The sequence below is a fragment of the Lotus japonicus genome, chromosome 4 (genome assembly GCF_012489685.1).
Source record: "Lotus japonicus ecotype B-129 chromosome 4, LjGifu_v1.2".
Lineage (NCBI taxonomy): Eukaryota > Viridiplantae > Streptophyta > Magnoliopsida > Fabales > Fabaceae > Lotus > Lotus japonicus.
The window spans coordinates 29434055-29506143 of record NC_080044.1 but is presented as its reverse complement, the minus strand read 5'-3'; the positions used below and the strand labels follow the sequence as shown (position 1 = coordinate 29506143).

General features: G+C 41.2%; 4 protein-coding genes across 4 annotated transcripts in view; 1 reads left to right on the top strand and 3 right to left on the bottom strand.

Annotated features, from left to right (window-relative positions):
* LOC130716043 (cyclin-D1-1-like) overlaps nucleotides 1-1684 on the bottom strand; it is a 2739-nt gene extending 1055 nt beyond the window's left edge. Inside the window, exons 1-4 of the mRNA XM_057566218.1 lie at nucleotides 1424-1684; nucleotides 1083-1169; nucleotides 207-305; nucleotides 1-91 (exon numbers count right to left, since the gene is read on the bottom strand). The exon at nucleotides 1-91 is cut by the window's left edge and continues 111 nt beyond it. Of these exons, the coding sequence (XP_057422201.1) occupies nucleotides 1-91; nucleotides 207-305; nucleotides 1083-1169; nucleotides 1424-1684 (538 nt within the window). The remainder of the gene's footprint in view (nucleotides 92-206; nucleotides 306-1082; nucleotides 1170-1423) is intronic.
* Nucleotides 1685-31665: 29981 nt separating this feature from the next.
* On the bottom strand, nucleotides 31666-35408 carry LOC130712587 (uncharacterized). The gene is made up of 3 exons (XM_057562414.1): nucleotides 34316-35408; nucleotides 32922-33985; nucleotides 31666-31854 (listed from the first exon to the last, which is right to left on the bottom strand). The coding sequence occupies exons 1-3, from the start codon at nucleotides 35406-35408 to the stop codon at nucleotides 31666-31668; spliced, it is 2346 nt and encodes a 781-aa protein (XP_057418397.1).
* A 434-nt stretch (nucleotides 35409-35842) lies between these two features.
* LOC130715704 (uncharacterized) lies at nucleotides 35843-37448 on the bottom strand. Its single transcript, XM_057565824.1, has 2 exons — nucleotides 37345-37448; nucleotides 35843-36582 (listed from the first exon to the last, which is right to left on the bottom strand). Exon 2 carries the CDS (start codon nucleotides 36580-36582, stop codon nucleotides 36022-36024), a length of 561 nt encoding a protein of 186 aa, XP_057421807.1. The 5' UTR covers nucleotides 37345-37448; the 3' UTR covers nucleotides 35843-36021.
* An 8022-nt stretch (nucleotides 37449-45470) lies between these two features.
* Nucleotides 45471-46145, top strand: LOC130712586 (uncharacterized). The gene has a single exon (XM_057562413.1). The coding sequence runs from the start codon at nucleotides 45471-45473 to the stop codon at nucleotides 46143-46145; it is 675 nt and encodes a 224-aa protein (XP_057418396.1).
* The last annotated feature ends 25944 nt before the right edge of the window (nucleotides 46146-72089 follow it).

The window sequence follows — 72089 nt, the reverse complement described above, 5'->3', positions numbered from 1 at the left end:
CTGATCTAAGCCTCCAATCCAAGGCATCCAATACAAGTAGCTCCATCCTACGAATTGTTCTCGGCTCAAATATGTATTTGGCACCTTCTACCTGCAATTTTATTCATAATTATGAATGACGTTGTGACATGTAGATATGCAACAAAAGGAGTTTTAAATTTTGAATCATAAATATCTGTTAATTTTCATACAACTATAATTTATACCTGAAGGTCCAAGAGAGAGGGAACCAGGGGTTCCTCCATCTTTGCTGCTAAGGACAAACATGCAACAGATATAAGTTGCATAGGCCACCCATTTGTTTGCTGTTTATCAAATATTAAATGGAAAAAGTCATTTTCATCATCACCATCATAAATAATGATTCTAATATCTCAATTAATACTAGTAATTTTTTTTTATAGGCAATTAATACTAGTAATACTTTCTTCACACTTTCTAGTTTCTAGAATAAATACGAGTATTGAATTATACTATAAATCTCTCACGTATATAAAGAGAACAAATAGAGCTTAAGAAATTGTGAGTATTTATTGGTGAAAGTATTTAAAAGTTTTTCACGTTCGAATAGATAAACATAATTACCGCCGCACATGAAATGAGAGCATTGGAAATAATAATTCAATCTAGTTTCATTCACGCCTACCCCCACGGTAAGGGTAAATGGAATGTAAAAAAATAATATCAAAAACGTAATATGAGATATAATTGAAAGAAAATAGAGCACATTAGAACTTATCTACTAAAAAATATTTAAAAAGCTCCCACAAATACTTGTTTGTTTACATCCAAACATGCTTATAGTTAAAAAGTGAAAAATAATAGTGTGTGGACATTTTATTTTCACCTTCACCTTAGGTAAATAGGAATAGAAATTGGTGAAATAAGTAATATAATTTGTTATTAGACAACAAATGCAGACAGAAATATTAATATAAATATGTTGAAATGAGATAAAGGAAAAGTGAAAGGTGAACGTATCATTATTCCAAAAGTGAAAGTGCTGATTAAATGAGGGTGAATCATAGCTGATAATAATCACCAACCGATTTTCCCCTGCGTATTTAGAAACAAGTGCTCACCGGCAAATGGCGAGAATCCAAAAACCGATCCATATAATTGACGGAAAGGTACGCCGTCAATGGCCCAAACCCATAGTAAGCGTGTACCTGCAAATCCCACAATCACTTTGTTTGTAAATATTTACACAATTTCTTAATTGATTTTAAAGTCTAAATTGATTCAAACATGTAATGAATCACCAATCTGGTTGAAGTCTCTTAAGTCGTTAACCTCAGCGTCCGTTAATGCCGTAACGGAAAAACAGTTACTTACACAACAGCAAAGGCGCATTTTAGCAGGGAGCAGTTAGTTCATCGAGCGAGTGAGTTTGTTTTTGTTTTACTTGCTTATATATAATTACCTTGAGAATCCATGTAACAGATTCTTCTCTTGCGTCAGGATCGAGGGAGCGAGATTGGAATCTTGAGAGATAGTCGAATCCAGGAACGAAGTTGCGCTCGTGCTCAATGAAAACGGCGATCGACTCCTCCTCCGTGGACGACGGCGACGGTGACGGCGGAGAGAAATCGAAGAAGTCGGAGGAGCATTCCGGTGACTCTACGGTGAGGATCCCGGAGGCTTCCTCGCCGCAGAGGAGGTCGTAGTCAGAAAGTAGCGGCATGAGGATTGCCAGTGGCGGTTACTCATTCATTATGTGTGTTGCCACATGAGAGAGAAAGAGAGAGAATGGGTGGTGACGGTTTTGAGCGTGGAGGATTGTGGTTGGTTGGTGGGGGAGATATTGTATTGGTTTGAAGCTTCTCTGCATCCGTTTCGTTCACTATAAATATGCGATGCTTCATTTTTTTTTTCTTTTCTTTTTCAATTTACTCCAAGAATTTATTATCGATTTAATATGTATGTTATTTTCGCATACAATAAGGCTCAATTTTTTTTTTTGAGTAATGCTATATGGCACGAGCTGACAAGCACGAGAGGCGCACGAACATGAAAAATTGGGAAGAGCCACACGGTGTTCTTCAAAATCATCACTATCGGCTATATAAAAAGATCTGGATCCTTCTTCCTCTAGCTGAGCGGGGACCAAACCCAAGGAACCCAAGCTTTCTCTCCTTTTCTTCTCTTGGCCCTGCTTCTACCTTCATTAGTCGCGGCCCCTGCTTCTACCTTCATTAGTCGCGGCCCCTGCTTCTACCTTCATTAGTCGCGGCCCCGCCACTCCACCCACCACAAGAACCACCATCAGAATCACTTCCACCAACTGCCCATCAAACCACCCCATCTGTAACACCCCGATTTCCGGTGGCGTCACTTTAGTAACCAAAAGAAAACTTAAGCGGAAAAACGTGAATTTTTTTTTTTTTCGACAATATAACTAAAGACAGAAAACAATAAACTCCTCAACAAAAGATGAAAGAAACTAATATACAACTATATATACATGCCCCGCTCATACAGCCCACGTCACGAGTAACCTCCAGTGACAGGTAACAGAAAGAAAGTAACGCCCGAAGGCAATATGTACAGTCCAAGGTAAGATACTGTGTCCGCAACACTATACCTCGAAAACTGAGAACAAGTTGGCCCAGCGGCCTAAGAAAAGACCTCCTAAATCCAACCAGCTCTCTGTGATCTCCATAGGAAAACCACACAAAAAGCTACCGGCAGGAAACTACCCTGTCCCAAATCTGAAAGCATGACGGTCAGAGCTACGACACTACTCCTACACTAATCCCAACTTGAGGAGCCCACACTAGCGCTCGATCCTACACGCTAGCGCGGTCGTCGTCCGAATCTGCATCCAGGACAACTAAGTCGACATACACAATCCTACCCTCTCTATCCACCCTGACGCGCTCCTGCACTGATCTCTCGGGCTCGGGGCCCGGACCATGATCCTCGATGACAGCAGCAGTAAACGAACTGGACTCCGTCGAAGTCCCACCCACTGGCACCTCCTCAGAGGGGTCCTCATCATCCGAAGATGATGGTGGTGGTGGTGGTCCTCCCAAACCGGGTCCACAATGCACGCCGGGCGGCAAGTTGAAGCTCAATATATGTCTCCTCAATACCCCCTCCGTCAAACGTCCGAAACGGTCAACACGGTCCTCCATGATCCGACCGGTGTAGGTCGCACGGTGGCCTACGGGGTCGACCACCCATGCACCTGGGTCGTCCTGGTCAAGCATCTCGAATCTGGTCCCCCCCGAAGGGCTGACCATCGTAAACCAATCCGCTATACTCATCTGACAATGGCGTAGTCCGCCCAAACACACACAGAAGACGCGAGGGTCAACTCCAAAGAATTATATAAATAATAAAACCAGATATACAGGATAATAATTATTAGCCTCTCGGGCTTATAAGATTAGGGATAACATCCTAGGGTTGCATGTATCACAATGAATATAAAAGATCATAATAACAATTAGCATGCCTCAAATAGGATAAACAAGTACCAATCACACTCAGCAACTAAGTCAGAATGTATGTTGCATGAAATGCAATGCTGGTTAACAAGATGCATTCCGGAAGAAGGATGGACATCAACGAGACGGCCCTAACACCAGCCACGGTGGGTACCTCCCTGCTCGCGTGTCTCTTACACCACACAAAAGTAGTCAGATCAGCAGTGAACCCGTAGGTCTGCCATTCCGTCTGCTACTAAGGACCACCGTAGTGTCCTAAATATGGAAATCCGGGTCTTATAACCATTTTAGAATCCACCGAGGTCCGGTATCACGCCGTGTATTAACCTCAAAATGAGTGCATGAATGCAAGTGATTAGCCAAACAACGTCTCCGACCTCACTCGACACGTCGCCACGTGTTCTAAATAACTTAATGTCTCTAAAAGAATACCCTAAGGTAAATGTCGATTCTGCGACAAAATGAATTAATCAAGAGATGAAAGAATGTACTTTGGAACTCATGGTTCCCGGCTAAACTTTAGATAGCCAATCAATAAACTGCTCATCGAGAGAAAAGGTACCGAAGTACTTGGAAACTCATAGTTTCCGGCTAAACTTTAGATAGCCAAACATTAAACTGCTCATCGAGCGAAAGAGTACGAATGTACTTGGAAACTTATAGTTTCCTCAAAACTTGGACTCGACGACACTTCTCATATTTTCAAAACTAATATTCAAGCTCTAAGCTCTTATCTAAGGTTGTTATTATTGTTCAAGGGTTTTAGAGATTAATTAGTGTCTTATGAATTTTCCTTGAGAAAATAGGTTTCATTTAGTCTTATAATACTTCCTATGAGTTTCAGGGATCCCATAATCCCAAATAATTTCTGAGAAGGTCTCGATCCATTAAAATATAACAAGGCCCGAACTCCGTTCGTCCTTTCAAATTCTCTCAAAAATCTCATAAAAATTCGGCATGACTTGCCCGCAATCCTCACTCCTCAGAATCACAGTTATAAGTGGAATAACATAAATCAGCTCAATCCATAACCAAAAACAGCATATTCCAACACATTCTAGATTAACCATTTAACACATAACATGTGAATCATTTAGCACACAATATCATGGCATCAAGTATTCAACAAGATCGGCCGAAGCCTCAGAAATCATTCAGACATTTAGCAATTAAGTGCATAACACATAAATCAAGTCGAATTTGTCGACCCCTAAAGCATTATCTAGTAATTCAGAGAGTAGCCCTCACCGGTGGGTCTTCCAGCTTCCTCCTCACGAGTTCCTTCACGCTCCTCTCCTTGATTTCCAGGAAACTCCTCAAAAGAACCTTAAGCAAAAATCACAAAAATCAACACAATGAGTCAAAACTCAGCAAACAATAAGTGTAAGGCCCAAGTTTTTCAGTTTATACCAAGTGAATAAATTCTTATTCACCAGTAGGTTTGAAGCATGGCGAAGGGAAACCTGAACAAGAGTTTAGTAAATGAAATAAATGTATGAAGGAGAAAGTTCAGGAAAAGTCTGAGGTTTGTATCGAAGTCAATAAAGGTTATAGCACGATCGTTATACACTTAAACCTAGGTCAGAAACCCTATTATATAGCTAGTTTTCACTTTTAGGCACGCTGGCAGTTAATTCCAAAAATCTTCAGAGAAATGTTAGAACTTCTCTTTTTCCATATATCATCATCATTTCGAGGCGAAACTCTAGGATCTACGAACGTCCGATTCCAATCATCGGAAGTTTGCCGAAACCGAATCCCTGGTATTTCAAAACCCTAGAATCACCCGACTATGGGGACTTTATCTATTCAGAGCTTCAAATGAACATTCTACACGCGTACACCCATTTCTCTTGATGATTTCAATCTTTCTTCCGAAGGAAGTTTTCTATTCCGACATTCGATGCAAAAAGCAACTTATCGGGTAAAATAGTTTTATACCGACTATGCATTAGTTGCCAAAAATACAAGGAGACCTCTTTATAGTTTTGGAATTCTTTTGCCAAAACATATCTATTAATTCACGGAGAATGACGCCGGAAAAATCAGATTCGCGAAACTTTCATTTTCCCGCGAATTTCCAACCTTTATATATAGCAAAGAAAGGAAGAAAAACTCAAATTTTCCTCCATTTTCTTCATCAAGGCCGCGAGTTCTACAAGGGAGGGAGAAGAGAAGATTTTCTTCATCGTTTGCTTGATCGTCGATCAATCAGTTGCTACTTCAAGGTTTCGAGGTATAGTCGCTAATCCTTACCTCCGATCGCTTTTTCCATAGCTTTTCTGTAGACTTTTCTGAGCTGATAGTTTATGGGTTTTTGCAAAACTATCCTGAATCTTTCATTTCTGATTCTAAACCTCTTCTATATGCGCCCAAGATCACTTCTGCCGGATTAGATTTTCCGTTATGTCGCCGGAATTCCGCCGGAATCAATTTGAGCCTAAAATACCCATTTTTGGAGTTTTTGGAGTAAAGCTTCAACCTTTAGGCTGAAAACTATCGCCTTAGCTTAGTGCTAGTAGGATTAGTTGTCATAAACGTCGTTGGTGACGTCCCTGCAAAATTTTATTTTTGGGATTTCAGTTTTGAAAATCCTAAGTTAAAAATCATGACCAAAATACCCCTGCGACAGTTTTTGATCCGATAATTTTTCCGAGTTCAGAATACCCTTAGTTACAGCTTATGAAAGCATAGGAACCAAGTTTGATCGAAGAAAAATCGAGCCCCATAATTGCACAAAGTGGCCGAGCCCTATTAAGGGGGAGGAGGAAAATTTCCTTTTCCGAAAACTTGTCTTTCACGCTAGATTATCGTACCTTAGAGTATAGATTACTTCGAGTAACCTTAGTAAGTATTGATAGCTTAGTTCCGATAGATTCTGATAGTATTTCTGTGGTTTTGCTCTAAAGGTGATTTTGAGGAATTTCCAGCTGAGCAAGGCCTTGATTGTGAAGGAGCTTTAGGAGATAACCCTGGAGAATCTGCAGGTGAGGGCTTCTCACTGAATCTCTAGTTAATGCTTAGGGTCAATGCGTTCGACATTGTTTACTGTTTATGCACTTGTTTGTGTTTGATTGGAAAAATGTTTTCTGAGGCTTCGGCTGACAATGTAGATGGTTCATCTACTGAATGTTTTTGATGATTGACTTACATGCTATGTGCTATGTGGGTAATTTAGGATGTGTGGTGCATGCCTTATATGCTAAGTGCTATGTGGTTATTGCTTAAGATATTGACCTATGACATGTTGATTGATTATGATAAGTTAATTCTGCTTTTGCACTATAATCTGTGTTTCTGAATAGTGAGAATAGCGGGCAGGTCATGCCGATTTAATTTTGAGAGTTTTGAGAAAGTTTGATAGGACGAATGAGATTCGGGCCTTGTTATGATGTTTATGGATCGAGACATTCTCTGGAGTCATTTGGGGATTAGGAGATCCCGAGAACTTATAGGAATTTCGATAAGACTAAAAAGGATATTATTTTGAAAAGAAAACTCATAAGACATTAAACAACCTCTAAATCTTTAAATAAAGATAATAAACTCGAAAGGAAGCTTCGGATGCAAACCTTAGTTTTTGGAAAACGAGAAGTGTCGTCGGATCTAAGTGTTGAGGAGTTTGGTAAGTTCTGAGTATGTTGGTACTCCTTCGCTCGTTGAGCAGTTTGTTAGCCATCCAAGGGATGAGCCGAGAAGCTTCACTGAGGCGTGAGACCTTGTGAATGCGTGATACTCCACTGAGGCGTGAGACCTTGTGGAAAGCATGGATCTTCACTGAGGCGTGAGACCTCGTGAACAGCATGAAGCTTCACTGAGGCGTGAGACCTTGTGAATGCGGGATACTCCACTGAGGCGTGAGACCTTGTGGAAAGCATGGAACTCCACTGAGGCGTGAGACCTTGTGAGAGCATGAAACTTCACTGAAGCGTGAGACTTCGTGAGAGCATTGATGACCCGAAGAGTCATCGTGAGTGGTTGCACTCATTTTATGATTATTGTATTTTGTCGCAGAATCGACTTTACCTTAGGGTAAGCTTTTAGAGACATTAATTTAGCTAGAACACGTGGCGACGTGTCGAGTGAGGTCGGAGACGTTGTTTGGCTAATCACTGCATTGCATGCACTCATTAAGTGGTTTAAACACGGCGAGATACCGGACTACGGCGGATTCCAAAATTGGTTATAAGACCAGGATTTCCGCGTAAGAGCGCTGCTAGGTGACTCTTAGTAGCAGACCGAAATGGCAGATCTACGGGTTTACTGCTGATCTGACTACCTTTGTGTGGTGTAAGAGGCACGCGGGCCGAAATGGTCCCACCGTGGCTGGTGTTAGGGCTGATCCGTTTGATGTCCATCCGTTCCGGATTGCATATTGGTTGACTGGGTTAACCTGCATATCATTTCATGCGACATGCATACTGACTTAGTTGATGAGTGTGTTTGATACTTGTTAGTTCTACTTTATGCATGTTAACTGTGTTTTACTGTCGTTATATTCTTTGTGGAATAATGCAACCCTAGGATGTTATCCCTAGTTATAAGCCTAAGTGGCTAATCTTTTAATGGTATCTATTGGTGGTATTATTTATATAATTCTTTGGAGTTGACCCTCGCGTCTTCTGTGTGTGCTTTGGCGAACAAACGCCCTTTGTCAGATGTCTTTGGCGGGCTGATTCATGATGGTTCATCCTTCGGGAGGAACTAGGGTTGAGATGCAGGAACTGGAGCGTATCGCGGTTGCGAGAGGAGGACGGATGGTGTATGTAGACTAGGTCGTTCTGGATTTCGAATTCGGACGACGATCATGCTAGCATGTAGGATTGAGTGTTAGTGTGAGCTCCTCGAGATGGGATTAGTGTAGGAGTAGAGTCCTAGCTCTGAACATCATTTGTTCCTTTGGGAACAGGGTAGTTTCCCACCTATAGCTTTTTGTGTGGTTTCTTTACGGGAATCACAGGGAGTTGGTTGGACTTAGGAGGTCTTGTTTTAGGCCATCTGGGCTGACTTATTCTCAGTTTTTAGGGATGGTGTTGCGGACACTTCACCTTTTTATTTGGTTTGTACTTATTGCCTACGGGCGTTACAGTTTTCTTTCCGTCACTGGAGGTTACTCGTGACGAGGTTGTTACTTACAGCGGGGGCTGTTTATATATTGTATATTAGTTTTATTACCTTTTAGCATTTGGGTTTTATTTAATTCAGTCTTGTCTTAGTTATTATCAAAAAAAAAATATTCACGTTTTTCCGCATTAAGTTTATTTTGGTTACTAAAGTGACGCCACCGAAATCGGGGTGTTACAATAAGTCCTAGGATTACACGGTACATTACAACCTCCGTGGTACGACAATCTAACGCGTTAAGACAAGTTTTCGAAAAAGTCGGATTTCCTCCCCCCCTTGGTATAGCTCTCGGCCACTTTCCCTAATTGGGAGGGTCGATTTTTCTTCGATCAAACTTGGTTCCTAGGTTATCATACGCCGTAACTAAGGCGAATCTAAACTCGGAAAAATTTTCGGATCGAAAACTGATATAGGGGTAGTTTGGTCATTATTTTCAGCTCAGAATTTCAAAATTGGATTTTTGAAAAACAAATTGGATGGGGACATCAACAACGACTTTTATGACGACTAATCCTACTAGCACTAAGCCAAGTCGATAGTTTTCAGCTTAAAGGTTGCGACTTTGCCTAAAAATGGGTATTTGATGCAAAGATTGATTCCGGCGGCATTTCGTCGACATCTGACAAAATATAATCCGCAGAACACGCTCAGGAGCATGCAGGGAATAAGTTTAGACACTGAAATCAGCTTATTTGGACAGTTTTACAAAAAGCTCAAAACTTTGAGCACAGAAAGACATAGAAGCACTACTACGAAAAGGACTTTTCACATCGGTTGAAAAGTACTTTTCACATCGGTTGGAAAACCGATGTGGGTAAAGGTGATGTGGTATGTCCCCACCTTTTCACATCGGGTATACATCGGTCGCGACACATAACCGATGTGAAAAGTCATGTTTTCACAACGCTTGGGAGTAAATAACCGTTGTGAAATGTATAGATTTCACAACGGTTTAGAAAAAATATCCGATGTGAAAAGTCTCAATTTTTTTTTTCCATATTTACATCAGCTTTCTAACCGTTGTGAGATATTTTTTTTCTATTTTTTTGCGGTTTTTTTACAGAAATTTTAGCTGAATATCAACAACATTGCCAAATATAAATAGATCAGCAAAGTGCTAAAGAAATGACCAAATATAAATAGATCAGCAAAGTGCTAAAAAAATGATGAAGAAATGAAGTGAAGGGTAGCAAACTAATATTAGAGTTTGGTATCACTAAAGGTTTAATTAGTATTTCAGCTAAACAACGAGTAGCATAGCCAAAACAAAGACTAAGTGAATCAAAAACTAGACTAAAAAGGTGCAGAGACAAATGCACAAAAGCACAAGAAATAAAAAGATGTGAAAACATCTACATCAGTAACAAGTGCAGAAAATTAAAGACTTGAGTATCCCATTGACTATAACAAGCTACCCACAAGAAGAATTGAAATTCCCTTCAGCTTGAAAAACTAGTGGTGATATGGCAGTGGTATAGCAGAAACCAAATTTCACATTAGCAGCACCAATCATAGGATGTCCAAGCGCAGAAACAAGCATTAGCAGCATCAATCTGGAATATTTCACTTGCAAAACAGTGGAAAAGCTTTAATCAACTAACGCAGCACATTAGCATATATCAACAATAAATTGTTAAAAATGTTACATGATTCACAGATTCTAACTTTAATCAACTAAGCAGCACATCAGTGATAAACCCTTGGTAAATAAAGTCACAGAAAAGTGCATAAACAGGAACTAGTAGTAGTGTGAGGTAAAATTAGAGGGTACTTATGAATACATATATGACAAAATAAATACCACAGTCCCAAATCTATTGATCTCAGAATTTAGACCTTTAACCACTCTACAAGGGATAAAGCATGAGCCAATAAAGGGAATTCAGACAGTTTAGGCACAAACTTTAAATACATACCTGATAAATTCTAAGGTTTAAGCAAGTCAAGAAAACAAGTTGCCCAACTGTTTCGCAAATCATATAACTCTTGTTCTGTTAATTCTGTTGGATCATTGAATACCTGCAATTTGTACAATGGGTTAAAATACATGTTTTGTAACATTTTGATGAAGAACTCAACAGGAGACAAACATTTAACTTCTCATAAAATTAGAATACCTCAATCCAAGACTTAGTAATATTAGCAGATACAATGTCAAGCATATTCTTCATCACATAATATCCACAATCATTCCCATTAGGCTGCAACCTTGCCTACAAATGAATTCAATTTTTATACACTGAATATATATCGTGACTTTACATATTAAAGACGCATAAACAACAACAACACTTACTTTGGGATGAAGCCATTGAGGCTTTATTCTTTTACCCTGGGCCATTTGATAAACCTCCATAGCTCTATATCAAAAAAATTGAAAACAATCATCAAAGAAAATTAAACATTTCAGTGTAATAGGACATAATAATATATAACAAAAGCGACATAAAATATACACTTACTTTGTAACAATATCCTTCATTGGTGAATGAAGATCATTGTGTAATGAACAAAGGAGTACTAGAGTATTGTTCGGAAGATTCTTTTCAGCAAATTCTAGAAATTCAACCACTCCATTATCAAACTCATCACTTAATCGATTAGCTCTCATCCAACTACGATCCATAACTACGTTCTGCAAATTATCACATACTAAATTAAAGAATTGTGACCCTAGAACCAAACTCATCAACATTTTTCAAATGATAAGCTAAAGACAACCTAAAAATTAATTGTAAAAAATCGAACATGAACAAGCATTCAAATTAAATAAGCCAAAAACGAATCACGAATTCAGAGAAAACAAACTTACAGCAAGATGGAAGAGTTCTGCAGTGGCTGGAAGAGTTCGCCGGAGCTGGAGTGGCTGGAAGAGTTCGCCGAAATCAAAAACTAGAAATCCTATCTAAAATATGAAAACAGTGTGCAATCAAAATTCCTGTAATCCCTGTCTCTGCTGGATCTGTGATCATCACGATGCCTGCAAATATTCAGGCATTAATGAATACATAAGAATGGTGCCAATCATGCTGGTCTGTATCTACAGTCTATTTCATTCATACTGATGGTTGAGGAATAAGACATTAACCAAAGCAGGTCCAAAATTAGCATAAAAAGATTAATTCTTTCATCAAAAGTAACAGCAGAGGAATCAGGTGAAGTCAACTATAAGCATGGTGCCACGCTGAGGCTACCTTAATTAATACTATACAAAATGCTGCAAAAATGAATGCATTCAATTAAGCAGTGAAATTTCCAAAGATCAGAGATGGTTTCAGCTATAAAATGTGTCCATCTGGAACATAGAGACAGAAATTAACACAAATCGCGTGTAACTGAAACATCACTGCCCAACTTCTATTATCACAACGAAAAACAATTTGAAATTGGTGCTTTCAACTTCCAAAATTCTCAGAACAAAAATCAGCAGCCACTAAAACAGCACATGACATACCTTCTCCTGGGGCTGCGGCTCCTTGACCCCTGCTTTGCTCTTTCCTCTGATTCAATAATTCTTCCTTTGTGACTGCAATTGCAAGAAACTAGAGTGATTGAAGCATAACAGAATGCAAGTACCCAATAACTCTTTCCTTTGTGACTGCAAATGCAACATAACAGAATGCAAGTACCCAATAACTCTGACCAACAAAAAATCCTTATTAGATTGAAGGCTAAGGCCAATTAAACATCATCACGAGAAAAAGAAGAGGCCAAGTTATGGGTAAAAACCAAGGACTCTCTGCTGCCAATTTAACATAGAGCAACATCCAAACCCAAGCTAGTTAAAATAAGAGCTTAAACAAAACCGAGAGGAATAAAAATGAAGTTCTTTAACATCTTAATTTGTTATTAGTTGAAAGTTTTATACATCTTCAGTTCCACAGTTTAGTCTTTCATGCCATGAGGTGCAACCATGTCCTATAATTGGAAAAGCTGCACTTTTCAGGTTGGATTAAACCACTTTTTATTTCATGATAATCTCATTTTCTCATTTTTATGGAGAGGTGTTATTTTTGTAAGGAGTTTGTCTTATTTGCTGGGAGGGTAGAAATATGAGCCTCATCAAGGTTAACTAATAGAGGCCAATTAAAACTGTAACAAACTAAATGCAACCAGCAATTACAGAACAAAATCAAATACTGAAATCTATTACCTCAGAGAAATTTTATCAGGAAATGCTGACTTCACCACCAGAACTTTAACGTTCTCATCAACTGAAAGTATATCGCTGACAGAAGTAATTTCAGCTCGACTGATATTTGAAATATGCAGCAACCCACTGAAAGGCACCGAATAGGTTCATTTTAAATGTCAGGTCGATGTGTACGGACAGGTTTAATTCACCTCTAACAAGTTAAATTCATGATGTTGATATCTTGTGTATGATAAGGAATTAAGGATAAATGTGTGCAAGGGAATATTAAACACAAATAAAGAAGGTACCTGCGGCAGTGCTTCCAGCAGTGAACCGTGGTTCCTGCAAGTTTAACGACAGACGGTGGTGAGGGTGAGTTTGCGGTGGAGGAGAGTGAGTGAGTATGCGGCTAAATCTGAGTTGGGGGCGAGAAAAAGTGGTACCTGAGTTGAGAGCTTCCAGCAGTGCGACGACGATTTGAGCTTCAGCAAGGATTTAGGGATTGCGTGAAAAGAGGGAGGGACCTGCGAACAGGAGAGAAAACCAGAAGGAGAATCTGAGTGAGTATTACGGATTCACGATTTAGGGAATCAATGGAGTGAAGGGAATATAGGGATTTAGTGGAGTGGGCGAACAACGGCGAAACAGGCCGGACCTGCACAACGCACGAGCGACGGCAAGCGACGGCGAGCGACGGCAAGCGACGGTGAAAGAGGAGCAAGAGCGTAGGGCGACTTAGGTTTTCAACGGTGAAAGAGGAAGAAAGCACTTTGAACGAATACTACTCTTTGTATCCTGTGTAAAAATTAAAAAAAGAATGATCTTTCACAACGGTTGTAACAAAACCGATGTGAAAACTAAAAAACTGAGACTTTTCACATCGGTTATAACATAACCGATGTTAAAACTAAAGAAAATATGGACTTTTTACATCGCTTATACTTCAACCGATGTAAAAAGTACTTCATTAAAATTTCAAAAATGCCACCGCATTTAGCTTTCACATCGCTTATTATAAAAACCGTTGTAAAAAGTATTTCCTAACTACTTTTTACATCAGACATATTCCCAACCGATGTGAAAACTATCATAAAAGTTCACTATAATTTCAATATTGCCACCGCGTCATCTTTTACATCAGGTTATTGATTAACCTATGTGAAAACCCTGATGTGAAAAGTCTTTTTTCTAGTAGTGAAGAAGTCGACAGAAACGACGATCAGAAGAGAGATATAGTTTACCTACCTCAAGGTCTTCGATTAGCAACGATCGGTGAAGCAAACGGGCAAGAAACGGCAAAAATCAGGATCCTCTCTTTCTCTCTTGGAGCTCGCGGGTTTGGGCAAGGGAAATGGGTGAGTTTGCAAAATATCTCATTTTTCTAGCTATTTATAGGTTTTGGAAAATGCGGAAAAATGATTTTTTCGCGATTCCGATTTTTCCTGCGCGTTCCTCTGCGAATTCTAAGATAGGTTCTGGCAACAGAATTCCAGAACTCAAAACAGGATTCTTGGAATTAAACCAAACGATCCAAAGTCGGTGTGAGTCGGTTTATCCCGAAAAACTACTTTTTGCAGTGATCGTCGGAAGAGAAAACTTCCTTCTGAAGAAAGATTAGAAATAATGAGAGAAATAGGTGAACGCGGGTGGAATCTTCATTTGAAGCTTCGAATGGAAAAAGTCTTCATCGTCCGTTGATTTCAGGTTTCTTGAACTATCAGGGATTCCGTTTCGGCAAACTTTCGAGAATTGGAATTTGGCGTTCGTACATTCCAGGCTTTCGCATCGAAACACTTGTTTATAGACGAAAAAGAGATGTTCTAACACTTCTCTGAAGATTTTTGGAATTAGCTTCCATCGTGTCCTAATGTGTACATTAACTATTCACTAAAACCTTTGACCTAGGATTAGGCGAATGTTAGTCGTGCTATAACTCTTATCGGTTTTCGATAAAATTCTTGGGCTTTTCCTGAACCTTTTCCTTCATAAATTTATTTAACCAAATAAACTCTTATATTTTATTCACTTATCCAAAGCTTAAAAACTTGGGCCTTACACCATCTCACCTCCCTCACTTTGCCACTTCACCGCACAGCCAGGACCAAATAAAAATCATCAGCCCCAACTATAGACTTGCTCCACGAGATAGAAGGGAAGAAGTGCCAGCGAGCCCACCACAATGATTCGACTGCGATTAGGCGATGCTTGGCTAGATCTGAGGATTTTGGGCCTCAAAATTAGAAAACACATCCAATGAGAATGGCTTGGAAAAGATAAAGTTGGATGAGAGGTTGAAATTAAAAGCAAGGAAAAAAAAAAACAAAAATCAGGGAAGTTAGAAACGAGAAAAAACTAGAGGAAAGAGAGTTTGAAAAAGTTGACACGTGTAACCAAATTATTCGTCGTTCCCAGTCATGACAGATATCCTTTGTGCCTTATAGCATTTTCCAATTTTTTTTTATTGCCAAAAAAGATGGCTCATAAGTTTTTTTTAGGATTAGCTATTTTTTTAGTCATTTCCTAACGTAAAATCGGAGAAACATCTATCTGTTTTAAGAAAAAGTTCAATTCTAGTCATCGTCGAAGCCGAGTTCCGTCAACATTGTCATGTCTCAAGTGGCTCAAACATACACACATGTCATTTTAAATATACTTTTTAATAATACTTTTAGTCCCCCACTTATCGTGATTTGACAGTTTTAGTCCTTCATTGAATTTATTAGCCTACAACGTCCCTCACATTTACTAATTGTTGCAGTTTTGATTTTCCGTCAACTTTCATCCAATATTTAACGGGTTTTGATTAAAAAATCAATTAAAAAAACCATAAACCATAAAATTGTTAATCAAATTACATAAAACTGTTCTTCAAGAATTATTTTTAATTGATTTTTTAATTAAAAATCGTTAAGTATTGAATGAAAGTTGACGGAAAACCAAAACTGCAACAACTAGTAAACATGAGGGACGTTGTAGGCTAATAAATTCTTAGAAGAACCCGAACGATCAAATCGTGATAAGTGAGGGACCAAAAATGCTTTTAAGCCTACTTTTTAATTGAAATTTAATTTCCACTTCTGTTATTGTATTTGTTCCGGTTCAGCTCTTAAGCCATTAGGCTAGATGATGACCCGGACTTAGTAGTGTTTTTAGGGTCTTTTCTTTGCTAGTTTTGAGTCTTTTTCTTATGTCTCATGTAGTGTTTCATGCACTCTAATGAATTTATACTTTTATTTGTGCATTTTCATTAGCTTAGTAATTATGTAGTTTTATAAGGGCTTTAGTTGCATTTTATTAGAGTTTAGGAGTCATAAGCAATTTCCACTTGTTTTGGAGCCTTTGTGCAAAACTAACCTTTGAATTTCTAGATATTTCCTAGCTTTGTCATCAAGTTTTCAGGTTGTAACAGCTGAAGAGGGAGTGTCTAGAGGTTTGGAGACTTGAAGGAGGCATTAAAGTGGAGTAAGGAGGCATTAAAATGGAGTTAAAATGAAATTCAGGCGTTTTTGAGCGTGTAAAGGGCGCTCAGGCGCCCTGTCTGGTGCCTGAGCGCCAGGGCTAGGCTGCCAGCATCTGAAGCTGGCGCTTGAGCGCCCTGGGCCAGTGCTTGAGCGCTCCCTTGGGAGAAACTTTCTGTTTCTGGGGCGTTCAAGCATGCTTTGCCAATGCTTGAGCGCCCAGACTCGCCCCTTTTGCCTATAAATAGGATTCAAGTCATTTTCTCTTGTATCTTTTCATACTTTGTAAAATTCAGAGGTAGAGGATCATCTAGGAGAGTGAGAGAGGGCTTCAAAGCTTATAATTCAGGTTCTTAGCCTCCATGCTTGGCTAATCTCTTCTATTGCTTTGGTTTTCTTGTAAGAGTTTTCATCTTTAAGTTATAATCTTAAGTTCTTTCCCACATGATCTTCTTCTTTCCGTGAATCCCATTTTCTGAATTTCAATCTAAACTTGTATGCATGCTTGCTTTATGCTTTTCTATAATCAGAACGAAAGTTTGTTATAGATTAGGGAACCGATTTGGGATTACCCTTCTATCTTGGCTACTAGGAATAGAGGAAGGGTTGGGGTTTGTTGGCCTGAAATTGCATCATATAAAACCTCATATAAATGACTAAGTACACAAGGAATTGAGCTTAGCTTTTAGTATGAGAGAATTGCTTATGTGAGGAATCAATAAGTTAGTAACTAGGCTATAGCATCAAGGAGAGATTCATGAGTTCATGTGCTTAGAATGATGTGCTTAAATTGACTAGTTGAACAAGAACCCAAAGCATGTTATTTTCTGAATTATCTTTTTATTTTCCTTTTTCCATTTTACTACTTCGACATATCTCTTTTTCAATAAAACAAACCTTCATACTCAAGGCTTAAACCGAATCTATTCACTCACAATCCCTGTGGTTCGATATTTAAAACTGGGTGGATTCGTACACTTGCGGATTTACCAACACTAGACGACGTCACAGCCGTCCACAAAATGCTATTATAAATACAAGTTATGTCGCTCATTTACATAACATGCGATTCATTCTTCACTTTCCTTGAGTTCTTCATAGACTCATGGATTCTCTTCTTGCTCACATGCTCACCTGAGCGTCAAAGTCTTTTTTGCAAGTACTCCCCCTACGCTCGAGGCCAAATCCACCGCATTCTCATGCCAACTAAGGTTGAGCATTGCCGTAAAGTTCAAGGGGAGCTGCAGTCCATATTCTCGGAAGAATATTTGGCTGTATGTGGAAAAACTTTTCCCCAAAGATAAATTGTAACGCTCCAATTTCTAAACTGGGAACTAACTCGGGTTTTTTTTCTCTTCGAAAAGAGGTGATAAATTTCAAAATACAAAAAGCCCATCATCACCCAAGCAATGGCCCGAGAAGTTCCCAGGTAAGCTGGCCGGGCACAATGCCTCATTTAAAGCCCTTCTTTCCTTAGACAGAACAACCCGAGTTCTTACTTGAACTCAAATGAGGTTTTTGATAATATTTTCAAAACGATTCAATTATACTTTTAAGTTCAAAATCAATTCGATTAATCCATTTTAATCAACTTTTCAAAAGCTTGAATCAATTTATCATTTGGTTTTCAAAACTCGGTTGAGTAATATTATTCAAATAAATCGTCCGCTATCGCAATAACAATAATAATAATAAATCCGAATAATTAAATAAAATCGATAGCGCAAAGATTCAAATAAAATAATGATGTTCAATAAAATCCAACGATAAATAAAACAAAGTCTATCATATAACGTTCCACTTTTGCAAGTGCTTTAAGCTTCTCGTCGCCTAATTGCAATCCTCGCCGTCGACTCCTTATCGTCAAGAAATTCAGACTTCACCACTTAACGGCTTATCGACTAAAGCGTTAAGCGCCCACATAGACAAGTAGCAAACATTATGGGTTAGCTCCAAAAATAAAACAACCAAAACTCGAATTCAAAATCAAGATAAGATATCCAATTTTGAATTCAAATCTCAAGACAAGATAACAAATTTTAAAATCATCTTAAGATAACAAGAAGATAACAGCAAAATTTCTATCTCTATCACTTAACAACAACATCATAATCTTGATTTAAAGGATAGAAGATAAACAACTTATGAACAATTCAAATATGTTCATATCACAAAAGCAAAACAAGTGACACACGGTCACCCCAATGCCCAACAACATGTCGTTTTCAATTTCATACAACAAGATCAAATACTACATCGTCAAGGCATATTCAACACTTAAAACACTTAAAGCATGCCATAAAACAATAATACAGCAACACGGAAAATTCAAGTAAACAACTAAACGCCATAACACCAACTTCATCTCAAGTACATGCAAGAAAATAGAAAACAGGCAGACGCACACACTAATTAAGAAGCTACCCTTACCTCCTTAGATTATAGCGCATGAGATGAAAGACCTCAAATATTTGGAGAAAGGAGAAGGTCGCTAATGAACTACCAAGGGCGAGGGAAGGTTGCGGCCAAAAAGAGGGAGTAAGGCACTTGAGGTTGATGAGTCTCAAGTGAACTTTTAAGTGAGGGAAGCAGCTACTTGGGTTGATGATTCATGCTTCACTCTAAGGTCCTATTTATAGGAGAGGTTCACACCTTCCTACCCCTTGAGCAAGTTAGCCAACCCACCTAAAGAGGGATTTTTTTTAATCCCCTCCTTCCCCGCCTTAGGTCTAGGTTCATTTACTAACCTTTTCTTTTTGAATTTATTAGATAAAACCCAACCAATCTCTTCTAAAAACTCCTAAATTAATTATTTAAATTATCCATCAAATAAACTGATCATATTTAGTTTTCTTATGATTTTACCTTTTAGAAGCTCCACAAAAAGTTTGAACTCAAACTCACCTAGTTTACTTATTCTTCAAGCTACTTCAACTTTTATTGATTAATCTAAATTAAAAACAGCCAAATTCCAAAAATAATTGTTTTTCTACCTCAAAAATATTTATTTTTTTTCAGATTATTTTCCATAACTTTAATAGCCCAACTTTTGAATTTTACAAAGATATTCCAATGATATAGTTTCCTATTCATCTTTTCATCATTTAATCAAAATAATTCCCAAAACATTATGGAATGTATTTATTTTTATCAAAATAATTATTTTAAGTCATACTCAGACCTATCATCATTTTTTTTGGTACATTGGAAAGATAAATTGCACCAGCCAGAAATCGATCCCTGGACCTCCCCCTACCCAACCCATATGCCCCCCCCCCCCAGCTCCTACCACTTGAGCTATCATACGGGGACACCTATCATCAATTTATCACACTCTTCTTAATTTTTAAAGATTTTATTTGAATTTGTGCAACAACCCCATTTTAATTCCAAACTAAATCTTCCAACTCGCTTTTTCGCTCTCCTAGTCACTATTCACGAAAATTACCATAATAAGGGAGTTCTTTCTATTTTATTTGTATTTTGATGACTTATATAATTAATTTAATAATTATCCTAAGTCCAATTCTAATAAATATTCATTTCCGTCGTTTAACAGATAACTGCCTGACTACAGAACTAATTCCTATGCTGTCAATCAATTAAAGCCAACAACAACAACAACAACAACAACAATGATGATATTACTTCATAAGTAATTGAAGGTATGAAAAACGGTAGAAAGGGGGGGGGGTTTGAATAACGTTTTCAGTATAAAACTTCCACCTTAAAGATTTTGACAAATCTTTCGAGAACTTAAGTGCTAAAGATAAGAGATAGAAAAGCACACAAGGATTTTATCCTGGTTCACTTGATAAATCACTCAAGCTACTCCAGTCCACCCGTTAAGGTGATTTCTTCCTTCTTAGAATGAAGACAATCCACTAATCAGGTAAGAGTTACAACTGCACTTGAAACCTACAAGTGACTAACAATTACACTGACTTAGCTCACACTAAGATTCACTTTCTTAGTCTTCTCTAGGATCCGTGATCTCCTAAAGGAACTAAACAAACTGTTTATCAAGGAATTGTTTACAAGAGATTTGCTTCTAAAAAGCTAATAGTAAACTCAATGAATTTCAGATGAAAGAAAACTTAGAAGATTTTGAATATGTCTTGCGTGTGTGAATGCTTCTTCTTCTAGCCGTTTCTTTCAGTCTTCAGCCTCTTTATATACTCCAAGGATTAGGGTTGAGCGATGCATGGGAAATGCTACCGTTGGAGGGCAGTTCTGGAAAATCCAGCTTCTGCTGTGGCTGAGAACGTTAGGTAGGTCGTCAGGAAGGTACAGTAGCTTTTGTACTTGGATAGCGACGCGACCTTTAAACCTAGGAGACTTCTGATCAGGGGAATGCTTCATATTGGAACTTGTGAAGCCGGTTGATCAGAGTCAGAGGGAAAGCACAGATCCTCTGACCATTGTATCTTCTGATTCTGAACTCAGAGGGAAGAACATGGCCTTCAGAGTTTCTTGCTTCTGGACATCAGAGTTTCCACTATTCAGCTTCTAGATCTTCAGAGTCTTCTACACCATCAGAACATCTAAGCCTTCAGTGTTTCTTGGTTATCAGACTTTCTGGATCTTCAGAACTTCTAGTGACTGAGTCCACATCAGAGTTTGTATAACTTCAGAACTTCTGAAGCTTTTCCACTGTTCATACTGAACATGGTGAATGCGAAAGCGTTGCTTGGGTAGCTCTTTATACACAGTGCTTCTGATTTGTGTGAGATTGAGTTGAGGTCAGAGCCTGCAAATAGCACACTCAGAAAAACACGTTAGAGTACCACAATTGTTCATATCAAAAGGTTAACTTGTAATCATCAAAACATAGAGTTGTACTACTAGATCAAAACTTGATCTTACAATCTTCCCCTTTTTGATGATGACAAAACTAAGATTTTTGATGAACAATTCTTAAACATTAAACTGAATTCACTCAGAGTTTAGAGATATAGAATAAGACTTATCCTGATGTGAATAGTTTATCTTGCTCATTCTGAATTCAAGTCACTGCTTGATTCTGAGCTTAGCTCCCCCTGAATCTAATACTTGATGAAAACGTTAGTAAAGTCTAGATTCTGAGCTAAATAATATAAGAGTTCAGAGTGAAAAACTTATGACATAGATGAAAAACGAATAATCAGAGCGCATAAGTAATCAGAGTCACGGACAAGGTATCAGAGTCTTGGGTATCAGAGTCAACTTAGAATCACTTCAGAAGAAGTGAAATGTATTCCTTGTATTTGCCCAGTGACACATCTATGGTCATGAAGGTGGAACTCTTAAATTCTCCAAAAGAAAATTAAATCACACTAACACATCTTACATATCAAAAACTGGGTTTACTCCCCCTTTTTGTCATAAGCAAAAAGCTTGGGGTGTGAAAAACTTAGCTTGAAGTACAAGGTACTCCCCCTTAGAGAAGGTCTAAGTTTAAAGGAAAAGAAAACGATGCAAGAATCAGAGTTAGGCGAAATAAATAGAAGAGTTAATGCAAGAGAAGAACGTTTACCACCGGTCAAGTGAGTAAAGAGAAGGGTCAGTTACCAAGAACTTAACCTCGAGAAACCGTAGGAGCATTAACTTTCAGAGAGAAAGTGAAGCCTATATAAAGCGTTGGAGAGAAGGTAAGCTTCACACCTCGAACAATTTTCAGTAAGGAAAAAAATGGCATCATACATCGTAGCACTAGAAGAGCTGAGGAAGAAGGCCTTTGAGGAGGACTTGTTCCTGAACATCAGGCATCCAGAGGGTACAACGACCATCTCGGAGCTGACACGGACACTGCTGGAAGAGGACCTGCGTCCAGAGTTGGAGAGAGACCTGAAGGAATTTCTTGCCTTCGTTGAGGAGGTGCAAGAACTCAGCCGGCTTGAACTCAAGCTGCTGGAAGAAAAAGAAAGTTTGGAAGAGAAGCTCAAGACTGCAGAAGAGATTCTGGAGAGGGATGAGCTAAAGGACAGGCTCAGCAACATCCAGCATGTACTGGAGCGTCTGGAGAAGAATAGGTCAGAGCAGCGCCAGGAGTGCAGAAGAATGAGGAGAGATCCTCCATTCTAGACTTTTAGGGAAGGAATGTATGATGTAAACATAAAAATATGATGAATAAAAGGATTTTTGCAAACATATGTGACATAAATATATATAGATATGCATATATAATCACAAACGAACAAAGTAGAATAAATAAATAAGAAGAAACAGAGTTTAACAAAAAAATAAAACAAAGTTAAAGAAAAGGAAAAACGAAGAGATCCTAAAAACTAAGGTTTATCAGTGCGTCGCAGAAGTTCCATCATCATGTGCTTCATCTCAATCAACATGGATTCATGAATGTCAAGACGCTGTTCCATGATGTCGAGTCTGGATGAGCTTGACTGAGTAGAACTGGAAGGAACATTCTGAGCAGCTTGAGGATCTGGAATGGAAGCAGAAGCAGCAGGAGTAAACACAACTGGTGCAAGTGCTTGGCATCTAAGAGCTTCAGCCTCAGCTTCAAGTCGCTCTGCCTCTAGTCTGGCTTGTTCAGCTTGAGCTGCTGCTAGACGTGCAGCTTCTTCTGCTTGAGCTTTCTTTCTCTTGGCTTCTTCAATAGCTTCAAGAAGCTTGTGTCTCTGTTCTTGTTCATGAAGAGCCACCCTTCGAGCAAACCTTTGCTTGGCAGCCTCAATCCTCTGACTTCCCTCTGTATGCAGGAGCTGCATCATAATTGGAACTTGAGCCACCAGCCAAGTGCCCAGATTGTTCCACTCATCAGCCACACGTTCAGCATTCTCACTGAGGTCAGTCTGACCGTGCACATTGCGGAGCCTCAAAGAGGCTTCATGATAGAAAATATTGATGCACTCAGAGAGAGATGTGGGTTGGAGGTGAGTAATTATGGAGAGGTTGGTTTCAGGAGAGGCTGGGTGATTGCTGCTATGAGCTTCAGAGGCACCTTGTGGAGAACCAATGTTAAGCATTTGAGTATTGGGTTCAGAGGTTCCAAGGTGAGGGTCTGAAGTTTCAACCAGAGGATGGGGTGATCTAACCGAGGATTGGTTAGACACTGAATGTTCGGGTTCAGGTTCTGGTTGAATAGGCTCTTGTTGGTCAGGGACAGGGTGAGCTGGTTGAGCCAAAGGGTCTGCCTCTTGTAAAGGATTGGCCAAGATAGGTTCATCTGGGTCAACTAGACGTTCAGGTCTAGGGCCAGGATATCTCCTAGGGCTTGGACAAGTGAGGTAATATTCCTCTAAGGTAGACACCTTTTCTTTTCTGACCTCCATGAATTTTCTAATGGATTCAGAGTTATTGGAGGGAGAAGAATCAGCAACATGGGTTGGGAAGGATACAGGTGTATAGGCTGTGGAAGAGTCTGTATCCGTGGTTGTGGCAGCAGGACGTGCTGATGCTCTGGGAACAGAGTGATCAGACGTTCTGGGTTGTGGTTCTGTTTGGTTGGGCTCTGGTTGTTCATGGAGGATGGGTTCAGAAGATAATGGGTCGTACGGGATGGTAATGAGAGAGGTTGGTTCTTCTGACCTAGAGGGTTGGTTCTGAAGCAAATTCCAGAGAGGTGCTTCAGTAGGGAAAGGTTGAAAGAATGAAGATCTTGGGGAATGTGGTGGAGAGGTGGTTTGTGCAGCCGGTTGGGATTCAGGAATAGGAGTGAGGGGATTTGAGGAGTGTTTGAGCATGGCAGAAATAGGGAGTGCATCAAATAAATTCAAATCATCATCAGAAGCAAGTGCAGGCTTACTTGAATGTGCTGATGATCTAGTCACTCTGGCAGGAGGTTCAGTCCTTCTGACCACTTCAGCAGCTGGTTCCACCCGAGTAGGCTTCACCACGATTCTGACCTGCTTCTTCTTCTTCTTCTTAGGAGGACCATCCTCATTGTCACTATCATCACCATCATCAGGCTTTCTCTTCTTTGTTTTGATCAGAGGGACATCTGATTCCTCAGAGGATTCTTCCAGAACCATCTTCCTCTGAGCTTTCTTCTTGGGAGGAGAAGGAAACTCTGGAGCTGGCAGTAGTCTGCTGACGAAATCATCAAGATCAATTTCGAATCCTTGAGCCCTGAGGTCTTCAACATAGCACCTGATGGCGTCAGGATTGTCTGCCTGTGTCCACAGAGGGTAGTCAGTGAGAGGCATCCTTCTGCTTCTGATCTCAGAAGATGTGTCTTCATGAGCAGGAGCAATCTTCTTCTGGACCAAACCCATCTTCTTCAGAGAATTTGCAGTGAAGACATCACTGACAATGGTGCTCAGATCCTCTACACATCCAGCATTGACCAGATCTTGCACCAGGTTGCTTTCAATGAGAAAGTCTGAGAGCAGTCTCTCAAAGGGGATATATTTGATTGCTGACTTGATGGAGGCAGTGGTGCGAGACTTCCGGATGCATTCCTTCAAGTAGGAGAACAGGAAGTAGGGAAGGCAGATCTTCTTCTGGTCTTGGATGAAGAACAACATCACCTTCTGGTTGAAGTTGATGTAGTCTGGAGAACTGCCCTTCGGTCTCTGGTTGATGCAGTGGAGCAGGATCTTGTGCCAGATCCTGAGCTTGGGGTGAAGGTCCATCACCTTGTAACTCGTCTTGCCCGGTTTGAAAGTGGTGTACAGGGCCTGGTTGATTGTATCCTTGGTGCTGGGTTTCAGCTTCGATTCCGTGAGTTGGAAACGATACCCAAAAGCAGTATCTGCACCCAGCAGATTCACGAATGACTTCTCAGTGATGATGATCTTTCTTCCAAGAATGTGAGATACCACCTGAGTATCATCGCAGTCGGCGTGCTTCCAGAATTCCTTTACCAGTTTCTCATACACCGGTCCTCGAAGTCTGTTGAAGTAATTTCCCCAACCTTGAGCTTGGACTTCAGGACGAAGATCATACCCATTTGTAGCCAGGTTGTCGAGGTTGATTCTCCATTCTGCCAGGACTTGGAGTTCCTCAGGAGGATATACGCAGTGAACGGCACAGCCCCGTTCTGCAATTGGAACAATCTGCTCTTGAGCCTGACCTTGATCTTGTGTCGGATTCTCAGGGCCCCTTTGACCCGTTGCTAGACCAACTACCATGTGAGGGAACTGGGGTGCATCTGCAGTAGCTCTTCTGGTTTGTCTCACCATTTTTGAAGTGGTTGAAGGTTTGAGGTAGAAGATGAAGGTTGGAAGATGAAGAGAAATCGAGAGAGAAATCGAGAATAAGCGGTTTTGAAAAAGCAGAGAGAGCGAGAGTAAAAACCGGAAGTGAAAGAGATCGTGTGTGTATAGTGGGTTTTAACAAATAACCGTTGTTGATTCAAAAAGCACTTTAAGATCAACGGTTGAAAATTAAAGATAGATAGTAACAGTAAAATACACAAATCACACACAGGAGAGAAGCATATCTACACGCAATCATAACAGACTGTCACACGGGCACAAGGAACTATGCATCAGAAATACTGACACACGTGTTGTTGTCTCAGCTTCAGAGTCAGTACCAGTGGGTACACACACTCTGATTGAGTTACCTTCTGGACTAGACATCTTCTGATCAAGAAGTATCGTAGTCAGAGGTTCTGATCCATCTTCACTCTGGACAAAAGTCCATGTTTAGATTTTTCAGAATAAAATTAAATCTATCCTCTGCTAAGGGCTTTGTAAAGATATCTGCCCATTGATGGTCAGTATCAACAAACTTCAGAAGAAGTACGCCCTTCTGTACATAATTTCTAATAAAGTGATACTTTACCTCAATGTGCTTTGCCCTTGAATGCAGGATAGGATTCTTACTCAATGAGATTGCAGCAGTGTTATCACAATAGATTGGGATATTGCTCTCAAGGATCTGATAATCCTCCAGCTGATGTTTCATCCAGAGCATCTGAGTGCTGCATATTGCTGCTGAGATATATTCTGCCTCTGCAGTTGATAGTGCAATGGTTGATTGCCTCTTGCTTGCCCATGAGACTAGATTGCTTCCCAGAAATTGACAATTTCCAGAAGTACTTTTTCTCTCTGTTCTATCTCCAGCATAATCAGCATCACAGTAACCTGAAAGCTTATACTCTGATGTTTTCTTATACATCAAGCCAAGGTTAGTGGTGCCTTTCAGATACCTTAGGATCCTCTTAACAGCAGTTAAGTGGGTTTCCCTTGGATCTGATTGGAATCGAGCACATAAATGAACACTAAATAGTATGTCTGGCCTAGATGCAGTTAAGTATAGAAGTGAACCTATCATGCCACGATAGAGCTTCTGACATACTTTACCACTTTTATCTTCTTTCTCCAGAATGCATGTAGGATGCATTGGAGTCTTGGCCACTGTAGATTCCAGCATATTGAACTTCTTCAGAAGTTCTTTAGTGTACTTGCTCTGATGGATATATGTTCCTTCTGGTGTTTGATCAACTTGTATTCCTAGAAAGTACTTTAATTCTCCCATCATACTCATCTCAAATTCAGCCTGCATCATCTCAGAAAATTCTTTGCATAGAGATTGATTAGCAGAACCAAATATAATATCATCAACATAAATTTGCACAATTCAGATATCATCTTTATAAGTCTTGCAAAAAAGAGTTGTGTCTACTTTACCCCTTACAAACTCATTCTCCAGAAGGAATGAGCTAAGTCTCTCATACCATGCTCTGGGAGCTTGCTTCAGACCGTAGAGTGATTTCTTCAATTTGAACACATGGTCTGGTTTCTTCTCATCTTCAAAACCTGGGGGTTGATGAACATAGACTTCCTCTGAGATATAACCATTTAGGAAGGCACTCTTTACGTCCATCTGATGTAGAACTATGTTGTGATTTACTGAGAAAGAGATCAACAGTCTGATTGCCTCCAGTCTTGCTACTGGAGCAAATGTTTCAGTGTAGTCTATTCCTTCATGCTGGCTGTAGCCTTGAGCAACTAGCCTTGCCTTGTTTCTGACTATATCTCCTTTCTCATTCAGCTTGTTTCTGAATACCCACTTCGTTCCAATAACATGGACACTCTCAGGCTTCTTCACTAAGCTCCAAACATCGTTCTTGGAAAATTGATTCAGTTCTTCTTCCATGGCCAGAATCCAATCCTTGTCCTGAAGAGCTTCATCTATGGACTTGGGTTCAATTAAGGACACCAATCCTTTCAGACTGAGCAAGGTCTCTTCAGAAGGTCTGAAGGCAGATCTGGTTATGACTGGTTCGTCTTTGTTGCCCAGAATCAATTCCTTAGGGTGAGCTGCAGTGATTCTGCTCTTCTTCAGAGTTTGTGAGTTAGAGGGACCAGCTTCTTCCTCTGGTTCATCTTCCTCTGGCTCAGCTTCCTCTGGAGCTTTGCCTTTGTCAGAAACATTAATGCTTAAATCTGCAAACTTTTCAACTAGCTTTGACTGGTCAGAGTCAAGCTTATCGTCAAATCTAACATGAATAGATTCTTCAATAGTCTTAGCATCAGTATTATAAAATCTAAAACCTTTAGATCTCTCAGAGTAACCGAGTAATAGACACTTAGAAGACTTAGCATCAAATTTATGCAATCTATCCTTAGTATTGAGAACATAACAAACACAGCCAAAAGGATGAAAATAAGAAATGTTGGGTTTTATGTTCTTCCACAATTCATAAGGAGTCTTATTCAGAATTGGTCTCACAGAGATTCTGTTCTGAATGTAACATGCTGTATTTACTGCCTCTGCCCAAAAGTGCTTAGCCATGCCAGTTTCTTGGAGCATGGTTCTAGCCATCTCCTGAAGAGTTCTGTTCTTCCTCTCAACAACACCGTTTTGTTGAGGAGTTCTGGGACAAGAGAAATCATGTGCAATTCCATAGGAATCAAACAGACTCTCAAACTTGTCATTCTCAAACTCTCCACCATGGTCACTTCTGACACGCACAATCCGACAAGCCTTCTCGTTTTGTGTAACGCCCCGATTTCTCGGACGTCACGAAAAACCAAAAATCATGATTTTCACAAAGAATTTTCGCCGTCCATTTATTAATCTTCATTAAATGACAAAGATCCAATTATTACGAAAGTTCTCAGCGTTAAATATAAATCAAATAAACAAACGTGCGAGTAAGGAAAACGAACGATTGATATAAATCCAATAACTGAAATAATGTACGGTGGCCACACCCATGTGTGTAAACAAAACCACCCTAGTAATCTGACAAAATTGTTTACATTTGAAAATCAACTACAAGTACTTCAAAGTAAAATAAAAGCTCCAAAAATAAAACAGCGCTCTCAACCCAATCAAGGCCACTCGTTGCAGTCTGCATCTTCTCTGGCCCACATGTTGGAAGGCTCCGGCGTCTCCTCTCCTGGCTTCGGAAGCTCAACTTTCATGTCCAGGTTCCACTGCCTCAATGCCTCCAAGCTCCACCCAAACCCTAATGGTACGGGATCCATGAGTCCCTGATTCAGCTCTTGCTCGGGTGGTGCAATGGGGCTCACCGGCTCCTCCTTCGGCACCAAAAGTCCCTCTGTCGGATTCCGGTACTCGGAAGTCACTGAAGGCTCGCTCCCCTCGCCTGACTCGTAGCCTGGCCCCTCACTAGGGTCCGACTCCGAACCGCTGAGAAAATCCATCCCTAAGGGGAGTCCAAAACGGAAGAGTGCGTGAGGAAACCGAATCTTCCCTCTGATAGGCTGAGTCTCAACAATCTGCCCAGCTTGGTCTCTTTTGAAGATGGTCGCGCCGCCGACGTACACGTTCTTCTCCTGGCGGTAGTCGACACCCCAGGCCGTGTCCTCATCAAAACTATGGAGATAAATCTCCCAGTCCTGATCCACTAGCTCCTTCCGGATCACCATCTGTTGGCGTTAAGCGCCCAAACGACAAATAGCAAATAGAGAGGGTCAACTTCTGACTCTCAAATATCTCTAGTCTCTAGCATGTTATAGACAATATAATATCATCATTAATCAACAGAACATAACTAAAAGGTTAATCACATAGCCTAAGTTTCACTTAGTCTATGCGTCCTCACTTTTCACACAACCACCTTTCACCTTGGATCCAACACCATTCGTCCAGCAGACGAACAACACCATGAGCAAAGCTCACAACATCATGGCGTTCCTTGGAACGACCACAGCACACCATGGGTCAGACACCCACAAGTCATAACATCACGGTTCAAACCGCATTCACCCTCGCGTGCAAGTTATCCGTTTTGTCTCTAACGGAACCACTGTTCTCATGGTTCATAGTCCTAACCAGACCTATGTTCCACTAATCATAATTTACTTGCATGCGAGTAAACATCATAAAATCCTAGTCTCATGTTACTACTTCAAGTAAATAGACAGGCATTTTATCTCATGTTATTGAAATTAAATAACATCATGCATAATTTCACTTAGCAAATAAGGCATACTTGAACTAGCATACATCAACTAACTAGTTCTATAGCATACTAAGAATTTATCATATTAACTTAGTAATAAATCATACATCATATCATCACTTAGCATAATATTGAATACTAATACTAAGCATGTTATCAACCACACTCGCATACAACTTCACATGCAGGAAAGCAGTAAGACTTCTCTAGACGGAAGTGCCCTCACCTTGGCTACGCTTTCCACGCGAGATCGAGTACGTTCGATCTAACCTTTCCGTGCGCGAACCTGCACGGACCAACAAACTAGGGTTAGAATTTGAAGGAAAAAGGAGCATCATTTCCCCCCTTCAAATATTCGGACCCCATCCCCTAAAACCAAACAATATTTCATCTTCTTCTTGTAAACAAGAAGAAAAAGTACTTGAGTTCACTACTTCCCGAAGGAAGCAGAGCTTAGTTACTATAGGAATTATTTCCTATAGAGGTCAAGAAGAACTCTGGAGAGGGAGAGATAGAGACTCACAAAAATTTGGAGAGCTCTGAGTTGTGATTTTCCCTGCACTAGAGACTCCTATTTATAGTGGAGGGTGTGGAGGTGAAAATACAATAAAACCCTTATTTTCAGCCCAAGCCCAGGGTTAAAATATAATTTTAATAAACTTTAATTCAAATTAATTACTTAATCACCAAGAAAAATCAAAATATCCCAAGATCCCCTCCAAGATGCCTTGGCCGCCCCCCTCATCTAGGTAGTTAGGATATTTTTCTGATTTTCTCTTCAATTAAACCCTCAAATCAAGGAAAATTGGTTTAAATTTCAAAATAAAGCCCTAAACCCTAGCAACTAGAGTTTTCGGCCACTCTCTCTCTCCTTAACCAATTTTCAAAAATTAAAAACCTTCCATATTAGTTTAAATAAAATCTGAATTTATTATTTTTATTTTTTAAAATAAAGATGACCCAAAGCATTTATTTCATTATAAAATATCTCCAATATATTTGCCCTTTTAAACCAAATTTTCGGCCAACATAAAAAAAAAGTATATCTCCAATTTTCAAATCCTATCTTCTCAAAATAAATTAATTCAAAATAAAAATCTGATTTAAATAAATTCCCATAACACTTTATATTTATTTAATAAATAAATAAAACTCCTCCTCCAATATAATAGATATGAGTCTCGAAAATTCCCTTTTTGCATATTTTATGCACTACCCAAAATTATGCATGTGCATGCATGCATATCGACTACTCGCGCTTTACGTAATAATTAATTACGTAATAAATTACTATACAAGCGTTATAGTAACAATTAATCAGTATTTTCTCCTTACTGAAAATAAAACATCGTACTTTATAGTTTCGACCTATACAAGCGTACTATACAAGCGTTATAGTAACAATTAATCAGTATTCTTCAATAATACAAAACATAAATAAATCCCCGGGTCTTACAATACTCCCCCCCTTAAAATAGTTTCGACCTCGAAACTTAAGGGTCTACAAACAACTCGAGATGTGATTTCCGCATTTTATCCTCTAATTCCCAAGTCGCATCGCCCGTAGCTTGATTCCATACAACCTTCACTAAGGATACTTCCTTGTTCCTCAAGCGTTTGGTGCTTTTGTCGACGATCTTGATGGGCGGCATTTCCATCGTTAGATCATCCTTCAGCTGAATATCATCAGGTTCAATCACATGAGAATTATCAGCCATATACCTCCGAAGTTGCGACACATGCAGCACATCATGTATGTTGGATAGGAACGGTGGTAAGGCAATCCTATACGCCACGGGTCCAACACGCTCCGTAATCTGGTACGGTCCGATAAACTTTGGAGTAAGCTTCTTTGACTTGATCGCCCTTCCGACTCCTGTCATCGGGGTAACCCGCAAGAAGACATGATCTCCAGCTTGAAACTCCAACTCCTTCCTGCGATTGTCAGCATAACTTTTCTGACGACTCTGCGAAACCCTCATCTTCTCTTGGATTCGCTTCACCTCTTCTGTGGTTTTCTGAACTAATTCAGGTCCAACAACCAAGTTCTCCCCATCTTGATGCCAGCACAAGGGTGTACGGCACCTCCGACCATACAACGCTTCATAAGGGGCCATCCCTATGCTTGCATGAAAGCTGTTGTTGTAAGTGAACTCGATCAATGGCAACATCTCATCCCAGCTGCCTTTGTGATCCAGCACACAAGATCTTAGCAAATCCTCCAAGGATTGGATGGTCCTCTCGGTTTGCCCATCCGTCTGTGGATGATAAGCGGAACTCAATTTCAACCTGGTTCCCAAAGCCCGCTGCAAAGCTTCCCAGAAACGCGAGGTAAACCTCGGGTCTCTGTCCGACACAATGCTAGATGGCACACCGTGCAAGCGTACAATCTCAGCAATGTATATCTCCGCCAACCTCTCTACCTTGTAGTTCAGATTGATTGGCACGAAGTGAGCAGTCTTCGTCAATCGATCAACTACAACCCAAATTGCATCGAACTTCCTTCGTGTAAGCGGCAACGCCGTCACGAAGTCCATGGAAATGCTATCCCATTTCCACTCCGGGACATCCAATGACTGCAGCTTTCCTGCTGGTTTCTGATGTTCCACCTTCGCCTTCTGACACGTCAAACATGTCGACACATACTCAGCTACTTGTTTCTTCATCCCAGGCCACCAGAAATGAAGTTTCAAGTCCTGATACATCTTATTCATCCCCGGATGAATACTCAATCTGCTTTTGTGACCTTCATCCAAGATCAGCTTCCTCATTACTGCATCATTGGGTACACAAACTCGTCCCTTACAACGCAGAATATTGTCGTTCCCAATAGCGAACTCAGACGCTTTTCCTTGTGCCACAAGCTTGCGCCATTCAATCAACCCTTCATCGGTCTCTTGTTTCGACTTTATCTCATCCAAGAGTCCACTAGACACCGTCACCATTCCAAAGCTCAGCTTCCCCGGTGCGAGTTCAACATTCAAACTCAGATCACGGAAAGCCTCCAACAATTCTAACTCCTTGACCATCAACGAGGATACATGTATAGCCTTTCGACTCAGAGCATCAGCTACAACATTGGTCTTCCCCGGATGATACTGTAATGAGAACTCATAGTCTTGCAGAAACTCCATCCACCGTCTCTGCCTCATGTTCAGATCCTTCTGATCAAACAAGTACTTCAAACTCTTGTGATCACTATAGATCGTGAACGTACTGCCATACAAGTAATGTCTCCAGATCTTGAGAGCATACACTATAGCAGCCAACTCCAAATCATGCGTAGGGTAATTCTTCTCATGGACTTTCAACTGTCGCGAAGCATAAGCAATCACCCTCTTCTCTTGCATCATCACACAACCCAAACCATTATGCGACGCATCACAGTACACGTCGTATGGTTCTCCCTCCTTTGGCAAAGCTAGTACAGGTGCGGTGGTCAACCGCTTCTTCATTTCTTGGAAGCTAGCCTCACACTTCTCCGTCCACGCAAACGGTTGATCCTTCTTTGTCAAATGAGTCAACGGTGCAGTCAACTTGGCGTAATCCTTCACGAAACGCCGATAGTAGCCAGCAAGCCCAACAAAACTTCTGATATCACTTGCTGTCTTCGGTTGTTCCCATGCCAAAACTGATTCAATTTTGCTGGGGTCCACTGCCACACCTTTTCTAGATATGACATGACCAAGGAACTTCACTTCCTCCATCCAGAACTCACACTTTCCTCCATTAGCATAGAGTTCCTTCTTCCGCAACACCTCTAGCACTTGACGTAAATGCTCCTCATGTTCCTCCTTACTCTTCGAGTAAATTAGAATATCGTCTATGAACACCACCACGAACTTGTCCAAGAATGGCCTGAACACACGGTTCATGTAGTCCATAAAAACTGCGGGTGCATTAGTAACTCCAAATGGCATCACGAGATATTCATAATGTCCATATCGAGTTCTGAATGCCGTCTTCTGAATGTCAGCCTCCTTCACCCGAATCTGGTGATACCCTGATTTCAGATCAATCTTCGAGAAAACAACTGCTCCCCGAAGTTGGTCCATCAAGTCGTCTATCCGAGGCATCGGATAACGATTCTTCACTGTCACCTTGTTTAGTTGTCGGTAATCTACACACAACCTGGACCTCCCGTCCTTCTTCTTTACCAACAACACTGGCGCTCCCCAAGGAGACACACTCGGTCGAATAAATCCCTTTGAAGAGAGATCATCCAACTGTTTTGCCAATTCCATCAATTCCGCTGGTGCCATCCGATACGGCGCCATCGATATCGGTCCCGTGCCGGGCATGATGTCAATGGAGAACTCCGTCTCCCTTACTGGTGGCAATCCGGGCACATCCTCCGGAAAAACATCCACATAGTCTTGCACTATCGAGATGTTCCGTACATCACTATCGTTTCTTGCTTCCGCCACGATAGAGTTCACGAACGCCGGTGAACCCTTCTTCAAATGGTACGAATTCAAATAATCCGTAACGCCTGAATCCGGAAATACCACGGCCTTGTTAGCACAATCCAAAAGAACATGATATTGCGCCAACCAGTCCATCCCCAGAATCACATCGAGCTCTTTAAGCCCTAAACATATAAGGTTTGCAAGGAACTTCCGATCCTCGTAAACCAACGGACATTTCAAGCATGCCGTGCGAGTAACTAAGCGATCGGCAGCAGGGGTTGTCACCACCATATCGAAAAGTAACTCTGAGGTTAGCAACCCTATTTTCTTCGCACACTCATCAGATATAAACGAGTGCGTAGCACCCGAATCAAACAAAACCATCAAGGAGATACCAGCAATAGTACACGTACCCTGAATAAGATCTTCAACACCCTCAGCTTGCTTGCCAGTAACAGCAAAGACACGTCCCTTAGCAACTGGACGTCTCCCCCTTGCCGTATTCAACACAGGTTCAGCTTTTGGCGCATCAGGACAATTTGTCGAGATGTGCCCCGTCTTCTGGCACTTCCAGCAAGTAATCTCTTTCCCACATTCATTGGCATAGTGCCCTTTCTCATTACACTTGAAACAAGTAACATCTTCTCTCGGAGTATTTGCTCCGACTTTGGTAGATGATGTCCTACCAGTTGCATTCTGATAAGGCTTCTTCTGACCAGCCCTACCCTTTTCAGTCTTCCCAGCTTGTTTCTGACCAGACCTGATTGGCCCTCCACTTTCCTGTCGGTTCCCTCGACGATTCTTCATGACCTCAACCTCGCGAGACTTCTCAACCAGTTGTTGAAAGACTCTGACTCCCAAAGGTCTGACGGACTCCTCAATTTCATCCCTCAAACCAATCATGAAACGGTTGCAGAGATACCCTTCATCAACTTGTTCTCGGAAGAAGCGAAAGTACTTCGACAGACTCTCCAGCTTGGCTGCATATTCCCCAACAGTCATGCTTCCTTGTTTCAGTCTGAGGAAACGGTTCTCCATATCATCTCTTGCAGTCTCTGGAAAGTACTTGTTCATAAAAGCTGTTTTGAATGAATCCCAGGTAATAGCCACCTGGTTAGTCGTCATCAACAGCCTGGTGCTCCTCCACCAGTACTCTGCATCCCCTTTCAGCATGAAGGTAGCGAGATTCACCTTCTCTCCATCAGTTGTGTGCAAAGCTTCAAAAATCTTTTCCAGCTCTTGGATCCAAAGATCCGCTTTCTCGGGTTCAACTTCCCCTTCAAACTTTGGCGGGTTCTGCCGATTGAAATCAGTTCTCATCCTGACCTGATCCTGGTTCAGCTCCCGTTCCAACCTCTGCGCCCTTCTGGCATGTTCTTCAGCCTCTCTCTGTGCTTGGGCAGCGGCCATCGTAACACTAGCATTGGCCTGCTGAGTCACCACTTGGGCCAATTGAGCCATGGCCTGAGCGAGCTGAGCGTTAGTTGGGTCCTGTCTAGGAGGCATGATGTCAAACCTGCTTGTTGATAAAACCACAACCAAACGTCAGTTCCTCAGTCAGAGAGATCATCTAACAGTAAAAACTTTCAACCAAAGCATCATGGCATTGATACTCCACTCCAAATAAGATCACACTTCAAACATCTTAGCAAACAAGTCTACCCAATCTCACCGCGAAGTTTTGAAAACACATTTATCAAACAAAACACCACGAGTTCGGAAACTCGTAAGCCCAAAACCCTTAGTGCTCTGGTTTCTCAACCGGAGCTCTGATACCACAATGTAACGCCCCGATTTCTCGGACGTCACGAAAAACCAAAAATCATGATTTTCACAAAGAATTTTCGCCGTCCATTTATTAATCTTCATTAAATGACAAAGATCCAATTATTACGAAAGTTCTCAGCGTTAAATATAAATCAAATAAACAAACGTGCGAGTAAGGAAAACGAACGATTGATATAAATCCAATAACTGAAATAATGTACGGTGGCCACACCCATGTGTGTAAACAAAACCACCCTAGTAATCTGACAAAATTGTTTACATTTGAAAATCAACTACAAGTACTTCAAAGTAAAATAAAAGCTCCAAAAATAAAACAGCGCTCTCAACCCAATCAAGGCCACTCGTTGCAGTCTGCATCTTCTCTGGCCCACATGTTGGAAGGCTCCGGCGTCTCCTCTCCTGGCTTCGGAAGCTCAACTTTCATGTCCAGGTTCCACTGCCTCAATGCCTCCAAGCTCCACCCAAACCCTAATGGTACGGGATCCATGAGTCCCTGATTCAGCTCTTGCTCGGGTGGTGCAATGGGGCTCACCGGCTCCTCCTTCGGCACCAAAAGTCCCTCTGTCGGATTCCGGTACTCGGAAGTCACTGAAGGCTCGCTCCCCTCGCCTGACTCGTAGCCTGGCCCCTCACTAGGGTCCGACTCCGAACCGCTGAGAAAATCCATCCCTAAGGGGAGTCCAAAACGGAAGGGTGCGTGAGGAAACCGAATCTTCCCTCTGATAGGCTGAGTCTCAACAATCTGCCCAGCTTGGTCTCTTTTGAAGATGGTCGCGCCGCCGACGTACACGTTCTTCTCCTGGCGGTAGTCGACACCCCAGGCCGTGTCCTCATCAAAACTATGGAGATAAATCTCCCAGTCCTGATCCACTAGCTCCTTCCGGATCACCATCTGTTGGCGTTAAGCGCCCAAACGACAAATAGCAAATAGAGAGGGTCAACTTCTGACTCTCAAATATCTCTAGTCTCTAGCATGTTATAGACAATATAATATCATCATTAATCAACAGAACATAACTAAAAGGTTAATCACATAGCCTAAGTTTCACTTAGTCTATGCGTCCTCACTTTTCACACAACCACCTTTCACCTTGGATCCAACACCATTCGTCCAGCAGACGAACAACACCATGAGCAAAGCTCACAACATCATGGCGTTCCTTGGAACGACCACAGCACACCATGGGTCAGACACCCACAAGTCATAACATCACGGTTCAAACCGCATTCACCCTCGCGTGCAAGTTATCCGTTTTGTCTCTAACGGAACCACTGTTCTCATGGTTCATAGTCCTAACCAGACCTATGTTCCACTAATCATAATTTACTTGCATGCGAGTAAACATCATAAAATCCTAGTCTCATGTTACTACTTCAAGTAAATAGACAGGCATTTTATCTCATGTTATTGAAATTAAATAACATCATGCATAATTTCACTTAGCAAATAAGGCATACTTGAACTAGCATACATCAACTAACTAGTTCTATAGCATACTAAGAATTTATCATATTAACTTAGTAATAAATCATACATCATATCATCACTTAGCATAATATTGAATACTAATACTAAGCATGTTATCAACCACACTCGCATACAACTTCACATGCAGGAAAGCAGTAAGACTTCTCTAGACGGAAGTGCCCTCACCTTGGCTACGCTTTCCACGCGAGATCGAGTACGTTCGATCTAACCTTTCCGTGCGCGAACCTGCACGGACCAACAAACTAGGGTTAGAATTTGAAGGAAAAAGGAGCATCATTTCCCCCCTTCAAATATTCGGACCCCATCCCCTAAAACCAAACAATATTTCATCTTCTTCTTGTAAACAAGAAGAAAAAATACTTGAGTTCACTACTTCCCGAAGGAAGCAGAGCTTAGTTACTATAGGAATTATTTCCTATAGAGGTCAAGAAGAACTCTGGAGAGGGAGAGATAGAGACTCACAAAAATTTGGAGAGCTCTGAGTTGTGATTTTCCCTGCACTAGAGACTCCTATTTATAGTGGAGGGTGTGGAGGTGAAAATACAATAAAACCCTTATTTTCAGCCCAAGCCCAGGGTTAAAATATAATTTTAATAAACTTTAATTCAAATTAATTACTTAATCACCAAGAAAAATCAAAATATCCCAAGATCCCCTCCAAGATGCCTTGGCCGCCCCCCTCATCTAGGTAGTTAGGATATTTTTCTGATTTTCTCTTCAATTAAACCCTCAAATCAAGGAAAATTGGTTTAAATTTCAAAATAAAGCCCTAAACCCTAGCAACTAGAGTTTTCGGCCACTCTCTCTCTCCTTAACCAATTTTCAAAAATTAAAAACCTTCCATATTAGTTTAAATAAAATCTGAATTTATTATTTTTATTTTTTAAAATAAAGATGACCCAAAGCATTTATTTCATTATAAAATATCTCCAATATATTTGCCCTTTTAAACCAAATTTTCGGCCAACATAAAAAAAAAGTATATCTCCAATTTTCAAATCCTATCTTCTCAAAATAAATTAATTCAAAATAAAAATCTGATTTAAATAAATTCCCATAACACTTTATATTTATTTAATAAATAAATAAAACTCCTCCTCCAATATAATAGATATGAGTCTCGAAAATTCCCTTTTTGCATATTTTATGCACTACCCAAAATTATGCATGTGCATGCATGCATATCGACTACTCGCGCTTTACGTAATAATTAATTACGTAATAAATTACTATACAAGCGTTATAGTAACAATTAATCAGTATTTTCTCCTTACTGAAAATAAAACATCGTACTTTATATTATTCTTCAATAATACAAAACATAAATAAATCCCCGGGTCTTACATTTTGCACTTGAGCAATGAAGGTAGAGAACACAGCATGAGACTCATCCTTGCGGGTTAGAAACTTTACCCATGTCCAGCGGCTATAGTCATCAACGATAACCATCCCATATCTCTTGCCACCTATAGACTCAGTTTTCACTGGTCCAAAAAGGTCGATATGCAGAAGTTCCAACGGCCTTGAGGTTGAGACAACATTCTTTGCCTTGAAAGGGACTTTTGTGAATTTTCCTTTCTGACATGCTTCACAAAGAGCGTCTGAAGCGAACTTCAGATTGGGTAAGCCCCTGACAAGGTTTAGCTTGCTCAGCTGAGAAATCTTTCTCATACTGGCATGCCCTAACCGTCTATGCCATACCCACTGCTCTTCATTAACAGACAGAAGGCACTTCACATTCTGAGCCTCCAACTCAGATAATCTGATCTTATAAATGTTGTTCTTCCTCTTGCTGTTAAACAGAACAGAGCCATCGATCTGACTTACAGCCCGGCAGGACTTTTGATTGAATATAACATCATAACCCTTGTCAGCTAATTGACTTATAGACAATAAGTTATGTGTTAAGCCGTCTACCAATAACACATTATCAATGCATGGACTACTATCTACACAAATAGTACCAGTACCAACAGTTTTACCCTTTTCATTTCCTCCAAAGCCAACTTCGCCTCCAGGCTTAAGTTTCAGCTCTCGGAACATACGCCTTTCTCCCGTCATGTGACGCGAGCATCCACTGTCCAGATACCATGATTGGTGTTTCAGTGGAGCTATCAAGGATATCTGCAACATAGATAATCTTGTCCTTAGGTACCCACTTTCTGGGTCCTCTCTTGTTAGTTACCCCAGAGGTTCTGATCACCTTGGGTGTCTCAACATGATATTTTAAAGGAATATTTGCATGATATTTAGTCATAGAGAAAGATCCCTTTTTAAGAGGGTTTTTAGCAACTTTAGCAGGTACAGGATCAGGCAATATGGTACCAGAGGGAACAAAGCATTCATACAAGGATTTAGCTTTAGACACAGAGGGCTCATTTCTAATTGGTTTAGAATAGCCAATGCCATGCATTCCATTTCTGCTTACGCCATAGATCATTGAAGCCATTAAGCTTCTATCCACGCTTTTAGCTAGGAATCTTTGAAAAGACTTTTCATACTTAGATTCATTTCTACAATCAGAGGCATCACAGGCAACAATTTCTTCTAACTTAGCAATCTGGTTCTTAAGCACAGAGTTAGAATTGATCAAAGCATGATTATCATTTTTCAAATCAGAAATAATTTTCTCATGTTCAGAAGGAGTCTTGGAAACAGCAGATAAGTTCTTTTTCAGCTTCTTATGCTTAGACAATAAGGAGTTATACTTATCCATAATATCAGACAATGCATGTTTCAGTTCAGAGGTAGAGAAAGAAGCGAATACCTCATTTTCATCGTCTGAGTTAGGATCTCCTTCTGATTCTGAGTCAGAGTCAACAACTCTCTTTGACTCTGCTTCCTTGTCTTTGATAATCGCCATGAGTCCTTGGACTTCACCATCAGAGTCAACATCCTCTGACTCTGATTCATCAAATGTCACCATCAGACTCTTCTTCGTCTTGAAGTGCTTCTTTGGCTTCTTGTCCTTCTTCAACTTTGGACAATCACTTTTGTAGTGCCCAGATTCTTTGCACTCAAAGCATGTGACTTCCTTGATTGAAGACTTCTTCTGGCCTGAGGACTCATACTTTCCTTTTGCCTTTCCAGAGCCTTTGAACTTGCTCTGCCTGTGCTTCCAGATGCGGTTGAGTCTCTTGGAGATCAGAGTCAGCTCATCTTCATCAGAATCTTCTGGCGCTTCTTCAGATTCCTCTTCTTCAGCTTGAAGAGCTTTTGACTTCTCAACCTTAGCCTTTTCAGATTTGGATTTCAAGGCTATGGACTTTTTCCTCAGATCTTGCATCTCTGAGCGCTTCAGCTCATGGCATTTCAAAATGCTGATGAGTTATTCTAAACTCATATTCTCAACGTCTCTCGTGAGCTCTATTGAAGTCACCAAAGGCATCCAACTTTCAGGAAGACACCTGATGACCCTTATGACATGATCTTTTGTTGTGTAGCTCTTGTTGAGAGGTCGTATGCCAGCTACAAGCAACTGAAATCTGGAGAACATTTCTTCAATGGACTCATTTGGCTCCATGATGAAGGATTCATACTTTTGGATCAAAGACAATGCCTTTGATTCTTTGACTTTCTTGTTTCCTTCATGAGACATCTTCAGAGATTCGAAAATGCCTTTTGCAAACTCACGATCTGTAATCTTCTGGTACTCTTCATAGGAAATAGCACTTAGAAGAATTGCTCTTGCTTTGTGATGTTGTGAGTACAGCTTCTTTTGATCTGCAGTCATCTCTGACCTTGGGATCTTCTTGCCATCTGCATCAACTGGACGCTCGTAGCCATCCACAATAATATCCCAGAGATCTGCATCGAAACCCAGAAAGAAACTTTCCAGTCTATCTTTCCAATATTCGAACCTTTGACCGTCGAACATAGGAGGCTTTGCATTGTAACCATCTCTTTGAGTTTCACTGGTGGTGGCAGCCATTGTTTTTCACACCGGCCCGGATCACTGAACACTGTTAGGTGTGGTAATCAGAACTTGCGCTCTGATACCAATTGAAGGTATGAAAAACGGTAGAAAGGGGGGGGGGGTTTGAATAACGTTTTCAGTATAAAACTTCCACCTTAAAGATTTTGACAAATCTTTCGAGAACTTAAGTGCTAAAGATAAGAGATAGAAAAGCACACAAGGATTTTATCCTGGTTCACTTGATAAATCACTCAAGCTACTCCAGTCCACCCGTTAAGGTGATTTCTTCCTTCTTAGAATGAAGGCAATCCACTAATCAGGTAAGAGTTACAACTGCACTTGAAACCTACAAGTGACTAACAATTACACTGACTTAGCTCACACTAAGATTCACTCTCTTAGTCTTCTCTAGGATCCGATCAACCTTGATCTCCTAAAGGAACTAAACAAACTGTTTATCAAGGAATTGTTTACAAGAGATTTGCTTCTAAAAAGCTAATAGTAAACTCAATGAATTTCAGATGAAAGAAAACTTAGAAGATTTTGAATATGTCTTGCGTATGTGAATGCTTCTTCTTCTAGCCGTTTCTTTCAGTCTTCAGCCTCTTTATATACTCCAAGGATTAGGGTTGAGCGATGCATGGGAAATGCTACCGTTGGAGGGCAGTTCTGGAAAATCCAGCTTCTGCTGTGGCTGAGAACGTTAGGTAGGTCGTCAGGAAGGTACAGTAGCTTTTGTACTTGGATAGCGACGCGACCTTTAAACCTAGGAGACTTCTGATCAGGGGAATGCTTCATATTGGAACTTGTGAAGCCGGTTGATCAGAGTCAGAGGGAAAGCACAGATCCTCTGACCATTGTATCTTCTGATTCTGAACTCAGAGGGAAGAACATGGCCTTCAGAGTTTCTTGCTTCTGGACATCAGAGTTTCCACTATTCAGCTTCTGGATCTTCAGAGTCTTCTACACCATCAGAACATCTGAGCCTTCAGTGTTTCTTGGTTATCAGACTTTCTGGATCTTCAGAACTTCTAGTGACTGAGTCCACATCAGAGTTTGTATAACTTCAGAACTTCTGAAGCTTTTCCACTGTTCATACTGAACATGGTGAATGCGAAAGCGTTGCTTGGGTAGCTCTTTATACACAGTGCTTCTGATTTGTGTGAGATTGAGTTGAGGTCAGAGCCTGCAAATAGCACACTCAGAAAAACACGTTAGAGTACCACAATTGTTCATATCAAAAGGTTAACTTGTAATCATCAAAACATAGAGTTGTACTACTAGATCAAAACTTGATCTTACAGTAATTTCCACACATTATGCCATTGAACATTTTCATAACTCCGGCAACAGTTAGTCAATCAACAACAACCAATTCATAAAATACAACCAAACAAACAACGTTCAAGCAATTTATGTATTATTGTAGTAATAATAATAAAATTATTTCATAAAATTTTATTTAATAAATTGTGAGTCGTGCCAAAATCAAATTTTCTCGTGAACTGAATCATCGAAGCGCATAATTTAAGCAACAATGGTTCAAACTTGAACACAATGTGAAGAAGGAGTTTCTACATCCAAAAGGAATTCTCGAGAGTGAGAACCTTAGAGGATTCCTGCATACACTCAACTCTCAAGCGAATACCTTAGCACTCTTTGTAAACACAAACCTTTGGTTATACTGTTTGTATTCCTTAAGGGACCGGTTAGGTCAGGATCCTTGAGAAGACTAAGACATGAGTGTCTTAGCGGTTGCTAGTTCTTAGGTGCGTTAGTCACTGAGCAAGTTGTGCTAGTGCAGTGGTAACAACCTTTGATTAGTGGATTGCCTTCATTCAACGAAGGAAGAAATCACCTTAACGGGTGGACTGGACGTAGCTTGAGGATTTGTTCAAGTGAACCAGAGTAAAATCCTTGTGTGCTTTTCTCTATCAATTGCTCCTTTCATTCTTTGCTACCGAGTGTTTTACGTGAAACTTAAAAAGGAAACATTTTTCTTGCAAAACCCTATTCAAATCCCCCATTTTTAGTGTTTTTCATACCTTCAAAAGTGTTCTTACAAGACCAAGAGCCTCTCTCCGATTAAGGGTTTATGGTCCTAGGGTTCTGAGTCGTAAGCACAATAAACGTATGAAGAAATGAGAACCTGTTTATTCAATGAAGTCTTAGCCTTTTAAGTGGGGCTATTACATTTACCCTAGTCTATTACATTTGGGCCTCGTCCATACTCTTTTGGGCCTTGATACTAACTCATACGCCTAACTAAGCCTATCTGGATAATTGTACAACTTCCGCATACTCGCCTATTCCATGTTGAGCTAACCTTAAGGTCTCGCCAATTCCTTACTTGGCAAGACCTGTCCAGTTACTATTGTGACCCCAAAAGTCCGGGTGTTACAACAAGTTTTATGTTTACAATTTTTAAACGTTTATTAATAAACATTAGTAAATATTTATATTTTCAAATGAATAATTATACTTTTTATTTTAACTTTAAAAAAATATATAAATTTATTAATAAAAATTTTAATCGGTGAAAATTGTTTTTGTAAGTTTAAAAAAATATATTTCAACTAAAAAATTTAAAATAATAATTCACTTAAAAAAACTCAATATAAAAATATATTTTAAAGTAAATAGTTAGAAACTGCCAAGTATCATTCAAATAAAAAAAGTCGGGTCAAACTTTTGGAGGAGAAAAAAAACATTCTATTTAAAAATACACATATTATATGTATTATATTCTATAAAAAATTGTAAATATATGATAAAGTATATTAAATATTTTTCTTGGTAACCGCTAAACCATTGGTCTATTCACTATGGAGACGTCATGTTTACTTTAACCCATTTATTACGAACTTCCATTTAACTTTCCATCTTCCATTTTTTATTGATGACGATATACTATAAAATCATCACCATTTGCTTCTTTCTACATCATTTTCCTTTATTCTTTTGTGTCTTCCCTTCATCTAATGCTTCCTGTTGTTCTACAAAGTCTCATTTTCTATAGAACTTGTGCGAATCTCAGAGTTTTGGGTGTAAGTAAATTTTTGGTTCCTACTTTTATTTTTACATTTTGAAGATCTGTGTGCAGTATCCTCGTGGGAATTTCTAGAGTCTTTATTCTACTTTGGGAATTTTTGAAGAAATGGAGAGCTCAAAAAACAGCAATAATTATGATCTAGGCGTGAATAAAACTACGAAGAATAAAAGAAAGTATCCAATGCTTGAAGTAAACAAGGAGGAGTTCAAGGATTTGGTTCAGAAATATACTGGACAAAAATCCAATGATCATCAATTGAGACCTATTTCCAATCCGCCAAAACAACCAAACACATGCACTCTTGAAAAAGCTGAGACTTGCACCATTGACCCATGTCCATAGGTCACCGATGCAAAAAAAAACCTCGACTGATCCTGGACTGGGCGAGACCCCAGGGTCCCTCGCCCAGGAGACTCAACTTTGGGCGTGGGACGCGTCATGGCCTTGGGCCTCCCTTCCCGAGGCCCAACTGGCCCATTTGGACAGACTAAGGGCGCCAAAGCCCAACTCCACCTCTATAAATAGGAGGGGAATACCAATTGTAAGGGACTCTTAGCTCATTTGAGAAATAATATCATTGAAATTCAGTTATATTCTCTCTCTCTAAGCGGTTAGAGATTCTCTCTCTAAGCATTCACATCATTCTCCTCACACATTGGGTACTACCTTTCCTCTCTATGTTCCAGCACGGAACATTTGGCGCCGTCTGTGGGGAACAGTAGATTTCTATTCCCGGACTACGTGGATAACGATTCATTGGAGTGAAGCTTGTTCTTCTAAGCAATTGTTCTCGAGTTTTTCGTAGATTGTGATCCAGAAGAGGATTCCTTGATTTTCCGTATAGTTTCTTCCGTTTCCGAGTTTTTCCGAAGAAATTCTCCAATTCCGATGGAAACACGTCGCAGACGACGTGATGAAGATCCTGGACATCGGCATGTTTCACCGTCACGCCGTGTCAGAGGCAGGCCGCGACGTGCGCAGGTGCAACGTGAGGAGACGGATCAGGTGACTCCTGCTGCTCCGCCTCCACCTCCTCCTTCTCCGACGCCTCTGTTGCCCTCACCGCCGTCCTCGCCAGAGCGGCAGAGGTCACCCACAGCGTCAGGAGGAGAGACTTAGGCACCTCAGGCACCGATCTCCAGCCAAGATAGGAGACGTGTGATTAGTAGTATTGATGATATACGACAACGAAACGAGTATCTTCAAGAGCAGCTAGAGTATTATCGATTTTGAGCAGCAAGATGAGGGAGAGCGCGAAGCAAAGGCTGTGGCTGAGTTTGAACCGTTTTCAGCGCGGTAAGGGAAGTTGCCATTCCAGACAATATGAAGAATATAGTGCTGGAGACCTACAGTGGAAAGGCTGATCCCAAGGAGCACCTGCTGTATTTCAACACAAAGATGGTGATCAGCGCCGCTTCTGATGCGGTCAAGTGTAGGATGTTTCCAGCCACGTTCAAAGGCACAGCAATGGCGTGGTTCACGACTCTACCACGAGGATCCATCAGGAAGTTTCGCGACTTCTCATCCAAATTCCTTGTCCAGTTCTCGGCGAGCAAAACTAAGCAGGTGACGATTGAAGATTTGTACAACGTGCGTCAATCTAAGGGCGAGACTTTGAAACAGTACGTGAAGCGGTTCAGCGCTGCATCAATGAAGATAGAGGAATCCGAGCCAAATGCATGTGCCCGCGCCTTTAAAAACGAATTGCAGCCAGAGAAGCTGAATAGTAAATTGAGCCGAAAGCCAGCCAAGTCAATGGCGGAGGTGCGAGCCCGGGCGAACACGTACATACTCGACGAAGAGGATGACGCTTTTAAGCGGAGACGCGCGAAGATAAAGAAGGATGGCGACCAGAGGGATGTGTCACCAGAAGATAAGCCGAGCAAGGAGAAAGTAGAAGGAAGCAGAAGAAGGGACAGGAAGGTTCAAACAGGGGAAAGAGCACCGAGGGAATCTTTGTATCCCAAAAAGGAAAATTTTGAGCGGCGCCGGCCCTAGCATCAGGCTGAACCCCATCGCCGAGAGGAGGCAGGAAAAAGCTTGAACGCCCACCTGACAGAGCTGCTGCGTGAAGTTAAGGCGACACACGCAGTTAAAAAGAGGGCGAAAGAGGGACTGACCCGCCGCGGACAACGACAGACAAGACCAAGTGGTGTGAATATCCCCGCTCAGCAGGACATGACACGGGGGATTGCTTTACTCTGAAGAATGAGATCGAGAGACTCATCCGAGCGGGGCAGTCGCAGCTGAATGAACGCGGCGATCGCTGGAACGGAGAGCGACAGCAGGGAAATAGGTACAAGGGGTCTCGCCAGCAAGACGATCGCCGGCGGGAAGATCGTCGCCACACGCCGAAGACTGACAAAAATGAGACACTGTCCGCACGAAAGAAAGGAGCAGAGGAAACCTTTAATAAGGATCTTGAGCCACCGATTGGCACGATAAATACAATTGCAGGTGGTTTCGGCGGGGGTGGTGTAACAGCCTCAGCAAGGTGAAGACACGCTAGGGCGGTGACGCCGGTGCAACAATACGAGACTCCTTTTGGGTTCCAGCATCCCGACATAGTAATTTCAACGGCAGACTTTGAGGGGGTTAAAACGCACAAGGATAACCGTATAGTCGTCATGATCAGGATCAACAGTTTCAATGTCCGCCGAGTCCTTCTGGACCAAGGCAACTCTGCTGATATCATCTATGGAGATGCATTCGATCAGCTGGGATTAACGGATAAAGATTTAATGCCTTATACAGGAACTCTGGTGGGGTTTTCAGGCGAGCAAGTTTGGGTGCGGGGATATATAGATTTGGACACAATCTTTGGGATCGATGAGAATGCCAAGCTCCTTCGTGTGAGATACCTCGTGAGACAGGTCGTAGCTTCATACAACGTCATTATAGGAAGGAATACACTTAACCGCCTTTGTGCGGTAATCTCCACGGCCCATCTGGCGGTCAAGTATCCGCTGATGTGCGGACGAGTGGGAAAGATTGCAGTCGACCAAAGGCGAGCCAGAGAATGTTACAACAACTGCCTCAGCATGTACGGCAAAAAAGGAGCTGGCGAGGGACATCGGTGTCATGAAATTGAGATTCAGGACGGAAACCAGAACAAGAGGGGTAAACAGGAGCGCAGGATGGGAGAGACTGCCGGTGAAAAGGTAAAGAGACAACGGAAGAATCAAAGGCAGGTAAAAGAGGTTGAGGGAACAGGAAGAAGGGGACTGTTCACAGACATTATGGCAGAGGAGCGCTGGGCGGGAATAGTCGACGATCTAGAAAGGTACAAATTCAGTAGAGGAGTGTTGGCAATTGAGCCCGGGCTCACGTCTGAACAGGAACAGCGTTTGGAAAAGTTGGTAGAGGAAAATTTTGACCTCTTCAGCTGGAGCCCGAAAGATATGGAATTTTGGGAACTTCCGCAGTTCAGGACACCAGCTCTGATGAGCAAGGAATCGAGCGTGCGAAAGGTAAAAGGGGTGGTGAGCCCAGGGGCAAACTTAAGAATTCTCTAACGCCAAGAAGGCAAGGGGGAAAGAACAGAGCCATTTGGACAGAACTGGGATAAGCAAAAGGCAGGACGAAGAAGCCTAACGTACCGCATCAGGGATAAGGGTAAGGCCAAGGCAAGGCAGCGGAAGTCGGCGAGAGGAGAGCTCTTCAAGGGCAGGAAAGATAAGAGGAATGTGCGAGAGAGCGAATTGGCAACCCGCTGGCGGGAACGCCAAATCTGCGGCGGCATGGAGTGGGTGGCAAGCACGTCAGGAACAAAGGACGAGGCTCTGGGCACGATACTCTGACCTGGAAGTTTGTTGACAAGGGCGAGAGCGCGGCGGAAGGATCAGATCAAAACAAGTAGGATAAAAAATAAAGATGCACTCTTTTTCTCCGACACGAGAGTTTTTTAACGAGGCATCCCTCGATGTAGAAAGAAAGCTCTTATTCAGATGAATTGCAAAAGGATATTCACTAGCTATACTCCTAACTCAAATTACAAAGATACGTTCGCCCGGTGGGAAAAATTCCCCGAAGGTGGCAATCCCAACACGACCTTGATGTCTGGGGATTGCTCCGGGAAAGTCCGGCGCGAACCGATGCTACCCAGATAACAACTCAATTAACACGTCACGTTTGCTCGGTGGGAAAAATTCCCCGAAGGTGGCAATCCCAACACGACCTTGATGTCTGGGGATGGCTCCGGGAAAGTCCGGCGCGAAACGCTGACCTCTCGTTGGCGATGTGTGCAGGAAAGTGACTCATCCCCAAAATGGGGTGGGTCCCTTATCCCCTTAGTCTCCCCGAAATCTGGGAATACGAGGCCTCCCCAAAATATGGGCGAGAAAATAAACTAGGCATAAATTTGGGTAAACCTATATGGCCATTGGGCCCCCAGCAGTGTAGGCCCTTGGCGGGATGAAACCGCCAAAGCCACACCTGCTCTTACGGGAAATATTGGTGTGAATAAAAGCCTCAAAATGAGCAAAAGTCCTAGTTTCTTCGGCACACCTTCAAAATCGCTACACGAACGCAAGGCGAAAATTCCTAAAAAATTGCCTAAATGGCGACAGGCGAACGCAAGGCGAAAATTCCTAAAAAATGGCTTAAATGGCAACGGGCAAACGCGAGACGAATTCAAACTAAGGAAAAATATAAGAACATTAATCGATTACAAAGGATGATAAAGAGAGTCAAAAAAAAAAAGAGCAACATAGCTATATTTACATTGACAAATTTTCCCTCTCAATTTCAGCAGCGGCGAAACGCTCGGCAGTGAAACCTGGAGGTTCGTCAAGGCCAACGAGCCCATGCGAGGAAACCTTCTTGAAAGCTCCCATTCCATCAAGGTTAATTCCTGGGTAGAGATGTTGAACCTGAGCCTTGGCGAGAAAGAAGCCGCGACCACGTTCTTCCACGACCTCAGCAGCAACGTCAGCCACCAACCGGGCTTGAGAGGTTTTGATTTTGGAGTCCATATCCGCGAGGGCTTGGTTTTCTACCTCAAGTTGTGACCTCACATCAGCCAGGGCCTCGTTCGTCGCACCTAGCTCACTGAGAAGGAACGCGATCTCCTTGCCTTGGACGATGCAAGTGGCCCTGCCGGCGTCTTCGTTAGTGCCTTCACCTATTCCTGTAGTTTATACCAATCCAACTCCAAATATACGTCCTCTCTTTGCAAGCAGTTTGTCCATATCAACGCCTACGTTGGCCAGTTTCCTCGTTTGAGCTACCACCTAGGTCAGCAACTTGTCCCATTCATTATGAGCCTCCTACGTGGCCGCGCGGTAACCCTCAGCCTCTTGTTGAAGTTTCTCCACTTCTGCGGAAGAAGCTGAGTCTTGGGATAGTTGGGTGAAGAGACACCCCGCCCGCAAGAGGTGGTTGAGGGCTTCCTGCGCTGCGATGTCAAGGTCAGGAATCTCAGCTGCTCTCATATTGCCGAGAAAGGCGTTGGACAACATGAAGTCGATGGTGGAAGGGGTTTGGCTTGGTGAAGATCTCGTTTGATCGCCGGTAGTAGCATGGTTGATTTCAGGACTGGGGGGGCAAAAGACTGGCGACGCTTGGGGGTTTGTACCTTCGTCCTAAGGGCTCACCGGTCGGGCGAAAGATACTCCAGTTGGGTCCGCCCCGACTTGACCAGAGGAAGGAATTGTTTGGGGAGAATCTTCAGGAGGTTGTTGACCAGCGGAAACTCCCTCTGGACAAGGTGAAGACTCAGCACCGCCCAAGGGTTTCGAAGTCTCTTCGCCCGCCAGGTGTGGGGCAGATGCTTCGCCAGCTGGAGGTTTCTTACCCTTCTTTTTCTTCTTTTTCAACTTCTGAGGCGAGGAAGTCTCGACCCCAGATTTTCCCTCTGGATCGGGGTTAACCTTTTTGGATTTCTGGGACCTCTTCGGGGGGGAAGGCGGAGCGGCGTCATCATGGGATCTGGGAACCAGATCGTCAGTTGTGGGCAATGGGGCGACACCCGGTGTAGCCTCATCAGACCCAACGACATCTGGAGCAGGGTCAATGGAAGAAGATCTTTTGACCTTCTTCGACGGAAGAACGGCAGTCTCGGCGTCAGAATCGGCGACGATGCGTTTCCTCTTGCTCACCTGGGTATTGAAAACAGGAGGAAACTCGAGTGAATCAGCAGTTAAGGCGCGCTGTAGCGCGGCCACAGTAAATTCAATTCCTTCTAAGAGGGCGTGGAGTGTGTTTTCACGAGCGGCTTCGAGCAACTGGGAGCATTCAAGGATGGGGAACCCGGCGAGGAAGCCGAGGATGACTTTATCTTCATTATTCAGTGATGCGTCGGGTGGCGGAGGAACGTCGCAGGGATCCTCGGTCCAATAAAAGGGAACGAAGCAGTCCCATCCCGGCGTGTGAAAGCTTCAGGGTAGGAGGGGTGCACGATTATGCGAAAATATCGGCGCCCGGGCCCCATCTTGATATTGCTTTTATAAGGGTGGAGACGCTGCCGACCCGTTCGGGACTTCAGGGAGACCCACCCGGGAGTCTCGGCTTTCAAGGATCTTGGCTCCCCGCCGTAGAAGTAGAAGAAATGGGAGGTTTTAGCTTCGAGGTTGACGGCGTCACACAGAATCTCGTAGCATCGAATGAAAGCCCAGGCGTTCAAATGAAGTTGGCTTGGGGCTACATTGATCTCCCTCAAAACCTGGCAAAGAAAAGGGGAGAAGGGTAGTTTGATCCCCAGATCAAGAAAGAAGTACTCATAAACATAAAAGAAATGAGGCTCTTCCGCGCCTTGTTCGAGTGTGCGGCACTTCCAAGGGCGACAGATGCTCAAGCCCCGGCTGGTGATAAGGACATCTTCGAGGGACTTTTCGTGTCATAACCCTCCGACCCGGCGGGCCAACTCGGCGATGGATTTGTCGGTGGACAAGTCAGAGGGTTGGCAGATAGCTTTCAGAACGGGTTCCCGGGTGGCAGATGGAGGGAGGGTGGAAAGGACTTGGTGTCAGAAGGCATTTTTCTAATTTTCTTTAAGGGGAAGTCCCCCGGCCGGAGGGGGAATGGCCGGGGCGCGGGATGTTTGAGCGGGACCCTGGAGTCGAGAGGGTCCTTTGGTGCGGCGTTGAGGAGTCATCTTTTGCAGAAAGGAACTAAGACGGAAGATGAGAAGATGCTGGGGTAATAGCTTGGGTAACTTTGCAAGGTCGTTGAGGGTTTTAAAGGTGGCAAGTAAGAGAAAGAAGTTGAATTTAAAAGTTAGGATAAGAAACGGTTGGGAAATCGTGCCCCATCATGACAAAGGTGGAATGATTGCCTCAGGAGACGTGACATAGATTTTGGAAAAACGGGGGTGCCGCATTGAGTGAAAGCTGCAACGGTTGCTGCCAGTTGATTGAAATTCAAATTGTCAAAGTTGTGACGTGGCTGGAAAAGATATGTCAAAGGTAGCGGTTGAGATTCTGTGGATTCATTGACCTTGGCGTCACTTCAAGGCACGACGCGTGGGATAGACACAACGTGCGACAAAATATCACGATTCAGGGCACGTGCGCAACTATGCTGAGGCGGGCGGACTAAAGGCCGTCGCCACAAGCCTGCTTGTGGACTTGGGTTGCCCAGAAGAAGAGGGTGCGACTGGAGGTCCAAAAGTGTTGATTGCAAAGGGCTCTATTTATCAGGCCAGGTTGGCCATTGTTTTTCACTTCTAGATTTTAAGTTTTTAAGTTTTAGTCAGTATCCTTAGGGATCTCGCCGTATTTCTTACTTAAAGACACACTTAGCTCTCATGCTTCAAGCTCGGTGTCTTGTGGACTTGTGGACTGGGCGAGACCTCAGGGTCCCTCGCCCAAAAGACTCAACTTTGGGCGTGGGACGCGTCATGGCCTTGGGCCTCCCTTCCCGAGGCCCAACTGGCCCATTTGGACAGACTAAGAGCGCCAAAGCCCAACTCCACCTCTATAAATAGGAGGGGAATACCAATTGTAAGGGACTCTTAGCTCATTTGAGAAATAATATCATTGAAATTCAGTTATATTCTCTCTCTCTAAGCGGTTAGAGCTTCTCTCTCTAAGCATTCACATCATTCTCCTCACACTTTGGGTACTACCTTTCCTCTCTATGTTCTAGCACGGAACAGATCCATTTTAACTTAACTTAAGCAGCTTTTCACCAGAGTTTTTATTCTTTCTTTCTTCTAATGCATGTAATTTACAAGGAAGTTGATTATTCCAGCTGTCCTTTTTCTTTGTCAAGTAAGATTTTGGAAAATATTTGTTATGAAGTTCTCTCTTGTAATTCAATTTCATTTTTAAAACTAATTGTTAATTTCATGTTAGCTTCATTGTTAAGGATGACTAAAGTCACTAGATTGATATACTAATGAAGTAATAATTTACAATCAAATTTTGTTCAAATCTTTTAATTATAATGAAAGTCTCTGTGGTGGTTTGGAAAAGATTAACGTACATTAATTTTAACCTCACGTTACATACATTTTTTCAGTACAACTTGCTTGAAGAAAAATTAATGATGCTCAACTTTTTTTCATATGTAATTTAGTATCTTGCTTGTGGCGCATTTTTTATGTGACACGTAGCTAATCGAAAAATTATTGTGGTTGTGTTTTGAAGTTATCAAAAATGCAAGTTGAAACCACAATTGTGGTCGTGATGTAACAACGAGATTCTAAAACATGTTACGTTGCAAGCAATAAAAGAAGTTGCAAACAATAGATTAAAACCCTACTTGTTAAAATTATTCATGTTTAATATTTTTTATGAAAATGAGATAATTTTATTTCCTTCAATATTTTCATATTTTTTCCTTTCACTTTCGTTTGGTACAAGTAAATAAAAAATCGATTTTGAGGGTACACAAAAAATCAATTTGGATATAATATTAAAAATTTAATGGATAGTGTTTAATATTAAAAATAATAAAATCACTAAGATATCCCTACATTACTCTCTCTCTCTCTCTCACTAACCCTTAAGAACCCACATGCTTTCCATTTGAGTTAAACTCGTCAAACATTCCTTCGCATTGGTATCAACGAGATTGATATTTTAGGGTCATTTCCTCTTGCAGTCGAACAAGTGAAGTTTCTCGTAGTAAGTGTTTATTATCAGCGACCATATGTTGGCACAAATTCAAGAGTTTTGTTGTGCTAAAAAAAAATTGTGCAACCCATAGAAAGTACACGATATCCCTCAAGTAACATAGGATAGTAAGTCTCATTTATCAATCTGAAGTAACATAGTTTTGTAAGAGGATATGAAAAAAAACTAAATTTAGGGGATGATTTCATAGTATAGAAAATTGAATATTCTAAAGTGGTGGTGGTGTTGTGTGTAAGACCAAGATTTGGTCAGGTGGTACAACTCTATGTTTTGATGATAACAAGTTTTTTATTGTGTATGAACAATTATGGTACTCTAACGTTTATCTTTTAAGTTGTGATAAACAGGCTCTGACTCTGATTCAAAGTCGTATATATATCAGATCATGAAGACCCAAGAGTAGCCAACATAACGCTTCTGCAATCACTACGTTCTTCTGAACGATAGAAAATGCTGCAGATGCTCTGAAGGTTGAAGCTCTAATGAGGACTCAGTCTGATTCAAGATGTGAAGATCAGATACTTTGATTGAACCATCCACAATCTGAAGACTTGAAGACTCTGAAGTCCAAGTGAAAGCTGGAATCCAAGACCAAGCAACTTCACACTCTGAAGATTAGAAGTTCTGAAGGTCAGAGGATCCGAGCTTCATTCTGATTCTGATCTCCCTGCTTCACAAGTTCCAATACAAGGCGTCGCCAAAGATCAGAAGTCATCTAGGCTAAGGCAGGTCACTGTCATTCGTACAAAAGCATATGTACTATTCTGACTGCTTCACCTATGACTTTCAGCCACAACAGGTTCTGGAAATCCCAGAACTGCCCTCCAACAGATGGATTCCTCCAACGGATATAACCCTACACCTTGGAGTATAAAAAGGCTGAAGACAGAAGAAAGCAACAAAGAAACTTATTGCATATTCAAGCGAAAATACTAAAGATATCCTCTTAGTAATCTTTCTTCACCGTTCTTATTTGTGTTTACCTCTGCTTGATCAGAAGCTAACTATGGTAAACCAAACCTTTTCTAAAACAGTTAGTTTGATTCCTAAAGGGACCAGGTTGGTCAGTATCCTTGAGAAGACTAAGATTTGTGTATCTTAGTGATTACTAGTTCATTGTATTGTTAGTCACTGAGCAAGGTTGCTAGTGCGGTTGTAACGATCATTGAATAGTGAATTGCCTTCATTCTAAGAAGGAAGAAATCACCTTAACGGGTGGAAAGGATTAGCTTGAGTGATTCATCAAGTGAACTTGGATAAAATAACTGCGTGCTTTTCTCTATCCCTTACTTGTGCACTTTGTGTTCTCTATACCGAAAAGATTTGTTAAAATCTAAGAGGGAAAGCTTTAAGACGTCAAAACCCTATTCAAACCCCCCTCCCCCGTTTCTAGTGTTTTTCATAACTTCATTGTGAGCATTCAAACAATAAAATAATAAGAACTATAGAATCAAGATATAAAAAAAAGACCCGAGATCAGAGTGCAGCTAGATCTTCTCACCCCCCCCCCCTCCGTCCTGATTTTATATATGTTGTCTAATTAAACAATGTGTCGACTATAGTTTTAATGTGTTAAATAAACCTCCAGGTTCTACTTAAAGTACATAGTTGGGGAAACTACTTAAAAAAAAACGTCATGAAGTGTGACTTTGTAGTTAAGGATTAAAATGTTGAAAATACGTAATAGATATTGGTTAGTTGTGTTATGATAACATGTTATGTATATACACTAGGATAGGCCATGCATAACCTATATACGTATATATATATATATATATATATATATATATATCCTATTATCTCTCACATGTTGTTTGTATTATACTGTATACCGTGAGTTGACCCTCGCACTTGCCTTGTTTGTTCGTTTGTGTTTGGGCGTCGGCAAACTACAAGACGATGATAGATGGCAATGTGAGCTGATGCTACTCTACGAGGAAGAATAGTAGAGAGCTTACCATTGTTGGTTGAAGCTTACAGGATTATTTTATGAGTATTGTTTGAAGTTTTGGGTAGGTTCCCGTGAATTGCTTTCTTGTGATTCTCTAATGTGGAAATCATAGGGAGCATATCAGATATATGATGTCATTGCATAACATAATCTATGTTGAATCTAATTCTATTGTTTAGGTTTGTAAGTTGAAATCATCTGTTGAACCTTCGGGTACTTGCCTTGTTCAAGGCTAGATGTAAATATATCTACGGTTGATAATATGCCTGACATGTTTTAGAAATTCTTTGAAAAGAAAAAATACCCGCTTTTATAAATCCTTTTTGGAAAGCATTGCATATTAATTTGCGAAAAGTTACTGTTCTTAGACGACCAAAGCCTCTCTGATCAAGGATTTCTGGTCCTAGGGTTCCGAGCCATAAGCACAATAAATGTATAAAGAAATGAGAACTTGTTTATTCAATAAAGGCCTTTTATAGTGGGGCTGTTACATTTACCCTAGTCTATTACATTTGGACCTCGTCCATAGTCTATTAGGCCATGATACTAACCCATACGCCTAACTAAGCCTATCTGGATACTTGTTCGACTTCCACATACTCGCCAAATCCATGTTGCCCTAACCCTAAGGTCTCGCCAATTCCTTACTTGGAGGGACCTATCCACATGCCCACAAGATGCCAAACCCTTTGCAAGAAGAGTGAAGTGCATCTTTATTATTGTAGCAGTCCCGTTCCTAGACACCTCCTGATGGCGTGTCCACATGCCCGCAAGATGCTCAAACCCTTTACAGGAAAGGTGAAGTGCATCTTTATTTTTTCCATAGTCACACCCCAAAATATCCATCGCTAACATGCCCACATGTGCACTAGTCCTCGAGACCTCGAGATAGCGTTAGCGATTTCCCCTTCAGATCTTTCATCCTTGCCCGAAGCGCCACGTGCATGTCACAGTTGTCAACAACTGTTCTCTTTTGAAAATCAAATCATGTCTTATCATCCTCGATGCGTCACGTCAACTGACAACTTTATACTCGTTGAAGGAAATCAAAGGTCTCGCTTTTCACATAAAGCACCATCATCGTCTTGGAATGCATGGGTTATGCAGCCGAATAACATTAAATCCGCTTCCAACGCAATCATTATCTCCCACGACTGCGTGATTAACCATTAATGCACCGTTTCGGGAGCCAACCAAAACAGCTCGTGAAACGGCGCGTCCACTCGCTTCCGTCGCCTCCCTTCATTATAAATAAGAACCCACGACCTCAAGTTTAAAACTTTTTGGTCTTGTTTTCAAAACTCTCCCTCTAAAGCTTTCCTTCGACCTCTTGTAACTCTCTTCGCTGCAACTCCAATCATGGCCTCCGACAACCTCAACTCTGGCGCCGCTGCCGCTAAGAACTCCTCGTCCCCGAACGCTGTTCAAGGCTTCGGTGGTTCTTCAACGCACGCAAACCCACGCCCCGTTCTGATTACCCTCACCTGTACGTTTTTCTCCTTCTTTGTTTCTGTTTTCCCTTGTGTGATTTTCTTGATTCTTCTTTTGTCTATCCTCTCTTCACTGGTGCTCTGGCCAGCCATTAAAGAGTATTCACATTTTTCTTTTGGTGACCAAGTTTCTTCTCCGACCACCGTGCTTGACTTTCCAAACCCTTGTTCTAGAGAATCATTTCGCCGCTGCTGTTTTCGAGGCATCTGGCGTTTCCTCCACTTAGATCTCGACGCTCCTCTGTCACCCCCTAAACCCTTATCTCCCTGTGGCCAGATCTCAATTGCTCGATATCTCGCTACACAAACCTTTAGATCCATTATGGCGGCTACAACCTAGATTTCAAGGTCCCGTCTTTTTATTCATCCCTTGAAGATGTCGAGGCGATTGTTGCCGCTTGTGGCGGCCTCTGTCGTGACGGTTACGACTCCCTACTACTCCTTGGCGTGCCCGGGACTAAATACCCATTTTCTCCCAAAGGTTTTCTTTTTGAACCAAAAAGTCACGACTTAACCTAGTGCCTTTAGAATTATTTGCTATAAACGTCATTCTCTATGACCCTATCAAATTATTTTTCAAAAATTTCAACTTTGAGTTTTCGAGCCTAAAGTCTTGACCCAAATACCCCTATTTGCATTTCAATTCCTAATTATTCCCCTAGATTACCTAGGAATTAAATTAGATCGAAGAAAAAGCGTCGAAACGCTAAAAATGAGGGAGTGGTCGAGAGCATGTTTGTGAGGGGGAGGGGGGAGAAATTCTTTTTCGTGAAAACTTGTCTTTTGTCTTAGATTATCATACTCTTAAGCTTTTAAAGTTTCGTCGGATGTTAGTTGATATTGTTTAGGTTGTTTTGATTGCTTTTGACTGAGTAATGTTGTATTTGCTCAAAGGTTTGACTTTGGAAACTCTTGGAGCTGCTGAGGAAATAAGTGAGGAACCCTTGGATTGTGAAGCTGGACGAGTGGGAGGTGAGGGAAACTTACTTGCTAGTTAATGACTTAGGCGTCGATAACTTTGACTTTCTTATTTGATTGTTTTGATATTGATTGAGTTGAATTGGAAAATGTTTTCTGAGGCTTCGGGCGTGGTTAAAACTTGAGAGTTGTGTCTCCGATTTCTGGGGCTTCGGCCGACATAGGTCTTCATGCTTTGATTGTTCTATGATTGATGTTGACTGAATCACATGCTTTATGTGCTAAGTGGCTAATTGTAGGATGTGTTGATATATGTGAATATGCTTTATTGGATTGTACTAACTGATTGTGAAATTATTTATAGATATACTATGGAATCGTCAAAGTGTGGGTAACGAGAGTTTATGCCATGCTAGGCTACCTAATGTTCAGGCTACCTAAGGGATAAGTCTGGGAAACCAATAAGTTTCTAAGTATGATGTACTCTTTTGCTCTCAAAGCAGTTCGACCATCGAAAAGATGAGTCAAATGACACGAACAGTCATCAAGGGTGTTTGCCCTCTTTGTTATGGGAATTCGAGGTCGATAATTTGACAATTACCTTAGGGAATCTTAGAGACAATATTCTTAGCTAGACACTTACGTTTGTGAGGATGATACGATGTTTGGCTAACCATATTGCATCATTCATTCATGTCTGGGGATACACGACGGAATGTCGGACCTCGGTGGAGCCAGTGGGATCGAAAGATCGGGTTTCCACATAAGATCACCAAGAGTCTATCTTAAGTAGCAGACATAGATCTGACTACATTTATCTCCTAGTCTGCCCGGAGCATAATTTTAGCATAAAATTGCATTTCATACCATGCACTTGAGGATCTAATGTTGATAAACATCGTTATGAGTTTGATGATTTGATGTTGATAAACATCGTTATGTGTTTTGCTAAATTGATGATATATGCATTCTGATGTAGTAACCTGAGGATGTGATATTATATGCCATGATAAGATTTATCGAACTTATGTATATCTATCCCTGTGCTTTACTTGTTGTATATATTATCTACCCTATTATGTGAGTTAACCCTCGCGCCTTGCCTTATTTGTATTGTTTGTGTTTGGGCGGTCGACAAACTGCCAGATGTCGCTAGGGGAGTGGTTCACATTGGTTTGCCCTTCCGAGGGAATCAAGTACGAGATGATTGATTGAGTTGACCCTGCCGCATGGGAGTTGGACTTCGCCAACCACCGTGCGACCTATAAGGGTAGATTGATGGAGGACGTGATTGATTGACATGGAGATCTAACGACTAGAATTCTGTGGAAGTACATTGTAGCCTTTGACCTGCCACCGCTGGTTCGTTTCTGACCTGGTTGTGGATTACGACCACCTACGCCATCGTCGTCGTTTGATGAGGAAGATCCTTCCGAGATCGAGGCTGCTGCTAAGACACCTTCTGGACCGACACTGCCTACTTTTGTGGACCCTACGAACCTTGTGCTTCTTCGAGGCTCGTTGAGCCAAAGGAGGAGCCTCTCGCCATGCCTCCAACTCATTTTGGAACGTCTATTTCCTCTCATGGATACCGCGTGCAACCTTTGGTTCGCATGGTTGACGAGGAGAAGTCTTGTTTATCGGGGTATGTCTTGAGTTTTAATTTAAGTCCTCGTTGGACAAGTCTTGTTTTAATTTAAAAAAAAATACTTGCATTTTCCGCTTTTAGTTTATAATTGGTTACTAAAGTGACGTCTTGAAAGTCAGGGTGTTACAGGGGTCATCCGAATCGGAATCCTCCTCCTCCAACGGCGCCACTTCATTATCTATTCTGGTGTCCGTCACAAATTCTAACAAGTGACTCTTCTTGATTAAGCACTCAATTTCATGCCTTAAGGTCCAGCACTTATCAGTTATATGTCCATTTATTCCAGAACAGCATTTAATGCGGGTTTAGAGCGCTCCTTTGCGTATGTTATCAGCTTCAGACGTGTCACTTCTTTCAAAATTTGAGAAACCGGCGTGTTCAAAGTGATTCTGCCCCGTGCGAGTCCTGCCGCAATAACTGCTTTTAGTGACTTCGGGGCGGGTGGCCCTTCCTCGGGTCGCGCCGGGTAAGGTTTTGGCCGATTCGACTTTGTTTGGATAAATTTAGAAGCAGGACCCGACTATGGCGCACTTCTACCTGAAGTAGACCCGTCACGCTTTTGCTTCTAACGGCTGTCCTCTTCCTTGTAACGCCCCGATTTCCGGGTGTCACTTTAGTAACTCAAAAATAAACTTTAAGCGGAAAAGCAGGTATTTTTTTTTTCGTTGTTTGATTCTTTTTCTCTTTTTAATAATAGTGATAGAAAATAAAGACATAACCCAGCAAACTAAAACTAACCGATGTACATCATATAAACATGTACAACCTCAGCTGCACTCCAACGTCACGCGCTCTCGCAGTGACTCCCAAGTAGTGTGCTCGTAGGCAAATATATACAGATCCAGAAATGTGAGTGAGAAAGTTATAATTACAATCCACTAGGAGAAAGTCGGCCTCAAAACGGCCTAAGCAAAGACCATTACAGTCCGACTGACTCTCTGTGATCCCTCAGTAAGAGAAATACACAAAAAGCCATGCGTCGGGAACCTACCCTGTCCCAAAAGCAAAACAAATCAGAGCTCTACACAAAATATGACGCCTGCCTAAACCTACCCTCCAGTACCGATCAAAGCTCCTCCTCCTCCTCCTCGTCGCTCCCGACGTAGTAGTCGACATCAGTGTCAGAGTCAGAGTCCAACGTGATCATCTCAGTATCCAAGTCCACGACCTCCCTCCTGACTGACCTGCGTACAACCCTAGTCGAATCCATCTCAACATCTACCTCCTCAGAAAGGACATCCTCCTCCACCACACGAACCAGGGGTTCCTCGCGGTAGCCGCGCGGTGGAGTAAACGGAAAACGGCGAGAGGTAGATGGAACAACAGGCTCCCTCTTCGGCTCCACGAGCCTCGAGGACGACACAACGTCGGTAGGATCGACAGCAGTAGCAGGAAGTGGCGCGACAGGTGCCTCATGAACAGCCTCGATCTCGGATGGGTCCTCGTCATCGGATGAAGATGAAGGTGGTGCAGGTGGTCCTCGGCCAGTGCCCGGTCCACAGCGAACTGAAGGCGGCATGTTGAAGCTCAGCTCCATGCGTCGTAGAACTCCCTTCGTCAGACGTCCACACTCGTCAGTACGGTCCTCCATGACCCTTCACCGATACGTCGCACGATGATCCACAGGATCGATCACCCAAGCAGTGGGGGCATGTCGGTCAACCAGCTCAAACCTGATCCCCCCCGAGGGAGAGACCATCGAAAACCAATCCGCCATCGACATCTGGCAGCAGGCCGACCGCCCAAACACAAACATGAAACCAAAGCCAAGGCGCTAGGGTCAACTCACGGAATAGAGTAATTATACATACAACATGTGATTGGGGTATAGATATATATATGTTTATGTATACATATAAATATATTCCTAGCATGTTATCGGCTCTAACAATAATTCGATAATTCAAACAACATACAATTCTAGTCAGGGTGAATGTATGCGTGAAATGCAATTCAATATGATCTGGATAGTTGTTTGGGATGGGCACCATCGAGTCTGCCCTACACCGGCCTAGTGTCGACAACTCCGCTCGGGTGTCGCTTACAAACCCATGCATAGTCAGATCAGTCACAACCACCCTAGGTTGTACCACTCCGCCCGCTATGCCGAAGATACAATCTAGGTGTTCTTCGATGAAGGCCCAGTCTTTCGACCGTCCCAACCTTCGTGAAGCCCGACCGAAGCCGTCCCAACTTCACCGAGGCCCAATCTTTCGACTGTCTCAACCTCGAATGTATGCATGATGCAATATGGTTAGCCAAACATCGAATCGTCCTCACAAAGCAAGTGTTTAACTTAATTTTCAATTTCAAAACTCAAAGGTTTAATGTCGACCCTACGACATAAACTCCAACAACAAGAGTATCAAAGTACTCGGTGACCTCCTCTCGTCACCGTGGCTCACCCCCGTGGTGTCCACCAATTCCCAGTAACTTCAAGACTTGTCGACTTTTCCCCGCCTTTCGCAATCATTTTCCCTTTTAGATTCCCTATGGTTTATTCGTTAATGAAAACGTTTCAAATTGAATTAGTCAGGTTATGAGTTTAGTTCTTGAAGACTAAGTTTTCTAAGGTCTCTAGTTTCCAAGATTCTATTCATTCTAAGTTTGCCAAAATCCCACCAAATGTAATCCCGGGGAAAGTCTAAGTATACCAACGATAGCTAGGTCTCAAACCTCGTGTTCGGTGTAAGACCCAAGTTTTTAAGCTTAGAATAAGTGGGAGAGATTTCCATTTACGATTAGGTTTGACGTATTGTGAAGAGAAACCTGAACAAGAGTTTATTTAGTGAAATAAATTTATGAAGGAGAAAGTTCAGGAAAAGACTAATCTTCCACCCTTGGAACACTATAAGAATAAATTTCTAAAAATCTTCCACCCTTGGAACACTGTAGGAATTTATTCCAAAAATCTTCAGAGAAATGTTAGAACTTCTCTTTTTCCATATATCACAATCGTTTCGAGGCGAAACTCTAGGATCTACGAACGTCCGATTCCAATCATCGGAAGTTTGCCGAAACCGAAACCCTGGTATTTCAAAACCCTAGAATCACCCGACAATGAAGACTTTTTCTATTCAGAACATCAAATGAAGATTCCACACGCGTACACCCATTTCTCTTGATGATTTCAATCTTTCTTCAGAAGAAAGTTTTCTATTCCGACATTCGATGCAAAAAGTAACTTATCGGGCAAAATAGTTTTACACCGACTTTGCATTAGTCGCCTAAAATACAAGGGAACCTCTTTTTAGTTTTGGAATTCTTTCGCCAAAACCTATCTTAGAATTCATGGAGAATGAAGCCGGAAAAATCAGGTTCGCGAAACTTTCATTTTCCTGCGTTTTCCAACCTCTATATATAGCATTAAAAACAAGCCTCGAAAACCAAAAATCATACCGATATTTCTTTGAAGAATTAGAAGATTCAACGGGGAGAATATCGTGTCTAAAATACGTTGGAATCAGTAGGAAGAAATCGGGATCGCTTTTATATTTTTATTTTAACTCTATGAGTTAAATCCTCCGATATCTAAATAAAACTGTACCGGTTTACAAAATATCTATTCATTCTTATCCAATCTTTGATAAATATCTATTCAACCTTATCCAATCTTTGATAAATATCTGTTCATACTTATCCAATCTTGATAAATATCTATTCATACTTATCCTATCCTTAATAAATATCTTCCATTTCATTCCCTATAAATATGTGAAGCTTGAAACAAAAACCTCACAAACACACACACACAATCCGCGGCTTGGAGAGAAGAGGGAGGAGGAGAGCTTTTCTTCATTTCTTGCTTGATCGTTGATTCAACAGTTGCTACTTGAAGGTATCGAGGTATAGTCGCTAATCCTTACCTCTGATCGTCGTTTCCATAGCTTTTCTCTATGCTTTTCTGTGCTCTAAGTTTTGAGATTTTTGCAAAACTATCCAAATGACTTCATCTTTCTTTCTAAACTTATTCCATGCGTGCCCCTGAGCATGTTTAGCGGATTTCATTTTGCTGATTCTCGCCGAATTGCTGCCGAGTTTCAATTCTGCTCATAATACCCATTTTTGGCTAAAGTTCCAACCTTTGGGCTTAAAACTCTCGACTGAGCCATTGCGTAGCTCTTTCGATTGTCGAAATTTTGGTGCTGGTTTCGTGCCATTCCGAGTTCTGTAGCTCGAGTTATGCTCGTTTTAGCGAACGAGGTTCTGTCGTCTATTCATGCTTAAATATTGTACTCTGAAGCTTCTTAAGCTTTGTCTAAACGCTAGTTAGTATTGTATTGACCGAATTGACTTGTTTTGATTGACCTTCGCTTCGTTTGCAAAAAAGATTCGTTTGGAGGAACACTTGGAGCAGGAAAAGAGGATTGTGAAGGAGCGTTTGAAGAGAACCCTGGAGAATCTACAGGTGAGGGCTACTCACTGAACTATTAGCTAATGCTTTAGGTGTCGACGAATTCGACTTGATTTATTGTTTATGCACTTGTTTGTGTTTGACTGGAAAATGTTTTCTGAGGCTTCGGCTGACAATGATGAGTATTCATCTATTGATTGTTTTTGAGATTGACTTACATGCTATGTGCTAAATGGTTAATTTAGGATGTGTGCTATCTGCTCTATATGCTAAGTGTTATGTGGTTAACTTAGGATGTGTTGATATATGAGCTATGATTGTTGAATTGTGCTAACTTAACTATGCTATTACACATATATCTGTTATGCCTTAGCGTGAGGATAACGGGCATGTCATGCCGATTTTATTTTGGGATTTTGGGAAGTTTGATGGGACGGACCGAGGTTCGTACCCTATTATTGTTTTATGGATCAAGACCTTCTCAAAGGAAAATGAGTTTGAAAATGATATTGGAAACACCCCATTTGAAGTCACGTAAGAACTTGGGTTGTTCTGTCTAAGGTAAGAAGGGCTTTTAATGAGGCATTGTGCCCGGCCAGCTTACCTGGGAACTTCTCGGGCCATTACTTGGGTGATGATGGACCTTTTGTTTTGAGACCTTCTCCAGGGAATCATTGGAATTATGAGAACTTTGAAACTAATAGGATTAGAGACGAAACTTAAACAATTGCATAATGAACCTCCATAATGTATTAAACAACCTCAAAACCCTTAATGTAATGATAAAAGACTCAGACGAAAGTTTAGGGCTTGAACATTAAGTTTTGAAAATGAGAAGTGTCGTCGAGTCCAAGAGCTGAGAAAACTAGTAAGTTTTTGAGTATGTTGATACTCTTGTGCTCTGGGAGCAGTAGTGTTGTGGGGCTATCCTAGGGATAAGTCCGGGAAACCGGTAGTTTCCGAGTATGTTGATACTCTTTGCTCGTTGAGCAGTTTTGACCATCGGATGGAGATGAGTCGGATGATTTGGAGATCATCACGAGATAATGTGTTGTTGTGAAGTGTGTCTTTTGTCGCAGAATCGACTTTACCTTAGGGTAAGCTTTTAGAGACATTAATTTAGCTAGAACACGTGGCGACGTGTCGAGTGAGATTCGGAGACGTTGTTTGACTAATCATCCTGCATTCATGCAACATTAATGAGGTATTAACACAGGACGTACTCTGGACCTCGTCGGTTTCCAAAATGGTCATAAGACCCGGAATGCCGTGTAAGAGCGTTTGTAGACGACTCTTGTAGCAGACCGAAATGGCAGACCTTCGGGTTTACTGCTGATCTGGCTACCTTTGTGTGGTGTAAGAGGCACGCGGGCCGAAATGGTCCTACCGTGGCTGGTGTTAGGGCTGATCCGTTGATGTCCATCCGTTTCCGGAATGCATTTGGTTAACTGGGTTAACCGTCATTTGCATTTCATGCAACATGCATACTGACTTAGTTGCTGTGTGTGATTGATAATTGTTAATCTTATCTGATGCATGTTAATTGTTATTATCGTCTTTTATATTCATTGTGAACTGTACAACCCTAGGATGCTATCTCTAACTTATAAGCCTAAGTAGCTATATCTATCTGTATCTATTGGATTTATTATTTACGTAATTCTTTGGAGTTGACCCTCGCGTCTTCTGTGTGTGCTTTGGCGGACAAACGCCCATTGTCAGATGTCCATGGTGGACTGATTCACGGCGGTTCACCCTTCGGGGGGAACTAGGTTCGAGATGCTGGAACAGGAGCGCATCGCGGTAGCGAGAGGAGGACGGATGGTGTACATAGACTTGGTCGTTCTGGTTTCAGATTCGGACGACGATCACGTTAGCATGTAGGATTGAGTGTTAGTGTGAGCTCCTCGAAACAAGATTAGTGTAGGAGTAGAGTCTTAGCTCTGACCGTCATGTTTTCTATTTGGGGACAGGGTAGTTTCCCGCCTATAGCTTTTTGTGTGGTTTCTCTACGGGAATCACAGAGAGTTGGTTGGACTAGGAGGTCTCGTTTTAGGCCGTTTGGGCTGCCTTATTCTCATTTTTGAGGGATAATGTTGCAGACACTTGACCTTTCTTTTGGTCTGTAACTTTTGCCTACGAGCGCTACTTTCCGTTACTGGAGGATACTCGTGACGTGGGCTGTTACTTACAGCGGGGGCTGTATTTATAATAGATATTAATTCTGTTATCTTTTGTTGGGAGTTTATTTCTTTCAGTCTTTGGTTCCATTATAAAAAAAATATATATATTCACATTTTTCCGCTTAAGTTTCTTTTTGGTTACTAAAGTGACGCCACCAAAATCGGGGTGTTACACTGTGGTATCAGAGCTTGTCGAGTCTTTCGGGAGTCTTTGGGGAATAGGTCTTCTGTGCTAGGTTGTGTGACTCTGCAAAGAGTAAAAAATTGATTGTCTGCAAGCGATTTTTCGCTTAGAATTGATTGAAGTTAGTGCTTAATCATATTGTATAGCATGTTAGATACTATCTCATGATGAGTACTAACTGTTTGATTGACTTAACAGAACCTAGATGTTATCCTGGGAATGGATTGGTTGTCCCACTATCATTGTCTTTTGGACTGCAACCGAATAAGGGATTTAGTGCTGTTAGCATTTACGATTGTAGTTAAATCTCGGAAAGTTGAAGATGATAGGTCTGTTGAGACGCCGTCGGTCAACATTGGGACTAGAAGAGTGAAACAATCGAAGGGAAAGCTGAGTGCTTTAGTGAAAGTTATTTGGAACAAAGACACAGACGGTGCCATATGGGAGTTAGAGGAGAAGATCAAGGAATAATATCCAGAGTTTTTACTGAACCCTAAGATTCGAGGACGAAACTTTCTTTTTGGAGGGTAGTAATGTAAGACCCAAGTTTTTAAGCTTAGAATAAGTGGGAGAGATTTCCATTTACGATTAGGTTTGACGTATTGTGAAGAGAAACCTGAACAAGAGTTTATTTAGTGAAATAAATTTATGAAGGAGAAAGTTCAGGAAAAGACTAATCTTCCACCCTTGGAACACTATAAGAATAAATTTCTAAAAATCTTCCACCCTTGGAACACTGTAGGAATTTATTCCAAAAATCTTCAGAGAAATGTTAGAACTTCTCTTTTTCCATATATCACAATCGTTTCGAGGCGAAACTCTAGGATCTACGAACGTCCGATTCCAATCATCGGAAGTTTGCCGAAACCGAAACCCTGGTATTTCAAAACCCTAGAATCACCCGACAATGAAGACTTTTTCTATTCAGAACATCAAATGAAGATTCCACACGCGTACACCCATTTCTCTTGATGATTTCAATCTTTCTTCAGAAGAAAGTTTTCTATTCCGACATTCGATGCAAAAAGTAACTTATCGGGCAAAATAGTTTTACACCGACTTTGCATTAGTCGCCTAAAATACAAGGGAACCTCTTTTTAGTTTTGGAATTCTTTCGCCAAAACCTATCTTAGAATTCATGGAGAATGAAGCCGGAAAAATCAGGTTCGCGAAACTTTCATTTTCCCGCGTTTTCCAACCTCTATATATAGCATTAAAAACAAGCCTCGAAAACCAAAAATCATACCGATATTTCTTTGAAGAATTAGAAGATTCAGCGGGGAGAATATCGTGTCTAAAATACGTTGGAATCAGTAGGAAGAAATCGGGATCGCTTTTATATTTTTATTTTAACTCTATGAGTTAAATCCTCCGATATCTAAATAAAACTGTACCGGTTTACAAAATATCTATTCATTCTTATCCAATCTTTGATAAATATCTATTCAACCTTATCCAATCTTTGATAAATATCTGTTCATACTTATCCAATCTTGATAAATATCTATTCATACTTATCCTATCCTTAATAAAACTTTTTTGCTGTGAAAGTCGGATGACAAAACTTCATTCTGAAGAAAGATTGGAAACGTCGAAAGAAATCTGGCATCGCGGATGGAAACTTCGTTAGAAGCTCCGAATGGAAAAAGTCTTCATTCAGCGTTTGAATTTAGAGTTTTTAAAGAAAAGAATTTAGCGTCGTCGGACTTCCGTGAAGTGAAATCTATCGTGCGTACAATCAAGAGTTCCGAAATGAAACACTGGTCGAAGGAAAAATAAAGAGAACTTCTTATTTTTCCAAGGATTTAGAATTTCGCTTAAACAATGCTTTAAGAGCGGAATTAACCTATTCTGGACACTCTCGCCATAAGGCGGGTGTGCAGACGACTCGCACTAACTCCTAAAACGACTATGGTACTATCCTCAAGTAATTCCTGAACTTTCTTCTTCATTAAACTTTCCCAAACAGCAAACTCCTGTCACGCTTACACCGATCCTACGCATGAGTCGGAAAACAAACATTTAATCCAGTTCTGCAAATCCGGGTCTTACATTCCTCCAGTATGTAACTGCATGCACGCGCCCGAATATCTACCATGGACGCTGCTGGATGTATCGTCAAGTTGCCAATCAAGCATCCTTCCCTGAGTCCATTCTTTAAAGCTGCCACACACACTGACAGAACCAAGTCCTCCAAATACACAGACAATTCATTAAATCAAGTCATATAACTCTTGATCGACTCGTTCTCCCGCTGGATCACTGTCAACAAAGCCGTTATGGTCGCCTGCTCAGATCTACTCGCTGAAAAGTGCGACAAGAATCTCGTCGAGAACTCAGTGAAATCTGCGATTGACCCTGCAGGTAGTGTGGTGAACCATGTCATAGCAGATTTCTGAAAGGTAGACGAAAGGAGTTTGCATTTGACGGCGTCGTTTACTCCAGCGATCACGATCCATTGTTGAAATAAACCAAGCGCCCCTTCGGATCAGTGGTCCCTGAATAAGGCTCCATAATAAGCGTCTTTAGGTGCTCTGGGATCTCCACCTCCGCGGTCGCCCCGGAAAAAGGGTTGGAAATTGACCACCGTCGTCGTCGTGCGACGGTCTGATCCTTGATGATCCGTCTTATCCTGCGTTAGCTTCGTCACTTGAGCTTGAAAAGTCTGTTTAAAATCTCCTGCGAACCCGGATTCATGCTGACGTTCTCCTCCATGCGCGGAGATTCCTTTCGATTTGCTGCTGATCTCGCCGCGACCACTACTCTGGTAAAACCAGCCAGTTCTCACACCTGTGGGACTGATGGGTGTTGCCGTCGGCCCCACGGTGGGCCCCAAAAAGTGTTCTTACAAGACCAAGAGCCTCTCCGATCAAGGGTTTATGGTCCTAGGGTTCTGAGTCGTAAGCACAATCAATGTATAAAGAAATGAGAACTTGTTTATTCAATGAAGTCTTAGCCTTTTAAGTGGGGCTATTGCATTTACCCTAGTCTTTTACATTTGGGCCTCGTCCATAGTCTATTGGGCCTTGATACTAACCCATACGCCTAACTAAGCCTATCTGGATACTTGTACAACTTCCACATACTCGTCACTTGTACAACTTACAAATGCCAAATCCATGCTGAGCTAACCTTAAGGTCTCGTCACTTCCTTACTAGGCGGGACCTGTCCAGTTACTATTGTGACCCCGAAAGTCGGGGTGTTACAACAGGTTTTATGTTTACAATTTTTAAACGTTTATTAATAAACATCAGTAAATATTTATATTTTCAAATGACTAATTATACTTTTAATTGTAACTTTAAAAAAATATATAAATTTATTAATAAAAATTTTAATCGGTGAAAATTGTTTTTGGAAGTTAAAAAAAAATGTCAACTAAAAAAATTAAAATAATAATTCACTTAAATAAGCTAAATTTAAAAATATATTTTAAAGTAACTAATTGGAAACCGCCAAGTATCATTCAAATAAAAAAAGTCGGGTCAAACTTTTGGGGGAGAAAAAATATATTTTATTTAAAAATACACATATTATATGTATTATATTCTATAAAAAAATGTAAATATATGATAAAGTATATTAAATATTTTTCTAGGTAACCGCAAAACTATTTGTCTATTCACTATGAAGACGTCAGGTTTACTTTAACCCATTTATTATGAACTTCCATTTAACTTACCATCTACCATTTTTTATTAATGACGATATACTATAAAATCATCACCATTTGCTTCTTTCTACATTGTTTTCCTTTATTCTTTTTTGTCTTCCCTTTGTCTAATGCTTCCTATTGTTCTTCAAAGTCTCATTTTCTATAGAACTTGTGCGAATCTCAGAGTCTTGGGGGTAAGTAAATTTTTGGTTCCTGCTCTTATTTTTACATTTTGAAGATCAGTGCAGTATCCTCGTGGAAATTTCTAGAGTCTTTATTCTACTCTGGGCATCTTTGAAGAAATGGAGAGCTCAAAAAACGGCAATAACGATGATCTAGGCGTGAACAAAACTACGAAGAATAAAAGAAAGTATCCAATCTTTGAAGTAAACAAGGAGGAGTTCAAGGATTTGGTTCAGAAATATACTGGACAAAAATCCAATGATCATCAACTTAGACCTATTTCCAATCCGCCAAAACAACAAAACACATGCACTCTTGAAAAAGCTGAGACTTGCACCATTGACCCATGTCCAGAGGTCACCGATGCAAAAAAAACCCTCGATTGATCAATTTTAACTGAAATTAAGAAGCTTTTCACAGGACTTTTTTTTTTCTTTCTTCTAATGCATGTAATTTACAAGGAAGTTGATTATTCCAGCTGTCCTTTTTCCTTGTCAAGTAAGATTTTGGAAAATATTTGTTATGAAGTTCTCTCTGAAGGTATGAAAATTGATAGAAAGGGGGGGGGGGGGGGTTTGAATAACATTTTCAGAATAAAACTTCCCACTTAAGATTTTAACAAATCTTTCGAGACACAAGTAAAGTGCTTAAGATAAGAGATGAGAAAAGAACACAAGGATTTTATCCTGGTTCACTTGATGAATCACTCAAGCTAGTCCAGTCCACCCGTGAAGGTGATTTATTCCTTCTTAGAATGAAGGCAATTCACTAATCAGAGATTTGTTACAACTGCACTTGAAACCTACAAGTGACTAACAATACACTGACTTAGCTCACACTAAGATTCACTCTCTTAGTCTTCTTTAGGATCCGATAAACCTTGATCTCCTAAAGGTAAACTAAACAACTGTTTAAAAGATATTGCTTACAAAGAGATTGCTTCTGAAAAGCTTATAGTAAACACAATGAATTCGATGAAGAAAGATTGCTAAGAAGATTTGAATATTGCTTGCGCGTGTAAGTTTCTTCCAACCGCATCTTTCAGTCTTCAGCCTCTATATATACTCCAAGGATTAGGGTTTGAATATTGCATGGGAATGCTACCGTTGGAGGGCAGATCTGGGATTTCCAGCTTCTGTTGTGGCTGAGAATGTTAGGTTAGGTCGTCAGGATAGTACACTTGCTTTTGTACTTTGGATAGTGACGTGACCTTTAACCTTGTTGACTTCTGATCAGAGGAATGCTTCGTGTTGGAACTTGTGAAGCTTGTTGATCAGAGTCAGAGGGAAGCATGGATCCTCTGACCGTTGTATCTTCTGATTCTGAACTCAGAGGAGAAGTACTCGGTCTTTAGAGCCAGTTTTCTTCTGGACTTCAGAGGCTACACTTTTCAGCTTCTGGATCTTCAGAGTCTTCTAAAGCATCAGAGCTTCTGACCTTTAGAGTGTCTGGGTTATCAGAACATCTGGATCTTCAGAACTTCAAGTGAGTTGAGTCCACATCAGAGCTTGACTATCTTCAGATCTTCTGAAGCTTTTCTACTGTTCAGTTTGAACATAGAGATTGTGAAAGCGTTGCTAGGGTCACTCTTTAAGCAAAGTGCTTCTGATTTGTGTGAGATTACATCAAGGTCAGAGCCTGTCATGAACACACTCAGAAAACACGTTAGAGTACCATAATTGTTCATACTAAAACGTTAACTTGTAATAATCAAAACATAGAGTTGTACTACATGATCAAAACTTGATCTTACAATCTCCCCCTTTTTGATGATGACAAAACCAAATATTTTGATGAACAATTCTTTAATAATAAATTGAATTCACTCAGAGTTTAGAGAAATAGAATTAGACTTATCCTGATGTGAATGGTTTATCTTGCTCATTCTGAATCCAAGTCACAGCTTGATTCTGAGCTTAGCTCCTCCTAAATCTAAGACTTAATGAAAACGTTAGTGATATCTAGATTCTGAGCTAAATAATATAAGAGTTCAGAGTGAAAATGCATGACATAGATGAAATGAAGTAACCAGAGCGCATAAGTATTCAGAGTCACGAGCAGAGTATGGTATCAGAGTCAACCAATATCACTTCAGAAGAAGTGAAAATGTATTCCTTGTATTTGCCCAGTGAAACATCTATGGTCATAAAGGTGGAACTCTTAAATTCTCTAAAAGAAAAAAAATCACACTAACACAGCTTACACATCAAAAACTGGGTTATACTCCCCCTTTTTGTCATAAGCAAAAAGTGTGGGGTGTGAAAAACTTAGCTTGAAGTACAAGGTACTCCCCCTTAG

Excerpts from the sequence above, each read along its gene's own strand:
- LOC130715704 (XM_057565824.1), bottom strand. The coding sequence starts at position 36,582 with ATGGTGATCCGGAAGGAGCTAGTGGATCAGGACTGGGAGATTTATCTC.
- LOC130712586 (XM_057562413.1), top strand. The coding sequence starts at position 45,471 with ATGAAGAATATAGTGCTGGAGACCTACAGTGGAAAGGCTGATCCCAAG.
- LOC130712587 (XM_057562414.1), bottom strand. The coding sequence starts at position 35,408 with ATGCCTCCTAGACAGGACCCAACTAACGCTCAGCTCGCTCAGGCCATG. Across the intron at positions 33,986-34,315 it reads TGTTGAAGATCTTATTCAGG|GCGTTACGGATTATTTGAAT; the intron begins GTACGTGTACTA and ends TTCCGGATTCAG. Across the intron at positions 31,855-32,921 it reads AGCGGTTGACCACCGCACCT|CATTGTGTCGGACAGAGACC; the intron begins GTACTAGCTTTG and ends TGTGCCATCTAG.